Here is a 70,448-nt window from a genome sequence, read left to right as displayed (position 1 = left end):
GGTGGGGAGTGTTTGTCTGGTTGCGTCTGTTGAGGTAGGGTCTTGAAGTGTGCTTTCTGTGTCCTGATGGCCTTAGACTTGTCTGTCACCATAGTTGGTTTATTTTTGGTCTTAAAGGGTTAAAGATACAGACACTAAGCTTGTTTTCTTTCCCCTTTTCTTCCTTCTCGAAAAGGCGAAGGCAGAGAGGTCTTCTGCTGCACCGTGGGGAGGCGGGGCAACGGCTGAAATTTTAGCTGAATTGCTTTGGTTTTTGATAACACTTCTTAGTAAAATGTATGACTCAAAAAGCCTCTTTAAAGTATCTTTTAAAGGAATAATAGTATGTTTTAAACCTAAAGAAATCTTTCTTTCTATTGGAATACTGTCTCTTTTTCCCCCTGAAATGTTTTCTTTCTTTATTTGTATTGAGACAGTTTCACTACATAGACTGACTGGGCTAGGACTTGCTATGTAGACTGGCCTTGAACTTCCAGTAATTCTGCCTCTGCCTCCTGAGTGCTGGGATTACGGGTGTATGCCACCATACCTGGCTCCCCTGGAATATTTAACCTATGCATATGCATAAGTGTATTTTTTTTTTTTGTTTCAGAACCAAAAAAAAAAAAAAAGGCCCTGAATCTTTGTTGTTTAGTTATGGTTCACATTTTTTTCCCTTTTAAGTAACAAAGTTACCAATCAATAAATGAAGTCTGAAGGTGTATGTTGACATTGGCCATTACTGTTGACACATGCCAGGCGCTGCGCCGTACAAAGAGCAGTCCCCCGTACCTTACCTGTCGAGGCAGTGTTCTTCATGCCTAATGCCTTGTCAGTAAAGTGAGTGGGGGGAGGTATTTGTACTGATCACTCGGGCTGCTTTGCTTTTTGTCCATGGGGCTTCTGAAAGGACACTCCCAGGGTTCTGGCACTCATGGCCTCCAGAGCTCCCAGGGGGCATGCCAGCCGAATGCCTGCCTGTACAGTTGTCTCTGGCCCTCTCCCTTTTAAGAGGAGGGTTGCCAGGACGACCAACAGGCCCGGAGATGGCAGGACTTAGGGACTTCTCCCAAGGTGTCTAAAGCTGCTTCTCTGGGTTGTGGGATTTTTTTTTCCCCTTTCCCTCTCTCTTTCCTTAAATGATGGAGGCCGTTTCTTGGAGAGGTCAAAGGTTGCTTGGAGTTCATGGTGCGACTATGCCAGCATGTGTGAGCCTTTCTCTTCCGCTTACGATTTTCCTTTTTGTTGTTGTTTCAGGTTATGGAGACAAAGGATATGCTCTACATTGTCACAGAATTTGCGAAAAACGGAGAAATGTTCGGTGAGTCGTGTTTGTTGTAGCAGTAGGTGAAACCCCGCCTCCTCCTGTATGCCTACATCTCCTGTGGTTCTCCGCATGTCTTTGCCCAGTCCCCACCCACCCACCCATAGGCCCGGTGTCTTCCGGTGTGACATTGCTTTGCTCTTCCCTCAGATTATCTGACTTCCAACGGACACTTGAGTGAAAATGAGGCTAGACAGAAATTCTGTCAGATCCTGTCAGCCGTGGAGTACTGCCACAACCATCACATCGTCCACCGGGACCTCAAGACAGAGAACCTACTGCTGGACAGTAACATGGACATCAAGTTGGCAGGTAAGAATGTGTGGCGACGACACCTGGTTCCAGTGCACCCTGCAGCCACAGCGCGTGCCGGTCCCAAACTAATGCCAGTGCCTCTCCCCTTGCCTCACAGATTTTGGATTTGGGAATTTCTACAAGCCAGGGGAGCCTCTCTCCACGTGGTGTGGGAGCCCCCCCTATGCAGCTCCTGAAGTCTTCGAAGGGAAGGAGTATGAAGGTCCCCAACTGGACATCTGGGTAGGAACCCCTTTGTGGACCCTGCTGCCTGCCAGCCCGTCCCTGGATCCGGCAAGCAGGGTCCCAACATGAGCTGTCTGGTCGGTCCTTCACAGAGCCTCGGTGTGGTGCTGTATGTCCTGGTCTGTGGTTCCCTCCCTTTCGACGGACCCAACCTGCCTACGCTGAGACAGCGCGTGCTGGAGGGTCGCTTCCGCATCCCCTTCTTCATGTCTCGAGGTGGGTGAGCGAGGATGGAGCTGGGGGCCTTGGGTAGCCTGGGCGGTGGCTTTAGGGAGGTGGTGGGCGGGTCTTGGCACTGCCTGCCCAGCTGTCTAGCAAGTCTGCAATCGAGTCGGGACTTGGGGCTGGGTGATCAGGCTGCAAGAGAAACCCAAGCCACACAGGTGCTTTCCAGTGCCCTACTTCCGGTGCAGACTGGAACCGCTCCCTGCAGCGTGTCTCTGCAGTGCCCCCACTAGCCAGACCCTTCGTCCTTACAACACTTCCACCATTGGGCTCCAAGATGCCAGCCCATCTCACGCACAAGGCTTTCTGTTTTATAAAGATGCCTTACATGTACTACAACAGGAGGGAAAGCCTACATGGTTTTCTACAGGGGGTTCTTAGAAAGATAGAGTGTCTTCTCTGGTCCTCAGCATGGTGGCTCGTTTCTGTAGCAGTGGGAAGATTAAACTGGCAGCTTCAGACCTCTCGACTGTCACGTGGGTGGTTTCTGCCTGGGTGACGAGTCCTACTGTGGGAATAGGAATAAGCCCCCAGGCCCAGTGCCCCGTCCTCAGTGTGAGTCCTTCACTTCCACAGACTGTGAGACACTGATCAGACGCATGCTGGTAGTGGACCCAGCCAAGCGCATCACCATCGCCCAGATCCGCCAGCACCGGTGGATGCAGGCTGACCCCACCCTCCTGCAGCAGGACGACCCTGCCTTCTCCATGCAGGGATACACCTCCAATCTGGGCGACTACAACGAGCAGGTGCTGGGTATCATGCAGGCCCTGGGCATCGACCGGCAGAGGACCATAGAGGTGAGCGTGCTGTGTGGCGGCCTGCCAGCCTAGTCCTCGCATCCCGGGATGCCGGTGGGATTGGGGTTTCTCGGGCAAAGTGGGCCCTTCCTTGCCTGTGGAGTTAAAACAGAGCTACAGTCTAGTTTAAGGGCCAGCATGTCTAAGGATATTCTTGGCTGCCCAGGGAGTTACCTGGTGTAGTCTCACAGGTGGCCAGGGAGCCGAGGCCTCCTTCTGACCCTTCCATCCCTGCTCTCTAGTCTCTGCAGAACAGCAGCTACAACCACTTTGCCGCCATTTACTACCTCTTGCTCGAGCGCCTCAAGGAGCATCGAAGCACCCAGCCCTCATCCCGGCCCACCCCTGCACCTGCCAGACAGCCCCAGCTCCGAAGCTCAGACCTCAGCAGTCTGGAGGTAAGGATGAGCTCCCCTCTCTCAAAGCCCTGCTCCCGGCCCTGTGAGATCACCCCTCGGAGCTCAGAGTCCTGTGCTTAGATGTGGCACTGAGTCTCCCTGGACCTCATGGCAAGCCTAGTTGTGCTTCAGCAAGCTGTGGGAAATGAAGGGGCTATCTGTTGTGGTGCATGGGCGGGGCGTGGATGGAGCATGGGCAGGGCTATGGCTACTGCATGGGCCAGGCACTACAGGCTCTTGTAATTGCGTGCACAGGCACAGAAACACGCGCGCGAACACACACACACACACACACACACACACCAGTCACCTCACAGACGACTGAGCCCCTAGCACCGTCAGCTAGCATCTGGCTGGCTTCTGTCAGTTTTACCTGACACCACCTACCTATAGCTGATCCCAAAAGTACTCCCTAACAATCCATCCCTCCTCTCTGGCCCCAGGTTCCTCAAGAAATCCTCCCATGTGACCCTTTCCGGCCCTCTCTGCTGTGCCCGCAGCCCCAGGCCTTGGCTCAGTCAGTCCTGCAGGCTGAGATAGACTGTGATCTCCACAGCTCACTTCAGGTGTGTGGGAGCTGGTCCTTTGTGGGTTCCTCGCTCTCTCCTAGCGGCCGTGTTCCATCAGGATCCATCCTTAAGAGCCCCAGAAGTGACCGGCTCTTGTCCCTCCCTGCAGCCCTTATTTCTTCCCCTGGATACCAACTGCAGTGGAGTGTTCCGGCACCGCTCCATCTCCCCCAGCAGCCTGCTGGACACAGCTATCAGCGAGGAGGCCAGGCAGGATCCTGTCCTGGAGGAGGAACAGGAGGTCCAGGAACCCCTTCCTGGCAGCACAGGCCGGAGGCACACACTGGCTGAAGTCTCCACCCATTTCTCCCCGCTCAACCCTCCTTGTAAGTCCAGAGACCCAGCATCCAGGATGTGAGCCCTTGGCCTGGGGCCCTCCCTCAGGTTGCCTGGCACCTTCCCTCAGTTAGTTTTTTTTTTTTTTTTTGCTGTTTTGGTTTGGTTTTAGTGACCTAAGGTTCATACTTGGGCATGAATGTACTCGTCTCAATGGCCAGCCACCCCTTGGCTGTCCCAGGCACTGGAGGGCAGGTGTTTTGCCTTGGTGTTTTGCCTTGAGCCTCTTCCTGTTCTGGGGTCTGAGCCTTGCTGGTTAGCTTGCCATCTGCCCTTACACCTATGGGCTCATAGCCAGGGCCTCTAGGCTCTGGTGACCCACATTAAGCTGGAGTTGGGGACTACCATACCCCAGCCTCCCTCCCCTCACTTAACGGGCCGAGTATCTTGTTCCTCAGGTTGCACGTTGGGGTTTGAGGTCTCCCGCTCAAGCACTTGCTTTTCCCACAGGCATAATCGTCTCCTCCTCTGCCACGGCGAGTCCCTCGGAAGGAACAAGCTCCGACAGCTGCCTCCCCTTCTCTGCAAGTGAAGGTCCTGCAGGGCTTGGTGGTGGCCTAGCCACCCCAGGGCTTCTGGGCACCAGCTCTCCAGTCAGATTGGCCTCACCCTTCCTGGGATCACAGTCGGCCACCCCTGTGCTCCAGACGCATGCAGGTCTGGGCGCAGCTGTCTTACCTCCTGTCAGCTTCCAGGAGGGACGGAGAGCATCGGATACCTCCCTCACTCAAGGTAAGGTCCCGTTCCCATGTTCATCCCTCCTGTCCCAGGGGGTTTACTGTCCTGGCAGGTCATCTCTGTGCTTGATGGCAGTTATGCGTATCTCGTCTCCAGCCTGAGCAGGGACATCCGTGCTTCTCAGACAGGCTGGAGGTACAACCCCAGCTCGAGACCGTCTGTCTGGCTTACAGGGTGGACTCAGACCTGGCCCTGAGTGCAAGGGACAAACCGTTTTGGGCAACAAGCAGGATGGCCAGGGTCAAGGAATCTTTTTTTTTGTTTGTTTTGGTTTGGTTTTTTCAAGACAGGGTTTCTCTGTGTAGCCCTGGCTGTCCTGGAACTCACTCTGTAGACGAGGCTGGCCTTGAACTCAGAATCTGCCTGTCTCTGCCTCCCAAGTTCTGGGATTAAAGGCGTGAGCCACCACTGCCCCGCCTCAAGGAAGGGATCTTTACAAAAACAGTCTCATGCCTGCTTTGGGTTTTTCTGTACCACTCAGGGTCGGAGTACCTGTGAGGCCCTCTATCTCTATCAGTCTGGACAGCCTCTAGAGCCCAGAGCACTGCACGCTCTCTCCTCCACAGCATCCCCAGACACCCCCGCTGGAAGGCCCATAGCCCCAGACCTAGCAAGAAGACTGGTTTTGGAGGAGGCATGGATGTTGGGCCTCAAGCAGGCAGCTGCCAAGTGCGCCCTTTAGGGAACCTTGGCTATGGCTGCCTAGTTATTCTTCCCTCCCCTCCTCCTCAGAGCATGGAAACTCCCGGCAGGCAGAAAGCCATCGTCCGTAACATAGAGCCTGCTGACCCCCTCGCTGCTCTTGTCCCCACAGGGCTGAAGGCCTTCCGGCAGCAGCTGAGGAAAAACGCGAGGACCAAGGGGTTCCTGGGTCTGAACAAGATCAAAGGATTGGCACGCCAGGTGTGCCAGTCCTCCCTCCGAGCCCCCCGGGGAGGGGTGAGCACCTTCCACACCCCCGCCCCAAGTTCAGGCCTACAGGGCTGCACGGCCAGCAGTCGGGAGGGCAGGAGCCTGCTTGAAGAGGTGCTGCACCAGCAGAGGTAGGCCTGCCGCATCATTCCTGTGTTCTTGGCCCTTTCTTTTAAGGAGCCCATGGAACAAACAATCCCCGCGTGCTGAGATGTCCCCTGTCACATGGCCCTAGAACCTTATTTCCGGGATAGAGCAAGGAGGGACAGTGAAGTAGGTTTAGCAACCTTGAGGGCAGCGGTGGCCAAGACTGTCCCGTTGAGCCTGACATCTCTGGGTTGCCACAACAGCCAGGATGTGGGACGGGATGGCTCAGTCATGTCATACACAAGGCTCTGTGACATCTCATCTGCCCAGAGCTGCTTTGAGGTGGGCGGGAGCCACCTGGGCGGTGTGGAAACCAGAGCGCCACTGGGCAGAGCCAACAGGGTGACCGACCTCCTCCCTCCCCGTCCTTCTGTTTTTCAGGCTGCTCCAGTTACAGCACCACACAGCCGCCTCATCTGGCTGCCAGCCGGGCCCCCAACTGTCCCAGGGCCCCCAACTGTCCCCGGTCCCCTACGTGCTCACTCCCTGTGATGGCCTCCTCGTGTCTGGAATTCCACTGCTGCCCACACCTCTCCTCCAGGCTGGCATGTCCCCTGTGGCGTCTGCCGCGCAGCTCCTGGATACCCACCTGCACATCAGTGCTGGCCCAGTGACCCTCCCCACCGGGCCCCTGCCACAGTGCCTCACCAGGCTGTCCCCAAGCTGCGATCCTGCCGGGCTGCCACAGGTGGACTGCGAGATGGAGGACCTGACCTCTGGCCAACGGGGGACGTTCGTCCTGGTACAGTGAGGGTGACTCTGCCGCACCACCCCACCCCCACCCACCGTGGCCGATTGACTCTTCCAAGCAATAATTTCAGAGTATGTGAAGATGGTTTCCGGACTCAAAAGCCAAGAACTTTCTAGACGTGAAACAAGCAATACGTTTGGTGTATGGGCTTTTTAGGATTTTTGTTGTTTTTGGTTTGGGTTTTTTTTTGTTGTTGTTTTTTGTTTTTTTTTTTTTTTTTCTTGCACTGAGTGACCTCAATGATATGTAGGGACTGAAACTTTCTGAAGAAAAATAATAATTGAGAGTATGTCGTGTGGGCAGGCGGATGGGAAGGAAGGACAGTGAGGGGGAGAGAAGCCCTTGCGGCTGCTCAGGGACCTACACTCCTGTTCACAGTTTGTCACTGTAAGGTGGCAAGCTTGGACACCCCTGGAGGGGACAGCTCGTACTGTGGCCTGTGTTGGTCAGCGTTGTTTTGGGTTCACAGCTCTCCACTTCTGAAACGCTCGTGCTGTAGACAAACAACTGTGAGCCTGCTGCTTTCTGTGTGGGTTTCAGAATAGCCAAGGATCAGCCTAGGGGAGGACCGCGCATGCGCGTGTGTGCAGCCTCCAGGTCTCTCCGTCAGCCAGAGGACCGCCTTGTCGTGTCTCAGCTTGAGGTTTTTTGTAGCTGCTCAAGTCAGTTCGCCGGGCTTATTCGGAGGACTTGAAGGGAGTAAGGACCTGCAGGTGGGCACCCTGCCCCGTGGTCACTTGGGCCAGAGCCCCTCACACCGCAAGGAAGCCAAGAAGTTCCTTCGGGCCGAGTACCTCGACTCTGCTGCTAATTATCAGATTTTTACGCATTTCATTATCAGGGTCCCGCAAGAACACCTGACTTGGGGAAATTGTGCAATACCAAGGGGCTGTGATCAGAGGGACCCAGGCGGGCATCTTGGTTATGACCACCTTGCCCTTCCCTTGGCCTGGGACCTTTCCTGGTAAAAGCCTGCCCCCTGCCCCATGCCTGGGCTCTGTCTGACTTGCTTTCCAGGAAGATCATAAGTGTAAGTCGGTGTTTGTAAAGTTTCTTTTTAAAGCAAATACTGTACATGTATATAAATAGGAGACAGACACTACTTATTTTTTTCTATTTTGTATACACTTTTGTGTTCCTGGCTTAAAAAACCTCCCTTGGTCACATTAAGTTGTCCCCGTGTTTGTGGTGAAAGGGCCGTGGGCTGCCCACCTCCAGCACAGGGTAGAAGTGTCAGGGAAGGAGGGGCCTCACCTGACAAGTCTACCTGGGCACGTGAGGCCCAGGCAACAGCCGTGCCATCCAAACTCCTCTGGAAGGAAGCAGGGCTGCCAACCCTTCTGACTCATTCGTCAGGCGTGTGTCCCTCTGCCTCCCGGACTTGTGCACCGCCGCATCTCACCACCGCAGTATTAACCCGAGGTCGTTAAGGGAGAGGAAAGAAGACACTTTTCAAAAGCCAAAGATTGACCGAGTTACCTGAGGCCAGAAAGAGGAAGCAGCACTCAAACCTGGTGTCACAGCGTGGGGTCCTCCCTGGTGGCCCCGTCGTGGTCCATCCTGGGCCACTTACTCTCAAGACATGTGAAGGACCATTCTTCTGGGTCAGAACTGGTGCCCTCCATAGAACAAACCAAAAAGTGTCCCTCCTGCCGACTCACCTGATGTGTGGATCACGGAAGCAAGCGCCCAGCGTTCTGGGCAGCCAGCCCTCCTCTCCCACAGTTCCTGTCCGGATACCACAGATCAAAGACCTGGGCACTGCTGTGTGTCAGAAGCGACAAGCACTTTACTTTACTTTCTAGCAGTTTTTGCGTCTTCTAGTAGCTGTTGACCTTCTAGGAGACAGTAACGTTGTAGTTCTTAGTTCTTGGTTTTGTTTTGTTTTGTTTTTTTCTTTTTTGGCGTGTGTGCTGTGTTTTTGTAGATCCTCACGGCCCTGTACTGGACTGTAATGGAATCGCCTATTTAAAGACACTACGTGATCTCAGATGTATATAATGGTTTTGTTTTGTTTTGTTTTGTTTTTTTACCTTTGATGGAACTGTTTTCATTTCTCATGTTAATGAGAGAGACATATGCCAAATGATTAGTTGGTGTATTTTTTTTTTAATTTAATATTTAAATAAAATATTTGGGGGGAAATCTTGACTTTCCCTTGGATCACATCCGGGAGCCAGCTCCGTTGAGACACTTTTGGGAGGCCCCAACAGGCCGAGCTGTGTCCAGGCCTGCCACAGGGTCGTGTCTTAGCCCAAAATCAACAATAGGCATTTCTTGCTTTCACTCCTTCCAAATGTGTTCTGAATCCCTTGACAAGTTCTAGAAGTTTTAAGCCTTTTATAAGTTTTAGAAGAATTTCACAGGGAACCAAGCCCATCCCCCACCCCACCCCCACCCCCGGGCCTGAGTCTTCCTTTGGGGAAAGAAAATTCTTCAACATTGCCATGGAAGGGAGCCCAGGACCTCTGCAATGGGAGGTACTGAGGTTTAAACTCCATAGAAGATAATGGAACAGTCCTACCTTCTTCCGGGTCTATACCCAAAACTTGGTCTCAGAGATGTTTATGCAGAGATGTTCGCAGCCGTCAAGAGGTCAAAGTTGAGGGGCAAGCCCTGTACTTAGACTTCAGAGTGGAAAGAATCCTGATGTGAGTGATTCCCCGGGGTATCCTCAGTGAGATAAATCGGTCTCAACAGCCGGGCGCAATGACTGCTCTCCTACCAGGACCTTAGAGTGGTTGACCTCAGAAATTAGCATGGCGGCTTAGGGACTGAGATCCACCTTGGGACATTGCGAGCCTTCTGGAGGTGAGACATGTGCTTTAATGCCGCTGAACTGTGCATTCCGAAGCAGGGTGGTACATTTCATGTTAGGTCCGTCATGCCATAGTAAAAGTATCTGAAAGAAAAGACCAGAAAAATGGACAGTAACTGCCAGAAGGAGCCGTGACTGAGCACAGCGGGCTGGAAACAAGGGTCCGCCACTGCAGGTGGTGAATCTTCACCAGGGCTCTCAATATGTGAGGAGCATTGTTCTCAAAAGCCAGCCCAGCACCTCAGACTGCTAGATGGGTGGGGGAAGGCTATGGGGTGTCTCCTTGGGTTCCAGTGAGCCTTGGTAGCTCATGCTATGTGCTTGAAATGCCTACCACATCTAGGCTAAACCAAGCATCATGAGGAAAACCAACCCAGACTACGCCTCCAAGGAAGTTGGGCAGGCTAGCCTCCAGCCATGCTGCCTGTGTGCATGGGACCTAGGTTGGGAGGGAGGTCAGGGTCACCTTGGCTCCGTGTTCATATCATCACAGAGACTCGGAACAGTAGACTTGACTCAGGCTTATACAATGGTTGTGTGCTTACTTCATGGAGAACTGACTAACTCCAGTTGAATCTTGTCTCTGGACTTTCCTGTGCATTTGGTTTTCACAAATGTTCTTGCTAAGTAGTAGACAGACAGATGTCTTGATCAGCTCCTACCTACGTGGTCCTCTCCTAAGGAGGAACGATGCCCTGGTACCCCAGAGAGACTGGATATGGTCCCTTGGGTGTAGCCCCTTAGGAAGTGGGTGTCAACTGCACTTTCTACAAAGTTGCTTCTGGGGCTTGTGGTGTGCCCGGGGGGCAGGGAGGGTGAGGGTGGAGATGATAAAATGTCCCTTGAGTTGGAAATTAGAGCCTGGGGAAACTTCTCAAAACTTGGTGGGAGCTCCTGAATTCTGTCCTGGCCTAGTCAATCTCCTCACAACCTTTCCCAATCATTCTGAGGAGGAGTAGCTATTGTTGCTACGAAGCCCGTCAAGTCCCTTGCCTGTGGAGAGGTCCCTTCCCAGCCCTGCCCAGGACACACTGCCAACATTTTTTGCTCTGCAAACTTCCAGGGAGTTTCACAAGATGTTTACATCAGGGACATGCTCGTTCCTGTCCTGCAACTAGAGAGCCTTTGACACACCCCCTCACCACACAGCTGCACTTCTGAGAGATGGGGTGTATTGGGGTTCTTTAGATTTCTTCCTCCTGATCCTTCTGGCCAGGGCCCAGGCATACCCTGGAGCCGTGACCGCTGTGGAGCAAGTGGCCGTTTATGTCCTCTCTATTAGAAGAGAGAGCCATGCCCGTTGGGCTCAGCACTCAATGTCTCAGTGGCTATGAATGTGGTCTTGGTTGTCATGCGCCTGCCTGTGTGTCCTAGCTCTGTGGCCTTCTAGTCCTGTGACACTGGATGGATGACTTGGATGGGCAGTGCATCCGTGTTCTCATTTGCAACGTGGTGTACTGAGCCACGGAGTCACATCTTAGGGCCCTGTGGGTTCTGACTAGATTATGAGACACAGAGACGGTATACAATCTGCCTGGATGCCGTGAGCACTGAGCAAACAAGGTGCTATCTATCCCTCAGCATCCGTCAGCGACTGCAGACCAGGATACCCCTCCTCCCACCTCAAGAAGGAGACTAGTCAACTGGCCACCCAGCTCCAGGCCCACCTACTTGTCCTAACTGCCACAGAGAGGGTGCCAACTCCGACAGAAGGCAGGAGGCTTTACCCAGCAGCCCCTAGATGCTCCTTGGCCAGACCCAACTAGGTGCTTTTATTGCCTAACTGCAGGCTGACCAGCTCAGCAAAATCACAGGTAGAAAATTGGCTGTCTCTAGAAGTGGGACCCTCCTCTTCTTCCCCAGTAACCCAGCATGCACCAGGATGCGAGGGTGGGGCCTCCTGAGCGGGAACTGAAGCTGTCTGAGGAGGAACTGAGTCCTGGGGGCAGAAGCAAAAAAACAAAACACCCACTAGTTTTGCTAGTAGGTTGGGAGGGGCGAGGAGTGTTAGAAGACACCCTGGTGACGGGTTGGGCCAGTACTGCCTTGAGGAAATATGTGTGACCTTGGTGTTGCAGTGTGGGCCCCGAGGACCATCTGGTGATGGTTCTTCTGGATTGTGGCCAAGCAGTAGCAGGAGTTGGGTGGGGTGGAGGCAGTTTCAATTCTCCCACAAAGAACTGTTTACCTACCTCTCCCTGCACTTTTGTTGTTGTTGTTGTTTTGTTTGTTTTTGTTTTTCGAGACAGGGTTTCTCTGTGTAGCCCTGGCTGTCCTGGAACTCACTCTGTGGCCTTGAACTCAGAAATCCGCCTGCCTCAGCCTCCCAAGTGCTGGGATTAAAGGCGGTATGCAGCAGCCGCCACCACCGCCTGCCTCTCCTTTCACTTTCATTATTAGTATTTTGTCTGTGTGATTTTGAATGTGATTTCTCTAAAATACTGAGAGGACTTTAAACACTCGGAAGACCCAAAGGTGAACCCCAACATCTCTGGTACCTTCCTTCCCCTTCTCACTCGGACAGCTTCGGGGGAGAGGGTGGGAGCCATGCTTCCCCAGTAGGTCCCAGTAATTTTCTTTGCAATTGGAGGGAAAGATGTATTTTTCTTTCTTTCTTTCTTTCTTTCTTTTTTTTTTTGAGGCAGGCTCTCATCTTGTTAAAGCCACGCTGGCCTTTAATTGCCCATGTCATCAAGGATGATCCGAACTTCTGTATCCCAAATGCTGGGATTACAGGTACACTTGACTGGGGAGACCATCCTTGCAAGGCGAACAACTGAGCTACTTCTCTAGGCCCCCAAGAGAGCGTTTTTGAAAAACTCTCCAGCTAGCAAGAGGTTGGATAAAAAGCAGGAACTTCCCCCACACAACTTGCAGAAGGAAAAATAAAGAGGCACCCCCAAAGGCCTACCCTCGACCCCCCAGAAAAGAGAGGCAAGATCGAGGCCACCCTACACTGCAGTCCCAAGCCCTCATACCAACTTGATGTTCAAGGAGTTTGGACCACAGATGGCCCAATGCATGCTGCAAGTGGAACGTTCCTATTGGGCAGTAAGACCTGCTGTCCCCAGCCCAGGTGCTTGAGGACCTACTTCCTGTCACTGTGGGCTGCTTGGCATTTAATTTTTCTACAGAGCCACAACAGTGTGGCTTTCTGGGTTTGGCTTTGTTCCTTGGCGTCATTGGGGTGGAGACTCATCAAATGCTCCACGGGTGACTAGCTCACTCCTGTAATAGCCGAGTGGCATCCTTGGCATACTTACACCACACCCTGTTTACCCAGCCACCTGGCGAGATCCGCAGGCGGTTGGTTTCCAGCTCCGGGCTATTAGAAACGATGTTGCAGTGTTTGTATGTCTGAGTTGGGATGGTTTTATTTCTCTTGGGTGATAGAGGTCAAAGGGCAGCAGAGAGATGGTACAGCGTGACAGCTGCTAACCTTTCATGATGCTGCCACATTGTCTCTAACTCAGTCCTTCCCTGAGTACAAATTCCCAACATCCTCAGCGGCATTTGATTCCTTTCACACCTCACTCCTTAGCCAAGCCATTCTGTCTTTTCAGATTAATTAAATTTACTTGCTACTTTCCTTCCATGCGATGCTAAGATTTGAACCAACCTAACCCCACCCATGCCAGACCAATCCCTTCTCTGCTTCTGGGCCACACCCCTTGCTCCTTGTCAGTATTTCACTGGCTTACCTGAGCCCTTATTATTGGATGACTGGAGTTCTTTATATATTTATTCATCATGCCAAGTGTCTTTGTTTTGTGGATGTGTATACAAATACATTTCTAGGATGAGAGAGAAAACAACCTTTCAATGTGTAGCTTGCCTTTCATTTGAAAACAGTTGAGGCATTTTAGTAAATGTTAATTTGTGCACTTTGACAAACTCAAATCCAACCTTTTTGTCATGTGGCTAAGGATATTTGTATCCTGTCTAAGAAGTCCGTTTACTCTACTGTGTATTATTATTTATTATTATTATTACATTTCTAGGTTTGTATCTTTGTATAAAGTTTAGGGACATCTTGTCTGTGTCTGACTTGAATTTAAATGCTTAAACAAGCAGTTTCCTTCCTTCCTCCCTTCCTTCTTCCCTTTCTTTTTCTTTCTTTCATGTTTGGTGGAATTTGTCACCAGAGGCATTTCTTGGTAGGAGACTTTACACTTCAAATTCAATTTAAGAAATACATCTAGAGCTATTCAGAGTTTCAATTTCATTTCCAAGTAAGCTGTGGGAATCGGAGGGCAGGGGGGCCATGAGTTTCACCGGCTCTTACCATATGTTCTGGAGTGATACTCCTATAAGATTTGTTTTGATGACCTCCCCACGGATAATACTTAAGAATGTTTTAAACCCACCGGCAGATACCATCAGATGGCATGTTCCGCCCCCTCTGGACCCCAGCTGGGCACAAAGGTTGTCCATTTGTCCACAGGCTTTCTGGATTCTCCAGATATAGGTGGAGTGCACACAGATCTCTCTCTCTCTCTCACACATACACACACACACACACACACACACACACACGCACGCACTCATCAGGCAGAGCTGTAGAACTCCAGCCTGCTACTCCTGCCAGCCAGGAGGCCATAACTGCAGGTACCCAGCTGCCTGACAACAGGCCATCGCAGGCCTAGTAGAATGAGGAGAACCCGGAAAACTCAACATGTGTATCAAAAGGCTTGCCCTATGACACGCATGGCCTGGCCCATGCCAAGAACATCAGTTCCTAGTGGGCAACAGTAGGGCCAGGGGCTTGGGGTCTGGACTTGGCATTTCAGCTCTCAGCCTTGGCCCCCTTTGAGAGACCTCAGACTCCCGGGGCTGCCCACTTTCACCCATGCCCAGAACTGCAGGCAGACTGCTGGGCATCCAAGCAAGACTCCTAAGACATTTCATGGGTATAATTATTTTTCCTGAAATAGCGTGACAGCCCATCGTCCCTGCTGCCTGAGTCAGAGAGAGAGAGAGATCACTGCTTCTCACGGGGATGGCTTGCTATTGGCTGCTCTGGAGTCACACTGTCCACAGCTCTCCGGGCACTGTTGGATGGTCCAGGACCTGAAGCCCAACAGGGCATCAAAGGAGATGCTGCCCTGCTAGAAGTCACGAGCTGGCAGAGGGGGGCTCGGATGACGTTGGTAATGGCAGCTGGAACTGTCCTCCCCTTTGTAAGAATTCTAAGATGAAATCCCAGCAGGGAGAGAGAGGGGCTCCTCTCAGTGGTGCCATCCCATAATAAGAAAGACTCCTGGGCCTCAGTGAGGTCAGGCTGACCACTACTGCAGGTTAGTCATGGCCAGTAGCCTGAATGGAATGAAGGTTGGCCTGGTGTGTTGGGATGAGTGTCAGCTGATTGCCTGCCTCCTCCGCCCCCAACCCTGTCACCTGGTCACCTGCGTGAGGACACAGCCCCAGGCAACTGGTTCTGTTTTGAGCCAAGTTGTTACCCCAAACCTTGTCATTCATCTTAGTTTCTCCTGGGTGTGAGCTGAGCATATGGAAGTCCTCTTTGTTCCCTTAAGTCCCAGGTGTCATCGGTTCTAGCCCCACAGAGCTTGGGGGGGCAGGCCTCCCTTCTGCTCCTAGGGGTTCCCAGTTAGCCTTCCTGTCAACTCTGCTTCCTGAGCTCAGAGGCCAGGTTCTCTCTGACTTCTGAAGCTGTGAACTCAGACGCCTGTACCCTAAGCCAAAGACACCATAATTTATATCATTAATGCCACCGTCTCTTGAAGTTCTCATTGCTGACTCCTGTTTCAACAGCCAGAAATAGATTGGGGGGCGGGGGTGAGGAGCCTCTTTCTGAGACAGGGCCCAGGTTGTCTTTGTTCCTGGTGCCTTCTCCCGGAGAAAATGTCCCCAAACACCATGGGTCTGGGGGGCTGGAACCTTGGAGCTGGAGATAGTAGGGTTCATTGACTCCCTCATGGATTGTCAAGCCCTCTGCCCCAATGTGGAGATGGGGAAACTGAGTTATCAGAACTTAGCAAGGAAGTGTAAAAATGATACTTCTAGAGACTGAGCTGCCATCTGGTTTCTGCAGGCCAAAGGGGTCGGCCACCCTTCTCCCTTAGCAGAGAAGCAGGCCCTGTGACTCTCAGCTTCCCTGACTGCCCCGGAGCCCCCTGGCCACTCTAACTGAGAAAGAAGCTGAGACAGAAGTCCTTCCTCATTCGAAAAGAGTTCACAGCAGAGAGCACTCGTGGGTCTCCAGGCTCTGTGACAGGCTGTGCTCCTGGCCCTGAGCAAGGCAGACTCCTACTTTTCCTGACCTTTGAACTTAAGGAGCCTCCCTAGCTCCAAGCCTTGCCTGGGACCACTGAGCTTAATATATCCGGCGTCTTTGAAAGAGGGAGGCTCTGTGTAAACAGACTCGTAGAGATAAGGCCTGGGGAAGGTGGTGGTGGAACTGGAATGATTCTGATACCAGCCAAGGACCACAGTGGGCCACCAGAAAATGAATGAGGAGGTAGAACAGTCCCTTCCCTAGAGCCACCAAAGACGCTCTGCCTGTCTGCAGGCTTGGTTTTTGGACTTGAGATCTGTAGAACTCAAATCTTTATAACGGCTAGCTCCTGGGTTTGTGGAGTTCCTAGTGTGAAGATTAGCTTGGAGACACCAGGACTCTCTGGGTGTGGAATTCCAGCAGCAAGCTGGCCCTGACCCTGACCTGGGGACCCAAGAGTGGAGAAAATAGTATGCCCTCTCTGGGTTTCAATGGCTTGGTGAAATCAGACTTCAGAGTCCACATTTTTGAAGAGAAAAGACTTTTCCAGTGGAAAAACTTCTTCCTCTGTCTCCACACTCCTGTGTTTCTGCTTGGAGTCAGACTTCTGCTGCCAAAAGAGACATCTTTAAACAAACACACCCTCCTTGTTGGAATAGACAAAGGCAGATGGAGCAAACAGAGCAGTTGCCGCCCACCTCCCTTGCTGGGCCCTGCTGCTTCTCCCACTGGGGCCAGAGAGCTCCTGCCCACAGCCAGAGAAAGAACCACTCTAGAAAAAAGAGGGATTCGCTTCAGCCCCCAGTCCCTCTATAGGCCTCCCCTGGCCCTCTGCAGCCTAGGGGCCCCGCATGGTGTCTGTCTCGCCTTGTGCATGACCCAGCTTCACCCCAGGAAGTAGTTTCCTCTGAGAAGTGTTCCCCAGCCTTGGTGGGAACCTCTACTTAGGAGTTACAGTGACAGAATGAAAACCTGAAACCTTGACCCTGGGTCAGAGGGCAGACGTGTTAGCACAGGTTAGGACAGATAGTCCTGGGGTAAGGCCTGGATATGGTGGAAGGAAGGCAAGGCTCTGGAGGAGGCTTGGGATGGTGTGGTGGAGAGACAAGGCAGAGCCCACTCCATGCATCCACAGGAGCAGACGGCCACACCCAGGGCCAGCGAGTCAGGCCAGCTACTGAGGCCAAGGCTGGGGGTCCCAGGGGATCAGCGAAACTCTAGCAATTGTATGCAGAGCCATTGCTGACAGCCGACAGCGAGTTCGTTGCTATGATGTAAGGGGCCAGTGGCGGGGGCAGAAAAGCATGTGATTTCACTTGCACCATGCTGGATACTAAGCCTGGATCTCAGAGCCTCTTCCCTTCTCCCTTCAGCTAGAGCCCAGGTCCAATGACACACGTCTTGGTCTTGCTAGACAGACTCCACTGGATGATCCTGCGAACGCCCAAGGGGTAGATGGGGAGGCTGTGAGGAGATGCCCACCGGGCCATGCTGCCTTCTGGGCCTCTTACAGGAGCGAGGCTAGCTTGCCTGTCCTCACCCCCAACCCCTGCGCTATCTGGGCATGCCACTCAGTGGAGGTCCTTTTGCAATCCTCTCCTCGGCGCTGAATCTTATACGTCTTTATCTTTCCTCCAGTGTCCCAGCGCTCAGGGCCTGGCTGGTTGAGGAAGTGTGGCTGCGGCATACCTCCATCGCCCCTGCTGAGGGCTGGCCACGGTGAGACTGCGATGCTTCATTTCCTTCCGACCTGTGGTCAGGGGGCACCTCTCCTGAACCTCCAGGGCACCCACCGTGCCTCTAAGCAGAGGGCACTGGTGCCCTACTAGGGAAGGGGAAATGGAAGCAGAAGAGAGAGAGAAGTACTTGGCCACAAACTGGGGTCGAGCCCGTGGCAGAGGGACATAGGGCACAACAGCGACGGGTGTGTTCTCAGGCTGCGGTTGTGGCCCCAAAGCCTGCCCACCCTTGAGCAGAACACGCTTAGAGTCCTGAGAAAGCTTGTTGGGCCCCCTCTGGCAACTTCTCTGTCTTCCACTTCCGTGTTGTCTCAGCCTGGTCTCTCAGGCAGGCCCTTGGGGCGTGAGATCCCACCCTTCAGAGACTAGGCCTTGTGAAACTAGAAGGCCAATCACCAGCAATTTGTGGATGGCCAATAGTGTACACAACCCAGGCAAGATAGGGGGGGAGCCTAGACTCAGGGTGGTGACAGGGTTATATCGAGGTGATCTGGCCTTAGCAGTCACATGCTGAATGCACAGTAGCTGGGTGTCCTAAGAGTCATCTGGAACAGGGTCCTGAGAGCTCCTTGGGAAAGCCCATGGTTGCTAAACCTGCAGTTCCCTGCTTGCCTACTCTGCTGCCGAGCTCAGAGCTGCCCCACAGCCAGAACCAGCCTGGCTGTCAGCAAGGGGCTCTGGACACCCTCCACTCGCACTCCCACCCCCATCCCCACCCCCACCCCCACCCCGCCGCCACAGCAAGGACCTTCAGTGGCAGTCTCCATTCAGCAGACCTTGTAATGTCCTGGGAGGAGCAGAGGCTGGCCCTGGGTAGGGCCAGCAGGAAGCAGAAGTGATACTGTGTGTGGGCACCTGCCCGTGCTGTGACTACCACGACCAGCTGGCATGCAGGTCCTATCAGCCTCTTCTCTCCAGAGACTCGTGGGACTGGGAGGGAATTGCTTGGAGCAGCCTGGGAACTCAGTCTCCAGTGGGGACCTTAGAGATACACGTGCTTGCACGCACTCAAGTGCACACTTAAATCCTGGAGACGCAACACAAGCGGTCAGCTGTCTTCCCTCTTGTTCTGGCTTGCTTGCCACCACAGGGTGGAAAGGCAGATGTTTTTGTCCCTGTTCTGTGGAGGAAGCTGAAGGTTGGGCACAGAGGAATGACTCAGAGCAGATCATCTAGTTTGCCAGGCAAGGCTTACCATGTGACCCCAGGTCAGGTGCCTGGCAGCTGGGGAGGGCCAGCTTTGGGGAGGAGGGGGTGGTGAACAAAAGCAAGAAGGGTTCCTTTCTTCTGGTGGTTAGCCTGGACCTGAAATAGAGGTGACCTGGAGGAGTCACCACAGGGAGAGGGGACCACGGCGGGAGGTGACCATAGGAAGCGGGGTGGTTAGAGGATATCTGTAGCTGGCTGTCTCCCAGAAGAGGTGACCACAGGGGATGATCTTGGAGTAAAAAACGAACCACATGGACAAGTGGCCACAGAGTGAGGTGGCCACAGGGAACAAACGATGTCTGTCCCACAGGGCTAGGTGGGGAGTTTCCAGTGTTCTACCTGCATAAAGGTCTTGTGTGTCATGCAGCTGAGGCAAATACTTCAGTGGGCAGCCCATGCTGCCTCTCCCAACCTGCAAATGTTTGGAGACGCGTGACTATTATGGTCTGGAAGCTTAGAGCTTCCAGCTCCTCAGTTCCTGGCCTTCCACCATGTCCGGCGGTTTATGCACCTGTGGTCCAGGCACCACCTCCACACTCACACATCCCAAGAAACAAAAGAACCCAACTCACAACCCATAACTGCCCACTTGCTGAGGACAGAGCTTTTCGGAAGGGTGTGGATGTTAGCAAGCAAGGCTCAACTGCTCCACGGGAAGCCGGCTGGGGCTTGTGTGGACCGAGAAGGCAGAGGAGCGAGCGCCACTCAGTTTCAGAAACCAGTGTGGACTTTCAGTGGTTCCCTGCATGTCCAGGCAAGAGGCACTTTGAATTAAAACTGGCTCCTGCAGCCTCTGTGTCCTTAAGCTCTGTCACAAAGCCTGCTTGTGAGAGGCCCAAGCGGGGGAAACCGGGCAGCAGAGGCTCTGGGAAGGGCAGCTTGCTGCTCAGTCAGGGGCCGGGAGGAGCTTGCTAGCAACTCCTAGCTTCTGGATCTGTCCAAATTTGATTCAGACATGTCTACCCTTAAAAGTACACGGGGACCTTCTTTCCTTTCTGCTCCACCCCCACCCCGGTCCCCAAGCCAGGATTGGGCTGTGGGCCAGAGGGACAGAACTGGGAAAGGAGGCACCTGACTGGGCACATGCTACTAGTGACAAGGCCAGGCTAAGTCCAGAGGAAGCTGTGCTGCTCCCTTCCCACAGCTCTGTTTAGGCTGCGGGATGAGGTTTCGCCTGTGGCTTTGGTTTGAGGGTATCGATAGGCCTGGTGGACAAGGCCTGTGATCTAGGGGCCATATCCATTCTGTATTAGGTCAGCTAGTAGCCATGCCTAACTCCCAGGACAGCTCGGTGCCACAGGAAAGGTCTCTGTAATGTCCTAGGGCCCCCAGCTGGGCCTCCTCACACCCTGGGGTGCAAACCAGTCCCTGGAAGCTGTTCCTTGTTTGGTGCCCCTGTCCAGGGCTTTGTCACTGCTCCCCTGAGAGGGTTCTTTTTTGGAGATTGAGCCTGTGGTCTGGGAACATGGTAAACATGAAGACTCTCAGGCAGTCTTCTCCAGACCTCTCTCTGCTCTTCTGGGGTTGGTCTGAATGGAGGTGGACCCAGCGTTACAGCAGAACAGACCATTAACCAAAGGTGGGCTTCCCGCCCTAGGGTCTTCCCCCAGTCTTTGCTAATCTTTCAGTCAAGAGTTGTGGCCTGGCTGGGTAGACGGCTCTCTCAGTAACGTGCACCTGGGGTTGGGTTTGCTCTCTAGCATCTATGCTTTAAAAAGCTGGGTGTCTCAGCATGAAGCTGTAATCCCAGTCCTAGGGAGGCAGAGACGGACCTCTGGGGCTCGTTGGCCGGCTGGTCTAACTAACTCAGCAGGCTGCAGGTTCCTGGAGAGACCTTGTCCCAAATAAATAAATAAATAAATAAATAAATAAATAAATAAATAAATAAATAAATAATATGGAAAGCAATCAGCCAGATGCCCGATGCTAACATCTGGCCTTCGTACTACCCGTCCACGCCCATTCACATAAGCCCACTCTCGGAACACTTGGACTGCAAGTTTGAAGTGGCCCTGGACACCGGGGAACCACGATCATCCCAATCAGCCTGGACAGAAGGGCAGGATCTTGAGACCGTGATTGGGATTCCTGGATCCAACTGTGCCTGAAGCTCTCTGTGCTCTTGGAGAAGCTGTTGAGCCAGTCGCTCTTCTTTTGACTTTGCTTTGCTGTCTCAGATGCTACAGCACAGGAGCCGGGGCAGGTGGACTATGCAGGCTGAATGGAAATGTCTTTCCCAGCATGCACCACTGCGGCGGGGTTGGGTGGGTGGGGGCGGAGCATACCACCTCCCCAAGGTGAGCGGAGGAGTGGTGGGTTTCTTCATCCAGGGTCCGACCGGTTCCACACACACTGCTTGGCCAGGCTGCTGTCCAAATGTACAGTGGCGGAAATGGCCGCCATGAGCCAAAACTGACTCGTGACTGACTACAGGAAGGAGCAAGAACCTCAGGCGAGCCTCGCACACAGGTCTTCAGCTGGCCCTGTCTCTCTGGAGTGCCCTTCGTACCCCTCCTCCTTCTTTAGTCTCTATTTATCCTTAAAGCACAGACAAATGCTGCAGTTTGACCTTTACACAGCACAGTTGAGGACGAGAGAAGCCAGCCGAGCTGGGGACAGCACAGAACCACAAATCGGGGGAGGGGAGGTAGCTGTGATCAGTCAAATGTCTGTTCCCTCTTTTAAACTACTCTTGGGGCAGATTTCCCTAGTGTCTGGTCACTGTGTCTGTACACACATGTACACAGTGAGTGAACATATGTAGGCATGGATACCAGTGGAGGTCAGAGACCAACCTTGGACTCTATTGCTCCTTAGGACTGATCCATTTTGGTTTTTGAAGCAGGTTTGGCCTAGAATTGGGCTAGACCAGCAAGCAGGAAGCTCCAGGGACCCTCCTGTCTTGGCCGCCTCAGAATTGGGATTATGAGCACACACCACCATATTTATACAAGCACACACACATCACACAGGCTCTGGGGATCAAACTAAGGTCCTTCTGTTTGCGTGATAAGCGCTTCACCAACTGAGCCATCTCCCTAGCCCACATCTAGTTTTAAATGTCCAGGTTGTGGACAGGTCCGGCTTTAACTTCTTATCCACCTGCTTCTCTGGAGATTGTCTGGTATCCTTTCAGACATGGTGTGGGAACAGAAGCAGGGTGTCTTTTGCCCTTTCCTCACCCCATCTTCTGGGCCAGCCCCTTCAGGCTCCCCACTTCTGGAGACTCTGCCACTGTCTTGCCTATGTGGAGGCCTCACTGAGGAGTCCTTCAGGGGACGGTGCTGGCGGCCAGCTGTAGCTTGGCATCTGTGACCTTTTGACTCCCTGGGCTCCGGTAAAATTCAAGACTTGTGACCACTTCCGCAGTGGCCCCAGGGCTCATGCACCTGTGTTAGTCACAACCATCAGGTCCTCCAGGAACACAGAGCCAATGGACTGGGTTTTTCTTTGTCGTGAGGAATGGTTGTTTCTGATGACAGAGATGGGGAATTCCCAGAATCGGCCACCTGGGAACTTAGGAGAGGCCATGGGTGGCTCCAGTCCAAGTCTGAAGAGAAGCAGGAAGACACTCCAGTTTGAAAGACTCCCGGGCAGAGAGTGAAGACCCCCCAACCCCCGACAGCCAGCTGGATCTACCCAGGCTCCCAGCAGACCGAAGGTGCCCTTCCGACGGGGGATGGGGAAGTGGGGGTGGGGGTGGCGGAGCCTGTACCTCTCTCAGTCACCAAGTCCCAGCTCGTCTGTCTCATATCCCCACCCAAAGCATCCCTACCCCAGCAGGTACCTCTTGGCTCAGACACATTAACACACAGTATGCCACACGTTACAGGGCTCTAGCATCCATGGGCGGCTGCTTGGTGTGAGGGTGACGGCCACCACAAGGTCACACATGACCGATGATTTCTACTTTGCTCTATCCTGGATCCCTTGCAGAGGGAAGTTACTCTGTCTTGTGAGGAGAACCGGTCAACCCTATGGAGATGCCTTGCACTGTGTGGCAGGGGCTTAGCCGCCATCATCAGCCGTGATAGGCTGAAGCCTGCAGCCAACGGTGGTGGCAGGCGACACTTCATAGAAATGTGCTCCCAACCCAATCACTTGCAGCTCTGCCTAACTCCGCGGCTACAAGCTCATGTTAGCCTCAGAGCAGTCAGGCCTACTGAGCTGGTGTCTTCCAAACCCAGAGCACTGAAGCCAACTGGCTTGGAGGAATCTATTTTCCCTCCCCTCCTCCTCTCCCTGTCTCCCTGGGCCTCTCTCCCTCCCCCTGCCCCTTCCCCCCCTCTCTCTGCCTCTCCCCCTTCCCTCCTCCCTCTCTCCCTGTACCCCTCCCTTTCCCCTTCCCTTCTCCTCTCCCTCCCCTCTTCCCCTTTCCTTCCCCTCCCCCTCTCTCCATATACCTCCCCTCCCCCTCCCCTTCTCCTTTTCCTGTCCTTCCCCTCCCCTCCTCCCCTTCCCTTCCCCTCCTCCTTCTCCTTCTTTCCCTATACCCCTCCCCCTCCTCTCCCTCCCCTCCTCCTCTTCCCCTTCCCTCCCCCTCCCCTCTCCCTATACCTCTCACCTCCCCTCCTCCCTCTCCCTCTTTCCCTGTACCGCTCCCCCTTCTCCTCTCTCCTCCTCTCTCCCTCCCCCTCTCCCTCCGCCAGTATGTGGAGGAAAGGCAGTAGTACTATTTGCTAAACATCTACCTGTCTTTTTCCACACTCCCTAACTCCCCTTGTGGTTAGCTTGGGATCACATGACCAGCCACGGCCAATGGGCTCTGAACAGAAGTAATACGTGTGCTTTCTTGCCAAACTATTCCTGGGCTGTAGGCCACAGTGCAATCTTCTCCTCCCACTGTGGGCCTCTGGAAAGTATGTCTGTGGGGTGGTATCACAAACAGGGGGACCAGGATCCCCAAGCACCCGGTGCAGGAAAAGCTGACCGGTCCGCAAGCCCCTTTGGAAAGCATTGTACCAGCATGGAGAGAGTCATTGGTTACTGAGCCGTTACCAGGCTATCCTGCCTAATCCACAGCACATTACAGTGGTCACCAAAGCCTGCCGGTGCTTGAGGCCTCAAGGAGATCCTTCATCAGGAAGCAGGCTCGAACAGACCAGAGACAGTCTTCTTTAACAAGCCCTCTCAAAGCTCTGGGAGGAAGGCTGGCTGTGGCAGCGAGCCGTGCCATCCTGCATGGTGAAGGGCGGGGTATGTGCATGAGGCAGGAGCCTGATAGGAGTCAGGTGAGTGAGGCAGGAGCAGACCCCAGGGCCCCTGACATGCCTCATGCACTCAGGGGGGAAGACAGAGCCCAGTTATAACAGGAGCACAGGGTGTTCTCCAGCAGGTGACCCTGTTCTAAGTGGTCCTTATAGACCCAGAATTCTAGGCCAAGCCTCTGTTGGAGACAATCTTCCAGGTCGGTCTGAAGTGAGCCTCTATGTACCTGGGATCGCTGACCTTTTGCCTTGACCTCTGTCTAACTGTGTTGTGTGGTCCATGAAGCGGTAGAGACAAGCCAAGTACGCTCTGGCATCCTTGGTACCAACAGGAAACCCAAATAGCCTAGGACAGGAGAGGTAAAATTGGGACATGATGACTAATTTAATGAGTCTTTTAGGCCAGACTGTAGGTCCCCGTTTATTAGCCAGATGTTGTTTGGGATGGGATGGTTCTTGCCTGCTGTCAGTCAACACCAGGTAGCCAGTGAGCCTCCAGTGGTTGGCTGGGTGTGGCTCTGTCACTAGAGTGAAATTCCCCAGGAAGGAATTTTGACTTTTAGACTTCTGCCATCACCTGCTCCCCAGGCTGCCCTTCAACAGTCTGTCCTTACACTAAATAGATGTCATCTCCTACGGTCCAGACATGCACACTGCCCCTTGGTATCAATGACTTGGCGTCTTCACACCCAAGCAGCCTTTGTTTCTTCAAGCATACTGAGCCAGGCAGGCTGACACCGGGCTTGAGGTTGACGCTGCGTGGAGTGACCTTCAAAGCGTGTGGGCGGCACATGTGGGTTATGAGCAGACACCACTATTTTGCACATACAACTTGAGTATCTGGCTGCTTAGGTCCAAGTAGGTGAACCGACTCACAGATAGGGAGGGACCCCGAAGGCCTGTGGTACATGTCTACCCAGGTCCTTGCATTCAGTCTGCACTCCAAGGGCTTACCAGTGTCCTTTCAGTAGAAGCCACAAGCTGCTGTCAGAGGTCTCCTGCTCTTGGTCTCTGAGGCTCACAGAGTATTCACTCCCCGCCCCTCCTCAGACCTGAGTCCCTGAGTCCCACCCCACCCCCAAGCCCTCTATATAGGTTCTTTGTGAATTGCTACTCAGTGATCCAGTATGAACTGGGTCTCCCTGTCTGTTCCCTCTCCAGTATTGCTCCCCTCACAGGCCAACCACCACAGAGGGGACTTGCCAGGCCTTAGGAAGCTGTTGAGATCTGGAAACAACTTCACACCCCCACCCCCCAGTCCCAGAGACTGACAGAGACTTTTTTTAATTAATTATTTATTTATTATATGTAAATACACTGTAGCTGTCTTCAGACACATCAGAAAAGGGCATCAGATCTCATTACGGATGGTTGTGAGCCACCATGTGGTTGCTGGGACTTGAACTCAGGACCTCTGGAAGAGCAGACAGTGCTCTTAACCGCTGAGCCATCTCTCCAGCCCCTGACAGAGACTTTTTAACCAAGAAATCCAACCAGAGACTTAGAAAAACGGCTTGGGCTTTCTTCCCACTAAAGGCTGTTCTCCATAGCAGCTAGCTAAGCAGCTAAGAGAATGCAGAAGGGCATCTTCCTCCTGGAGGCAGAGCTGAGGCTTCTACTGGGCGTGGTGTGGGATGTTGGAGGGCAGGGGTTTCCATCCTGTGCCCTGGAGACTCTGTTCATATCCAAATTGGGATGAAGCCAGCCCAGGTCTGACCTGGGAAAGCCCCTGGGGGGCATTTCCTGTCACATCCTGGCACATGTTTCCTGGGGGAGGGGAGGAAGTCCATCTTCTTAGAGGGATTTCCCTTCCTAGGGACACCTCATCTACCCCCCCACCCCCCCCCCCCAAATCTGGTCCCTATGGAGACCCAGCTTGCGGAGGCGGGGCTAGTTTGGCCTGGCTTCCCTGAGCCCTGAGGCCAGTTTGGGGTGAGGACTGAGAGAATAGGGCATCCTGACTTGCTGAGAGGCTTGAGGTGATTCACCATGAATTGTGCCTTTGTTCTGATGTTGAACAGTATTGTGCTGAAATATTGTTGATCTTGATTAATGAGGATCTAGCAGCTTCATATTTTGTCTCAAACAAATGCCTGGTGTCTTCTTGTCCTCTGGGGCCAGGTAAGGCAGGGAGTGGGATCTGTGGCATTTACCCCGTACATCACCTTGGGGTGTCTCTGACTTCGTGGTTACTGGGGGACAAGGACATTGAACATCCCAAGGCCCCCTGAGCTCATGGGGGTTGTGCTTGAAGGTGTCAAGATGGTTTCTGACCCTAACTGCCATCAACACTGGATAGCCCCAGCATATGCCCAGGAAATGACAGTGTCTACAAGGGACCTGACCCATGTAGCAGGCTGGGACAGCTTGGTGGCTCAGCAGCCATGGGACAGAAAGGGGTTTCCTTTCTGTGTGTCACAGCCAACATTTCTGAGGCAGGGGAAGACTGGGGGCTGGGTTACACTCCCGCGGAGGAAGCGTGGGCCCAGCTTGGACAGAACTCCAGACCTTCATCTGAAAGGCCATCAGGGCAGCATCCCAACCTGGTCTCAGGTCCCCCGCCAAGAAAGCCTCATGTGGCGTGGAGGTTCTCCGGTAGCTGTCTTCACAGGCTAGATGGGCTCGGGGTACCTAGAGGCCACTCTCCCATCTTGCCAGGATGCAGCCCCCACAGCTTGGCCTCGCCTGCAGAAATCCCCATCTGGGAGGCCCAGCTCTCCGCTGCTTAGCTCCTCCAGCCAGGAAAGCCCCTGGCAGGACCCTAGGAGAACCAGGCGCCAGGCCAGCAGAGCTAGCCGGAGCTAGAGCGGGTGGGGCCGTGTGAGCAAAGATCACAACACACAAACTCCACAGACAGATAAACTCCGCTAACACACAACTGGGAACACACACAACAGAAATGCACACTGCAGGCACACAAACTTCACAGACATACAAATCACACACACACACACACACACTGCAGGGGATTATATACACTTCATGAATACATGCAACCACACAGCATTCACACACTCGCAGACATACTTGCACACTGATCGTGCACCGCTTCACAAGCACACAGCATCTCATACCACACACACACACACACACACACACACACACATACACCACAAGAGCAGGTGTCCTCCCATGCGCTACTCAACAGCACATGTGCTCCGCTCACACCCAGGACAGGTTTTGGACTGCAGCTATGCACACACAGCTGGGTCAAGCATCTGCCGATCTCAGCCTGGGCCCAGGTGCAAGGCTTTCTGGGAGGGTGTGCCCAGCTCTTCGTGGAAGACCCTGGGACATGTGCCAAGCCTTCCTGAGGCAGTTGGGGGACAGTAGTAGCAAGTGGATACATGCAGACTCACCGAGGGTTCCTTTCTAGTCAGGAAAAAACAAAACCCTGGCTAAGCCCAGAGAGGTCAGGCACTCACTGTAGGATGCACAGCATAGGAATGCCTTCGGCACACTACTGACCTTGTGCTTTCCTGGACATGAGCTGAATGGATATTAGGTTGGAGCCAAATTCTCCTGTCCCCTCTGGGTCCTTCCTGCCTCCCAGTGCTGCACTGGGAAGTGAGTGCTCTGTCCGTATTGCATGGGGCTGCTATGCAGCCAGCCTGTCCCTGTTCCCCACCTTCCAGACCATCTCATAGAGACCTGGGGACCATGCCTCACCCTCCCAGAATCCCCTACTATCCAGGCCTCTTATGCAGCCTTAGCCATGTTTTTCTGGGCCACTTCTCTTTTCTTCCCAGACATACAAATGACACACACATGCAGACACACATACACACACACACACACATACACACATGCAGACACACATACACACACACACACACACACCAGGGGATCATATGCACTATTACAGCTTCACAAATACACGCAACCACACAGCACACTCACACACCGCAGACATATTTGCCTCTGACATCTTCTAGGCCTCTCCTTTCTCACTGTTTCTCTGTCCCTTGTGCTTGCAGCCTTCCTGAGGTGGCTGTTCTCTCCCGGTGGACCCAGGTACACCCTCTCTCCCAGTGAGCTTGTTCCAGCAAAGAAGGTCAAGCCTACGACCAGGCTAGCACATGTACAACCTTACAATGTTTTGCCCATGGTCCGTGATAAACGGGTCATGTGTGGACATCAAAAACCTTGCAACTCTACCCAGAAAGAAAGAGGAAGCTGGAGAAGTCAGGTGGGGGCTTTGCTAGAGGTTGAGGTGGAGGTGATTTGGGCCCCAAGGGTGAGCTATGTGTGGGGTCTGCCATTATTCCAGTCCTGACCGCTCCAGCCAGTTTACGATGTTCCTAGAACCTTCTTTTGCCAGTCTCTGCTGGAATATTCATTGCTGAAGTGGAACAGGATTCAAGATGAGAAGAAGCGGTCCAGAGTGAGGTCCACAGCTGTTCAGAGAGGGCTCTGGGCCGCGCCCCAGTGGCTCTCGCCAATCCTATGGTTTATGCGGTTGGCTACAAAGCGGCTGCCATGGTGTTGAGTACCACAACCACTCACACGGGAAGTACGACATCCTGAGGAGCTTAAGAGAAGCTGACATGCCCTGGGTCTTGGCCAGAATGGAGCGCTGAGCCCATTCCTCTCCAGGCATTGCTAAAGGTGAGGACATCCCCATAGCTGGCCTTACTGATGGGGGTCAGACTCCATTCCTTACTCCACCTGCTGATACAGCTCAACTCCTGGTCAAATGGAGTTGTCTGGGAGAAAGGTGCAGGAGGACGGAAGAGGTAGGTCCAGATTTGCCGTATCCCTGGGCACACAGCAGGTAGCCTCTTGGGGCCTCTCTGTTCCCCATCTTAACATTGACTATGAAACCTAATGGCACCCTAGCTTTGGTCTTCCCCAACCGACAGTTTGTCCCAGAGCATGAGAATAGAAATCTTGTAGTGACTTGCACCAGGTGACAAAGAGATGTTGCAGGACATTTTACAAAAGGGGCCAGGGCTCCAAGACACATCTTTTCCTCAACACAACCCTTGAGCCCTAGAGTGTACCTCAGCACCCAGAAAGGATACTATGTATATCTCCAAAACTGCAGAGACCATGATGGCCAGGTGAAAGCCCTGATGTCACCTTTTGCAGTGACACATGGGGCTCTGTGACAGTTTGCCTGTGACAGAGCCGAGAGACAGGGAGAACTTGTATGACGTCTCCACTCCTGCCCCAGCTTCTCCAACTACAGAGCTCAGTCCCATATGGATATCTTTAATTGGCCTGCCCAGGAGGATGGGACACAGAGTGGTTGCCCCTGCATGGCTTGGTCAGTGTTGTCAGGGGTCAGAGCCTTCTCTTAGCCACTTGACCCAGGGGCCAGCCTAGTGGGGAGGGTCAACTTAGCACCTCCCACCCTGCATCCCGTACTCACTGGTGGTTCCCTGTCTCCTCACCAATACCTTCCATGAGTCTCCTGTACCCTCCCATCCACCCATCCACCCATCTATCCATCCATCTGTTCATCTATCCATCCATCCACTCACCCACCCACCCATCCATTCATCTGTCCATCCATCCGTCTACTCATCTACCTCTCCATCCATCCATCCATTTATCCATCCATCCATCCACCCATCTATTCATCCATCTATCTGTCCGTCCATCCACTCACCCACCCATCCATCTGCCTACTCTCTACCTCTCCATCCATCCACCCATCCATCCATCCATTCATCCATCCATCCATCCATTTGTCCATCCATCCACCTGTCTGTCTTTCCAGCCAGTCCATCTGTGCATCTGTCCATCCGTCCATCCATCCATCCATCTGTACATCTATCTACTCATCCATCCACCCACCCACCCATCCATCCACCCATCCACACATCCATCCGTCCATCCATCCATCCATCCATCCACCCGTCCATCCGTCCGTCCATCCATCCATCCATCCATCCATCCATTTGTCCATCTATCCACCCATCTGTCTGTCCAGCCAGTCCATCTGTGCATCTGTCCATTTGTCCATCCCATGGAGACCATGAGTCACTGAGAAGTGAGCGGGACCATCATGCAGCTCCTGGTTAATTCCCTGCTTTTCTCCCTCATTTTTGCCCTCTGTTCTGTTCATGAGTTGAGGAGTTCCTCAGCATCCGTCTGAATAGATATGCCCTATGAGGGAAATAAATCTAAATGACTTTAGGCCTCTGGGGTCTTGGTGCTATTTGTCATCTTAACTGACCTTGCCTATGGGGGATGAAAGGCTCCACTGTTCCCAACTTGTTCCAAAAAGGGAGAAATTGTTGGGTCACATGTCTCTCTCATTCTGCCACCAGAATGAGACTTCCTGCAGGTCCCTCTAGTTGTCCCCATGAACTTCTCCCAATACAATGCTTGAGTCAGTCCTGAGAACCACTAGAGCCGGCCTCTCTGTCTAGCTGACATCTCACCAACCCAGAGGAGGCACCAAGGGGCCCACCCAAGCCCTGCATGATTGACAATCTGTCTTCCTCCTGTGGGAACACAGAGTTGTGCTTCCTGTCTTGGGTTCAGTGCTAAGCTCATACTCCAGGCTCATGCCTGCTTTTGTGACAGTGGCTATTGCTGCCATCCAGAGCACAGACAGCTTCCAGAAGTTACTGCTATACACCGCGCATGTGCGCGTGCACACACACACACACACACACCCATCATTGGCAACACCTGTGGAGTCAGTGCTCCTACTTGGAAAGTAGAAGAGCTTTCCCTAAAGATACTCACAAAGGTTTCGCTGACTCTGCACCAATTTAGTCTCAAGGTGAAGGACAGACCTTGTCCTGTGAAAAACAGGCCCAGGTAGGTGTCCAAGAAGTCACCATTGCAGTTTGCAGTGAGCTGCTGCCTGTTACTTGAGAAAAGCTGAGGCTGCTGTTTTTCCAGATTTCCTCACATGGGTGGAATTGCTTTTGACTGTGTTTCCAACCCTAAATACATGGTGATGGGGATCCTATATTACTTTCTGTAAACTGGGGCTCAGTGTAAGGCCTAAGTGGCAGACCCACAAAACCCGAATCCAGCCGGGCGGTGGTGGCATACGCCTTTAATCACAGCACTTGAGAGGCAGAGGCAGGTGGATTTCTGAGTTCGAGGCCAGCCTGGTCTACAGAGTGAGTTCCAGGTCAGCCAGGGCTACACAGAGAAACCCTGTCTTGAACAATGTCTTTTCAAAATATCAATCACCCAGCTGGTATTTGGTTCCCCAGCACATGCTCTTTGCCTCGGTCCCCAGTCATTCTGAGATACCTGGAGAAAGGGCTCCCCGAGACCCTGGGTGCACCCTCCAGGTTTTTAAGGGGAGCCCTGCTGAGCCCCAACTTCTTGATTAGCACCCCTGATAGGTCTTGAAGATCCTGACAAGGGACCATGACACAGTGGTGACTCTTTTTTTCCCAAGGAGTCTTCCAAGAGGAAAGAGCGACCCACATTGCTAGCCCCTAGATTTAAAGTCCATCCAGCCAAGCTAAAGACCTTGTGGAATTCTCTGAACCTTTTGGGGGAACTGGGAAACAAGCAGAAAGGCCTTGGGGGGCAGTGTCTTCTGCTTCCAGGGGAGTGGCAAATGACAGAAGCTTCCAGCAGGTCTGTAGCGCTAGCATGCAAGTGCAGTGCTTGTGTGCAGGAGTGTGGAACCCACACAGGAGAACTCTGCCTAACCATGTCCTGCTGTCTTTCTTCTCTGGCCTAGCCTCCAGTGCATCTTGAAACTCTTATCTCTCATGTGGGTTGGGCACAGGTTCGAACTCATGCCCAGGGTTCAGGCTAAGCATCTGGAGAGCCCAGGATGCCCCCCGCAACAGACAAACAGCTGAGGGGTCCAGTCTGGCAGTACAGAGCCAGGCACGCAACAGACTATCTAGGAAGGTACAGGAATAGGGTGACAAAGACAGACAGACAGACAGACACCAAACATGCTTGCCCAAACATGGTGTCTCAAACCAGTATGGGCACAAAAGTATTTGAGTGAGCACAAGGCCCAGTGGCCCATTCACATGAACTCAGACCCCACGAGAGGCCTATACGTCATCAGGGGTTGTCTTATCTTAGGGCTTTTAAATACCATGACCAAGAAGCAAGCTGGGGAGGAAAAGGTTTATTTGTCTTATACTTCCACATTGCTATTCATCACTGAAGGAAGTCAGAATCTCAAATAGGGCAGGAACCTGGAGGCAGGAGCTGATGCAGAAGCTATGGAAGGGTTCTGCTTACTGGTTTGCTCCCCAGGGCTTGCTTAGCCTGCTTTTTGATAGAATCCAGGACCATCATCCCAGGACTGGAACCACTCACGATGGGCTGCCCCTGCCCCATTGATCACTAATTGAGACAATGCCTTACAGTGGATCCCATGGAGGCATTTCCTCAACTGAGGCTCCTTCCTCTCTGATGACTCTAGCTTGTGAGAAGTTGATACACAAAACCGGGCAGCACAGGAGTGGGTGTGGGAATGGAGCCCAGTGTGACCAGAGAGGAAGGTTTGGGTAAAGGGCTGTGTGTCCGTGCTGCCTCTACTTTCTTTAAAGCCTCACAGAGGTATGGGCGGTGGAGAGGACTGGGAAACCCAGGTCAGAGAGTCCTAGGGCTTCCAGGGACACCCCTGCATGTGACCAGCTCTAGTGACCTTGGCTTAGGCTCAGCAGATGACCTCACTGTACAGATGGGAATCTGACGGGCTGGTGGCAGGGTGTTGTGGGGCTTGTCCTGGCTAGTTTTGGTGTCAATCTGACACAAGTCAGAGTCATTGGGAAAGATGGAACCTCACTTGAGAAAATGCCCTCACCTGATTGGCCTGTGAGCACACCTATGATGCATTTTCTTAATTGGTGATTGATAGATGGGGGCAGGGGGCCACTGTGTGGGGCGCTGCCATCCTGGGCAAATGATCCCGGGTTCTGTAAGATAGCACAATGAGGAAACCCGCAGGGAACAAGACAGGAAGCAGCATCTGTCCGTGGCTTCTATTTCACTTCCTGTCCCCAGCTTGCTCTGAGCTCTGCCTGCATTCCCTCGGTGATGGAGTGTGACCTGAGAGTTGTAAGTCCCCCCCCCCCCCCAACTTGGCTTTATCGTGGTTTTTTTTTTTTTTTTTTTTTGGATTTGGTTTTTTCGAGACAGGGTTTCTCTGTGTAGCCCTGGCTGTCCTGGAGCTCACTTTGTAGACCAGGCTGGCCTCGATCTCAGAAATCCGCCTGCCTCTACCTCCCAGAGTGCTGGGATTACAGGCGTGTGCCACTACCGCCCAGCTTTTTCGTGGGGTTTTTAATCACAGCAATAGAAAATCCTGAATCAGGGCTGCCGCAAAGAAGTTCACCATGCTGGTTGGCTGTAGCCACATTAAGGGACATGCCTGTACATGTATGTTCACGTACAATTACCACATGCACAACTGAACTAGGAGACTGAGCCCTGAGCTTGAGTCCCTGGGGTTCTGGCCAAGAAGCCTGTCACCTTTAGAAGGCTGACCAGGGCCCACAAAGGCTCCTGGTAGCTTGGTGTTATCATCTGTCATGGTACATAGAGCTGGCGCGGCCCAGCCCAGCTCTGAAAATTGTAGGGAGCACCAGCCCCTGCCCCTCCCTCCCTCCTCCAGTCCCATCCCTTTCCAGCTGTGATGAGGGAGGGGCTGTGAGTGCCAGCACTATCCTGATCCCCCGATTTCATCTTTGATGGCTGTGTTCCATCCCTGCCCCATGCACACTGGCGTTCTGATGAGTGATTGGAGACTCACATTAGAGACCTCTTGGACAGAGACTCCTGGCCTTCCAGCTCCTGCTGATTCCATGAGCCAAAGCTTCCCATCCGGACCCCTCGAGCTCCCTGAGTACCCACATTATCCTATGCCGTCACCCTTCACATGGATACAAGTTGGTACTCTACCCCATTAAGCTGTGAAGCCACCTCTCTCCACTCTGTCTCACCCCCTGCGGCTATGTGACATTTCAGTCCTCCCCAGCCACCGTTCCCAGTCCCTGGTGTCCCCGATGAAGGCCCTGATGAAGACCTTCAAGAGGGTCTATGTGCTGCTTATTCTAGAAACTCTTGGCCTGAACCGCAGGCTGACGCTGGCATTGCCAATGATTCTGTTTTCCTATAAGGGCTGAGAGGACCCCAGGATCCATGCAGTCAGGTAGGCCGGCCATGTTAGGCCAGTGGTTAACATGGCTACTGTTGCTGCTGCCGCCGCTGCCGCTACCACCACAAAAAAGAACAGGGTTGTGAAGTTCTGTCAGTGACATCCTGGCTCAGGGAGTGTGGAAACACTACCTTCTTGGGCACCTCTTCTTTGGCTCCCGTCTCTGAGTACTAGCTTTGAGCCCTGCCCAGCTACAGAAAGGGGCTGGAGTCCTGTTGCCTGCTGGAGACGTGGGACAACACACATCTGTCAGTGCTCAGCCTGAAAAGCTGTGGGGGACGGGGGAGGGAGAGCTGTGGGCGCCCTTGTGGCCTTGTCTTTGCACGGTGTCTTTACATGACTGCACGACAGACACTGAGTCAAGCACCCAACTAGTGAGTTCATTCTCCTCAGTCAACAAGGAGGGACTGAATCCCTGGAGACAGGGAGGTGGGTCAAGCTGCCTGACTGAGAGAGAGAGAGAGAGAGAGAGAGAGAGGGGGGGGGGCTGGTTTGGGGTCTCAGCAGCAAGAAAGTTCTGGAATGTTTTTCCAGTTCCTCCATGGCAGGTCTGAGGTTTCTGGAAAGTTCACAGCTAGTACTCCACATGATAGGAGGTTTGTATACAAGGGATGCCCTGGAACCCTAGGTCCCAGAACCCTAGGCTTGAAATGGAATCTACCCTCCACTCTTGAGGGAGCAGGGAGGTCTGTGGAGGACAGCTCAGGGAGGTAGAGCCTCAGCCACATGCCTGGCAGGACAATTATCATTCCCTGCTTGTCTCTGCCCCGTGCGTCTCCAGCTGGGACCCGGCAGGACTGGTGGGCCCCGGGCTCTCCAGGGAAACTGCCTCTCCAAGCCCATCTGACTGAGGCAGACGCCTGGTGAGAGGGAGCAGGGGGGAGGGTGAAGGCTGCCTCTGGAAGCAGAAGCACACTGAAAGCCTTGGATGCTGCTGCTGTTGCCATGGTGATGCTGGCTGCAGGGAGTGGAGGGCAGGTGGACCAGTAGCTGTCACTCAGCCTGGTTGGTTGTCAAGTCTTCTGGGGGCTCTCAGCCCTATACCCCTTCCTCCCTTACCCCTTTCAGTTCCCAAACTCATCTGTGAAGCGCACCTCTACTGCTTCCTGATTCCCTGTGGGGAATCTCACTCCCCAAGCCCCCCAAGCAGACCCCCAGGCCAGCTGGCAGTCAGAGCCATCTAACCTAGGGCTGACTCTATCCTCAGCTTCAGTCGGTCCCAGAGGACACAGGCTCAACATGAATTCCCACACTGCTCCAGAGTGAGGCCCGGGTCTGCATGGCTACACCTCAGAAGAGACATCGTTCTTTTCTGCTGGACTTAAGGCCTCAAGGCCGCTGTGCTGAGCTGGCTGGGTCATCATGCAGAGATGTTTTCTGGAAGTTGTGTCCTCTTGGAAAAAAGCCGAGCCTCTTGTCAAAGGAATCATGAGATCTCCTGGATCCAGCTGTGCCTGAAACAACCCTGTGTCCGGACCTCTAATTATGTGAGTTAACACTTGGCCCTTTCTTGCTAAAACCAATTTGAGTTCTTTGGGGATACAGAATACGCATGCTGGGCTCCGGCCTGCCACTTCCAATGCAGCAGGCCTGCGGGATATGACCCCTTTAGATACACTTTCCCCAAACTTGTGCCTCTTGAGGGCAGTAGGGGAGCCCATTGCATTGTGGGCCTTTGTGTCCTCTGAGGCAGTGGTGTGAAGATTTGGCTTCCTGGCACTTAAGAAAGAGAAAGAGGGAATGTCCCGACCTTGCATTGAAGAGGGGCTGATGGTTCAACCTCAAATGGTTAGACCTTGCAGTGATGGTTCAGCCTCAGCTTCTGCTGATGAAGAGGCTACAAAATCTAAAGCTGGTGGTCTTCCTGACTCTCAGAGGGCAACAAATATCATCAGGTCCTGAAGCCAACGCCTCCTGGATCTGAGGTTCTCCAGCCTGAAGCAGCAGACATGCTTATAGCATAAGCATACGGGAATTCCTGTCTCAACCATACCCAACTCTCACAGGAGACTCCCAGGACCAATGGAGCAGGTGGCTAAGGGACACAGGGACAGTGACCTAGAGCCCCACTCCCCAGCCATACCTCAGAGAACCTCAAGGGTGCATTCTTATTAGATAAGGCTCAGAGAGTCAGGCTAATCTTTACCAGGCCAAGGATAGAGCCTGCGAGGCTGTCTATACGGGCCCTGGGCTTCTGATGAGCAGCTTTGGGATTTAAATAATCTCAACCATCCTACCAGAGTGCCCTTCTCTAGGAATACGGTGCCATCTATGCTAGCACAAAAGACATGTCGCTGGGTGCCAAACTCTGCGCCGGTACTGAAGACAAAATTAAGGCAGTCTCTATTGCAAACCCGCACCAGCTCCTCAGGGCTAATAGCTTTACTTACACACACACACACACACACACACACACACACACACACACACACACACACATCAGTTGAAGGAGTCTCTGGGGTGCCTTTGGGTGCCTGCACTACCCTGGCACTGGCTGGATCTCGTGACAGTGTCGATAAGGACTATCGGTGTGTATGAGACTGTCCCTGAGGTAAGCAGCTCCCAGAGATTCTTCTCCTAGAGTGACCCTAAAACAAAGTGTCTGCTGGATAACCTTACCTGTCGCCAGATCAGGACTCCACTGTGTGCCATGTGCTCTGGGGAGGCGCACCCCCTGGCCTCTGGAAACAAGGACAGCCCACAGGAGCCTTGAGTTGCCCTGTAAGCCTTATCACCTGTCACATGGTCAATGGCAGAGATTGCAGTGTCCCCAAGGTCCCTGGAAACACTCAACAGGGGTGGGTGGGTACTCAAATCGTGTTCCTTTGTACTTTTCCAGTCTGACCTCCAGACAGCTGACCCTCACCAGACATGGCTCCCAAACCAAGAGTGACAGGCTCTGATTTGTCTCTCCTTGCCATGCTCTTGGACCCATAGGTTGCAGGCCTAAAGTCCAAGAGTCCTTAAGCATTGGACGGCCCATATTGTCCTCAGGCCAAAGCCAGGTAGCACTGTCACCATATAGGGGGTGACACTGAAGCTTCATGTGCCGCTTGAGGGCCATGGTGAGCACGGTGATTCTCTCCATGCTCCCCACCTGCCTGCTCCCTCCCTAGCCTGGCCAGCGCTTCCACACCTCACACTGGAGAGGGAGGATGTTGGTTCCCACAGAAACAGGCAAACATCCAATTTCATCTCTGCTCCTTCTCAAAGCCGACTAAATGACAGGAACACCCCACAGGACAGAGACAGGCACAGACAAGGAAAAGGGGAGAGAGCCAGGGCACGGTTGCAAAGAGAGCTCAGTGTGTAAGCAGTCAGTGAATAGAGAGGCCTAGGCAACCATCACAGGTCTGAGCAGCACCCCAGAACGCACTCTCTGGAAGGAGCCTCCTTCCTCACCTCCATACAGATGTATTTGTATACTCTACACCCCCTTCCTGGGGACAGCAAAGCTGTCACCTTCTCGAGTTCATGCAGGCGTATCCTTCTGGACTGTGGGTTGCCTAGGAAATCCTGTGCCTAAAGGAATAGACTAGAAAGACGGAATCTGGAGAGAATGCATCAATGTGCACATGAACCCAGGCTTCTGGGCACACACCACCAGCGTGTTCGTGTCTCCAAGAAATCCTTCTGTTAGAGTTCTACCCGGTTCTGCTTGCTTTTGTCTGACCTGGCATTTCTCAGACCTAACCGGGAACTTGGTTTGTTTAATGTCACATTCATTGACATCCACGGGATAAGCTGCTGTGTAAGGGTGGAGAAACAGAAGCCCTGAGTCACATGGCTGAGGAAGGGACATGGTGTCCTTGAGGGCGTGCTGCCCTAAGCCCTTGGGAGATGCTGCAGTGTGGGGGGTCCTTGCTCACGCTGGATCACTGTGAAGGGGCTCCTCTGTATGTTAGCTCTCTCTTTCTCTCCTCTCCTCCTCCACAGTGAGTCATGCATGATTCATTAATCTTAATGAAAATGCAAATACGCAGCCTTAATTGAAGGCTGTTATGGGACCACGCTCCGGGCTTCTGCGCAGACATGAACAGACAACCTTTTTAGCTTACTTTCCTTGGAGTGGTACTATTGGTGGAGGTGGCACAGATAGGCAGTTTGATCCCTGAAGATGGGGCTGCCCCCCCACACACATTCACACTCACCCTGGGTGCACCGGTTATAGCTATGAACTCAGCCCAGCTATCTTTTCCTCAGTGATACCTGGCCCTTGGGTCCCTAACTTGGCAAGGGAAGAAACGCTAATTAAGGCTTAGCTTCCTGCTAAGAAAGAGCACTTTTCCTTCTTGTTATCCTGATACCACCTCCAAGTGGGTCAGAGAGGTTTCCAGATTCCCAAAGAAGCCTCGGAGGAGAAAGCTACCCCTGAGTAGCTGAGACAGGTCCCCAGCAGTAAGAAGGGCTAAGAGAGGGGACTGTTGGCTAATCTGTCTCTTCCTCGGGCTCCATGTCCCCATGTGTTTGACCAGAAGTTGGGCTCTTTGTCTCTCGCACACCATCCTTCGGTGCCCCTGAGTGGCTGGCCCACAGAGGTGCCAGGGCTGTGGAGCCCCCACCTCCTCCAGAGACTGAGCTGAGAATCAACTTTGCAAAAGAGGCAACGAGAATGGTGTGGTGCCTTCATGTCCAAGGGGTCCCATCGTGGAACCAGATGGGAAATATCCTGGGGAAAGCTCTATCTGCATGAGACATGCGCACACCCTGTCTTCCATATGAATTCCCCAATGGCCTCTCCCATGATGTGTCTGTTGTGTTGGCTGTGCTGTGTAGAGATGATGGATATGTAAATTAGATGTAGACCTGTGGCGTTCTGCACAAGGTCTTGATCAATCAGAAGTTAACATCCTAGGGAGCTCCTGAACCCAGACCCCAGGGTCACTGAATGAACACTGAATGAAGATAGTCTTCATTAAAGATGTTTGATCCAGGCCACAGATGGTATTTAATTTATTATAATTTGATTACATATAATTGCATGTTATAAATGACATTCAAACCCCCTTGTTCTGCGTCCAGATGATCCAGGTCTGAGGTGAGAGTGGCCAGAGAGAGGGATATAGGACATTCTGTCACTACCATGCTCCCATGGTTGGGCTGGGACTGCCTGCCTTCCTCGAGGACATCTTTCTCATCAAATGACAAGCAGAGGTGAGTCACTGCCATCCCAGGGTGACATGTTCTGTCACTGAATGTTCTCCACGGTATGACGCAGGTGAGTCTGACAGGAACCATTTTCCTCGTCAACTTGATGGAGATGGGTCTGACCAGCCATGCTCCTGAGCATCTGCCGTAAGGACACGCGCATAGCGACAGATGGTCATCAACTTACTGCCCAGCCTGCTGCCCTCTTGTAGATGAGTCTATTAAAAAATTACACACCCAAATGCACGCACACAATGCACATAGGCATATACACATATGCACACACACATACATGCACATAGGCTTACACACACACACGCACATACACTCAGAGCACCCAGACCCACCTCTTGACTATTCCATTGTTAATTCTCTGCTCTGAAATGTTACATATGTTTTAGAAAAGTGAAAAAAAGGAGAATGGAGGGGGGAGGGAGGGAGGGAGGAAGAAAGGAAGGAAGGAAAGAGGAGGAGAAGGAGAAAGAAGGGAGAGAGGAAGGAAGGAGGGAGAGAGACAGGGAGGGAGGAGGAAAGGAGGAAGGGAGGAGGGAGGGAAGAAGGAGGGAGACAGGGAAGGAATGAGGGAGGGAAGCAGGGAGAGAGGAGGGAAGGAGAAAGGAGAGAGGGAGACAGGTAGGGAGAAGGAGGGAGGGAGAAGGGAGGAAGGAAGGGTGAGGAGAGAGGGAGGGAGGGAAGGAGAGAGAGAGAGAGAGAGAGGCCCAGAACTATCTATCTCCTCACCCACTTTGCCCAGGTCACACGGGAGGAGGTCACTTGGCATGGTATGATGCATGGAATCCCTGAATCTCGGTCACACGCAGGCTCGGACAGGCTCGTCCCAATGGGAACTCCCTACACCCCCTCTCATCCTGGCGCGGTGGCATCACTAGATTCTACTACCTTCTTGGCACCCCTTGTCCCCAGTTCTGGGGACCTCCATGCACTTCTTACACATCCTGGAGGCCCCTCCGCAGTAGCTGCTAGGGTGTGCACACAGCCATGGCGTAAAGCCCTACACAGCCGTGACTGCACCTATTTATTATTATTATTTATTATTATTATTATTATTATTATTATTATTATATCAATGTCTCACCGGCAACTCTAAGGCTTCGTGTTTTATGTCAAAGTTTAATTTCTTACTCACTTTTGTCACCTGTCGCTGTTCCCGGAGGCTGGGAAGCAGAGGAGGAAATCACACTCTAAGCTAGGTGACTGTCACTCATTTTGTCTCAACTTATCTCGGGGACTATCTGGCCCCACCTGCCACCAGAGGACCAGGTAGTCTTCTCCCAAGGACAGAAGCAAGAGCCAAGGCCACAAGGTCTTTTCTTTTCTCACAGGAACAGGCAAACCCTGTTAAGCCCAGAGGCAGAAATTAACGTGACAGGGATGCAGAAAAAGCAGAAAGAGCAAGGAACAAACATAGGCCACCTGCAGACTCCTCCTCCCTCCCCTGGGGAGGGGGGGATGTCCTCTGTCCCTGGGGATACGTAGCTGTGAGCTCTGGTACTGAACAGGAGCTGGGACCTCTGCCCCTTTCTATGGCTTAACTACTGGACCGAGGCTGAAACCTATGGGCTCTCCAAACCACTGTTCTAAGAACTACTCACAGGATACTGGTGGGCATCCTGAACCTAAATGGACTGATGGTTTGTTTGTTTGTTTGTTTGTTTGTTTGTTCTAGGTATGTTTTGAAACTCTGTCCATCTATGTGATGTTCCATTTGGACCAAGACTGCTTGCTGCCCTGACTTCTTTGCCAGGAACATGGAGGATTCCCTGTCAGTCAATAGTTACTGACCTGATTCCACATGTCTCTCTCTCTCTCTCACCCAGTTTGGTGGCCATGGCTGGAGTGGGCACCTAGCTTCCTAATGTGCCTCCTTGATCGTCAGTACCCAGCACCAGTTCAGCTCTAGAATCAGGGGAAACGTAGGGGTTATGGGACAGTCAGCTAGCCTGGAGAGGCCCCTCCGAAGCCCGATGCTGCTAGGTACACACATTTTGTGGCCGGGGTAGGGAAGGCTCTGGTGTCATGTCAGTCCCTTGTCCCCCACAGCAACTGAGCCAGCGTCCTGAACAGGCTGGCATCTTTGAAACAAGCTGCACAAACCAGAGAGAAATGAGCCCAAGAGCCCTGTCTGTGAAGTCCATAACCCAGAGTCTGTGACATGTTGAGGACAGGCCAGCATCCTAAGGTGGCACTTGAACCAGCAGGTTGGGGCAGGTCCCACAGATGCCTGCGGCCAGAAACCACTCTTCCAACCGTCCTCCTATATTGTCAAGCTTGAACAAGAATTTTTATGATTACCTTTGTCCCAGTAAATCACAAAAAGTCCACAGGGGTGCCCCCTCCCGTGACCACAAAAGCCCATCTTCCCATTCAAGTGAATTAAAAAAAGACTTGGTTTTCCTGGTGGGCTTCTTCTTCTTCTTCTTCTTCTTCTTTTTTTAATTGCAATAAAAGAAAACCTGTAATTTGCCAAGCAACATCGCTGGACCCCACTTCCAGCGTGAGTGTATTCACCGCAGGATCTCGCTTCTTTTTTTTTAAAAAAAAATGAGGCTTCATCTCAGACACACACCAGGGCTCTGAACAAAGTACGCTTTAGAGATCTGAAGCCTGAACGGCGGTACCGTGGCTGACGCACAGCCAAGCGGATGGCAGCGTGGTGCAGATGTAAGGTGCCCGCCTGCTGGCTCTGCGGTCGCCCCGGGGGCTTCTGGAGAGTGGCTGGCAGAGGAAACAGCAGATGTGAGGGCTGACGCTCTGCTCCCTCCTCGGAAGAGCAATTCTTGCTTCTGGCAGGAGGAAGGTGGGGTGCCACCACCCCAACAGGGGCATGCCACTGTGCAGAGGGGTCATTGAGCAGCTGACGTGAGGGGAGCGAGGATGACGTCAGGATGACGTCACCGGTGACGAACGAAGAGGGGCCATCAAAAAATATGCCATGGGAGGGAAGAAAAAGCTTTGTTCAGAAACAGCAAGGAGAGAGCCGCCTTCCCCACCCCAGGACATTTTCTCTGTGGGAAATAAATGATGCAGTGATTCACAGCGCTAAATTGTGCCTAATTTAAGCAGGAGAGGGCACTCACCCGGGGTTGTCAGCATTCAGGAGGATCTGCTGCCCTGAAGCCCTTGGCGCCTTATCCTCACTGGGGTTCATCTTCTGCAAGGAGACAAAATGGGGTTCTGAGGGGTTAGAAGCAGCAAGTACTTCTTTAAATTAGAAAGCAACCACCAGCTCCCTATTGTTTCTAGCCTAGGACAGAGCTGGTTAGTGAAGGGGGGGTTGGTTAAAAAGCTCTCACGCAATTGCCAAACAAAGCCACCATGACTTTGGGTCCAATAATAGCTGCCCCCTACCCCTGCTCACCAAGGGACCAGCCCCAGGTGCATCAGAACATCAGCTGGGCCAGCTGTTCCTAGTTCAAGCAGGTCAGCCCTGCTCTCACCCTAAGGGAGAGATGACTCCAACCACGGCCACCAAAACCCAGGACTCAGGATCTCAGGAAGGATTCTGCTGCCAGGCTGGCCTGGGGCGGGCTCTGCCATCTATGGTGCAATGGTTGCTTAGGGCTGGAGGTCTCCATAAGGGAGCCACTTCCTCTCCTCAGCACCACCGTTGTAGAGCATCCCCACGAGCAGGTGCACATCTCTGTCAAGGGGTCCAGTTTTTTTGTTCATACCTGAAGGAATGTGAGACTGGTTTCATCCAGTGAAGGGGGGTGGGGGGTTGGTTAAAAAGCTCTCACGCAATTGCCAAACAAAGCCACCATGACTTTGGGTCCAATAATAGCTGCCCCCCTTCACTAACCAGCTCTGTCCTAGGCTAGAAACAATAGGGAGCTGGTGGTTGCTTTTTAATACATGCATACACACGCCTCTCTGGGATCCCAGTCTTATCCCCTCTCAGCCGACCTTTATCATCTAATGGACAAGGATGGCCAGGGCATTCTAGATGGAGTTGGGTGTTGGGAGTGACAGTTCCCAGGGGAGGTTAAACTGAATCTCTTTTGAAAAGAGATCTGGGAGAGACATGGTGGGACCTGGTTCCAGCTGTCCTCGAGGTAGTCAAGTTGTCTAACCATGTGGTATTCTGGCCCCGCCTCTGCGGGATGGGAAGGGCTGAAGATGCCTGGTGGCGTCCTAAGACCTGAGGAGACAGCTTCATTTACTATGGAATTGCCTGGTTTTGTTTATAAGTGCAGCAGGGATGTGGAAGAGGTAGTCAGGAAGCTCCTTCCTCAAGACCTCCAGTCAGGACAGGATAGAGATACTGAAGTCACTTGCAGGCCAGCTGGACCTCCTGCAGAACTGTCTGTGACATCCGTTCCCAACGACTAAGATCCCAGGGGGACTCTGTACATGGGCAGGTCCGGGATCCTGGGCAGGAAGTGGGTGTCATATACAGTATAAGGAAGAAGGACAGCGTGGGCTCTCTGCCTGGGTTTGGATAGGTCTGCTTCTGGACAGCTGTGCGTGCCCTCCATGTGTAGAAGAGAAAGTTGGGGCGCACACTGAGGTGACAAAGCTGACTTTGGATGCTACTCAGAAATGAATCCTCAATGCCTTGTCTTTTTTTTGTGTGGATTTTTTCAAGACAGGGTTTCTCTGTGTAGCCCTGGCTGTCCTAGAACTCATTCTGTAGACCAGGCTGGCCTCGAACTCAGAAATCCACCTGCCTTTGCCTTCCAAGTGCTGGGATTAAAAGCATGCACCATCACTGCCTGGCTCAGAAATGGATCCTCAAAAGGAGACCCTGTGCCCTACAAGGGGAGATCTCTTCCCAGCCTACAAGGCTGACTTTAGCTTCTAGATGCTTCATTTCTGGGTCTTCCCTGAGGGTCTTCATGTTTCAGGAGAGGCCAAAGACAAGCATGAACCTTTTGCCTGCTGATCTAGTCCATGTAACCAACTATTAGTACTCGAACAAAGGCCGTGGCCCTGCTGGTGAAAGATTTTTTTCATCTTCTTCTTCTTCTGTAACTCTAAGCACCTAAGGAATGCTGTGGTCACACAGGCCAGTTCATTTGTTAGGATAAAAACCACAAGGAAATGACCTTGCTCAGGGACCTTGGGCGTGGCCTCTACTGGGAATGGAAAGGCAAGGAGTTGACTCGTGGTCCCAGAGAGTGACAGGGAAGGCCTGGGGCACAAGGTACAGCTTGGCGTGTTGCCCTCTCTTGATGGGTCCCAAGAGTCAGGATGTGAAGGCAGGCAGGTAACCAGGACAGCAATATGTAGATCCTCCTATTTTGTAGGTTAGGAGGCAGCAAGTTACCCCTACCCCCAAGGCTGGAACTCTGTCCACCTTGAGAATTCCTGGTTCCTAGACCTCAGTTTGCTCGCGTGCTACCTACATCCGGGAAGATTTTCTAACGCTCTAGTCTTTCCTCGCTGGCCTGTCTGTGCTGCCTTCCATACCCCAGGACGTAACGAAAGTACCAAGACACAATTTCCTCCTTTGTACCTCCAAGAGGCAATGCAAACACTCCGTCCGGTGTGCACATCTCTGGCGGCTGTACACCTGCTCTCCTCTCCCTAAGAGGACACTAGGCAGATTAGGTCAGACCCACTCTAATGACTCCAGGCTACCTGAGTTACTCTGAAATGCCCTGTCTCCAAATAGTCATATTCTGAGGCATTGGGAATTAGGAAGGAAATATGAATCTGAGAGAGACATGATTCACTCCACAACAGCCTAGGGTCAATTCTTGAAATAAATCACCTTCACAAGAATCTCTCCCCAGGCTCTGTTTCCCCGGGAACATAGCCTGGGAGTGAAGCCCCAGCTTCTAATAAAGGAGGAATGACCTCCATCCCTTGGTATAGGATGTATGTCAGCTCGTTGCCCAGAGATCACCTCCTGGCGTTCACCTATAGCCTCTGGTACTCCTGGAGATAGGTTACAAGTCAGGAAAAAATGGAGAGGGGACCTGAGGTTGGGGTTCTGCCCATGCTTTCCGGTATTTGAAAACGGTGGAGCTGTTCAGAAATCACTTCCATGTGTGCCCTGGTCGATGGAGATGTGACAGTTTCCAGATTCAGCTAGCAATTGAAATCAGGGACGAGGCTTGCAGGTCAGCTAGCGGAGCGGTCACCTAGACGGGTGACCTTCTGAGTTCAGCGCCCATCATTTCCCAAACCCAGATGTGGTGGTCTATCTCTAATCCCAGCCAGCACCCAGGAGGCAGAGGCAGGAGGTTCAGAAGTTCAAGGTCGTCCTTGGCTACCCAGTATGTTATGTAAGAGACCCTGTCTCAGAGGAAGGGAGGAAGGAAGAAAATAGTTTAATAATATAAATAATTTGCTCCTCAACTTTCTTGACAGAGTCATCTTTGAGTTCCTGGTAAATCAGAGGAACAAAGGAATTACAAATTACAGGAACAGAAAGAAAGCTACTCCATAGACTCGCCCCAGGGGCTTCTCCAGCTGGCGTGGGAGCTGCCCGGGAAGCTGGATCCCTCAGCCTTCCCAGACTCAGCCAGAGTCCTTGGGAGTCAGGGCTCCCTGCAGCTCCTGGCTACGAGGCCAGCTCCACATGTGATAACAAACAGTTTAATTAACCTCTCAGCTTTTTCCATCTCTGTGGCAGGACTCCAAATCCTTGCTGCTGGGCGGCCGTGACTGGATGTCTTCCATCAGGCTGGACCACAGAGAGGCTGCAGGACTGTGAGCATCAAGAAGGGAGCCGGCCTGAGGCTCCAGGCACAGTCTGCTATCCAGACACGTCTCTTCTGCGTCCTTAGACACGCCGTGCATTCTCCTCTGTACTGGACAGACTGTGAAGCTTTGCCCAGCCAATGTAATGGTCTATGTGGCCTACATCCCGGAGAGTTTTGACTTCCTCTTTCTATAAGTGGGGGAGGGGAAAGGGGCTGATGGATCCTTCTTTTTATTTATTTATTATTATATGTAAGTACACTGTAGCTATCTTTAAACACACCGTAAGAGGACATCAGATCTCGTTATGGATGGTCGTGAGCCGCTATGTGGTTGCTGGGATTAGAACTCGGGACCTTCGGAAGAGCAATCAGTGCTCTTAACTGCTGAGCTGTCTCTCCAGCCCTGGATCCTTCTTCTTCAAGGCAGCAGGGGCTCAGTGGGAATCCAGCCTTACTAATTGCCTTTTAATAAATGGGTTATTTTTTTTTAAATAGGTAAGTTGTCTGTCTGCACTTAATTAACAGTGACTAGCTACTGTTGCAACCCATTTATTTGAGACAAGCTCTTATTTTCTGTGGGAAACCCAGCGCCCATTGCTATATTATTTGAGTCAGAAGAGACACACGCAGCAGCACAGGAACAGCTAGGGCAGGTGGGTCTTAGCCCAGACCTGCCACCACTGGGTCACCGTGCTCAAATTCAACCTCTAACAATTTTGCTAAGGGTTTGGTTTCTTACAGTCAAACACCGTGAGGCTATAGACAGAGAATTCCAAACCCCAGGGATGTCATAAGTAGCTAAAAGGGCCATTGTTCCTGGCTGGCCCTTTCAAGTCTAGAGTAAGGGTTGGGGAAGGGTCATCTGGGAAGGTGGGAGCCTGGAACCAGAGTGAGATATGAGGGCCTGTCTGTCACCTGTGGGGTCCCCGTGTTTTGGTGTCGGGGAGCACCTGGGGAGAAAGGCAAGTGGAGGTAGACATCACACTCACAGGAAAGCTCACTGACAGAGGACCGCAAGTCAGGACCCACAGACAGACCGCCCCCTACCCAGGAGCTTTTAAACCTGGCTTTCAGCAAAACTTCAACTACTGTCCAACTAGGAGGACTTAGCCACCATTCCAGCGGATGATCCACTTGTCAAGATGCACATTTGTGTGTATGTGTGAGTGGGGGTACAAGTGTGTGTGTGTGTGTGTGTGTATGTGTGCAGAGAAGCCAAAGGTCAACTTGGATGTCTTCCTCAATATTTTGGGGGTTTTTTGGCTTGTTTTTTGTTTGTTTGTTTGTTTGTTTGTTTTGCCTTTTTTGTTTTGGGGATTTTTGGTTTTTTTGTTTTTGTTTATTTGTTTTTGTTTTTTGATGTTGTTTTGTTTTTTGGCAGAGTCTCGTCATTAAACCTGGAGCTCACCAATTCAGCCCATCTGAATTAGAGCATCTTAGTTTCCTCCCAGCCCCCCAAGACCTATTTTGAGACCAATAAGAAGTCCTGCTGCTGTAGGAAGCAGTTATCAGTCTACGCTTGACCCTTCTCCTACAACCTACCCTGTCCCGGGCAGCACAAAAGGCCGCGGCCCAGCACCGCTATTCCTCCTTGCAGCCCTTGCAGATGGCCAGCATGGTGTGGATATGTCGGCTGCCTTAGGGACTGTTCAAGTAGGGACTGAGACCTCAGTGGCTTTCCTCACACTCCAATGAGAGGCTCTTCCCAGGCTCTGTTGGTTGACTAGGGTTACGGTGGCATAAGCACAGGAGGTCGTGTTGTACAGACCCCAAACACCAGTGCATTGTTTTGAAGTAGATGGTGGGGCTGGCTGGCTCTTCAGGGCGCCCCTCCTTGCCTGTTATTAGCCCAGGAACACCCATTCATTATGTGGAGATAAGCAAACTCAGGCGCCAGCCCAGACCAAGTTCCTCCAGGCCCGAGGAGGTGGGCAGAGCCACCCACCCACCCCACATCCTTCAGAGAAATGGGCTCTGGGCTCCTGGCTTCAGGAGCTGGGGTGGTGGTGGGGTGGACCCTTAAGCAAGGGCCTGTTGTAAGTGGAGACTATCCTTCTGATGAGTCTCTCGGGGATAGGGAGGCTCAAAGGACTGAGAGGCCCAGGGCCAGTTTGGATCCAATGTTCAGGGACCTCAAACGCTGCTGAGTCAGAGCCAATAGAATGGCCCACCTTCACACCGCAGACTTTCTGCCTCCTGTCTGATATCTGTGCCGGCGCCATTTGTAAATAACCAGCTTACTCAAATGAGATTCTTTGAGGAAGCAGCACATCTCTACATGACTTTGCATAGGCGCCAAGGCTATGAAGTGCCAAAGGACCATGGTAAATATGTCCTCTGAAGTCTCCCTTTTGTTTGGTCCCTTCCTCTGCAGGACGGCCACTGTTGCACACGCACGCACAAGGGTATCTATTGTATATACGGACTACACAGTTACGGCTTTCTTCTGCACTCTTTGATTTTCCCTTCCTAACCCGCGTGCTAAAGCTTTGCCCACAGAACAGAGCCTTGGTTCTCTCTCTGGCCGAGCTGTGTCTCATTGGAAGGTGGCTCATGGTTGCTGGTGGCCGACAGTCAGGCTGAGGACCAGCGTCGTGTTAAACAGTGATCTTCAAAGCACTCTCACAGGTAAGTGTCTACCAAGAGAACTAACTCAGTGGCGGACAGCAAGGCAGACAGACATTTGTCTGTAGATCTGCATCCCTGTTTGCATGATGTGGTGGAAGCATCAGGGTGCGTTTGCCTGGCATACAGCTGGCTGGCTTTGACCTGGTGCTCAATGGCTACCCTGAGGGACACCTGCAAGGTAGTCTGGCCCAGTTAGGAAAACCTGCAGATCCTGCCCCAAAGTAGTCCTCGAATACTAGGAACTGTTTACCCAGGAGGAGGAAGAAAAGGGGGGCTTAAAAGGGGCCAAAGTAGCTCGTGGGGGCCAGGGTTGTCCTGCCTGGCTAAGCCCTTGTCACTTTTGGGTTCCCAGAATCATGGCTGCAGAGGGTTCTTACGTGTTGACAGGGGCTACCTCTATTTGAGGCAGGAGATTAAGACAGAGTGAGATCTCAAAAACCTTACACACGGGGTATAAATTAGCATGTGAAAGGATTCAGCTGAGAGAAAGACTGGGACCCCCATCTCCAAGGATATTGGCTAACAGGAAGAGCATGCAGGGAAAAGCCTTAGAAAACCTGCGGTGTGAAAGCCTGCCCTTTGCATAGCAGTGATGAACTGATAACCTTCCCTTCCTGCTCCAGCCCATTTCCTCCTTTGGAAGTATTCCTTCTTTGTTAATAAAATGTCCCTGGTTCTACCACCGTCCACTTGTCTCTGTCCAGTTCCTTGCTTGGGAACACAAAAGCCTTGAAATCCCAGGGGTTGCCTACTGAACCCCAACATCTGCACCATCACAGAGGAAAGCCCTTTCCCTGACCTTAAGGGTCATGGCTACCTGGAAGCAAGAAGCACTGCCCTTCTTCCCCCACAGATCTAGCTAAACAACTAAGATCAGAGCTCTAGAAATGAGTGTGCAGCCTCCAGCCTCCAGCCCAGGAGACAGGCACAGAGGTGCACAAAGCAGCTTTGCCACACCAGTGGGCACACTGTGAGGGCACATCATCCCACTGGCAGTGAGTGTGAGCTGTCCCTGCATCCCCGAGTCCTTGCCCTATCATGGCGGGAGGCGGGCCTGGTAGTTAAACCAAGCTTTTTCTGAGGCCAATCATATCCCTTCAAGTAGGCTGTGTCAAGGTGGCCCCTTCCTATCCAGGTCTCCTCCAGGGGACTTGCCACACTGGGCTGCAAAGGCATCTATGTAAAAAGATCTTAGCAAGCAGCACATGTCTGTAATCCCAGTACTGGGGTTAGTAGTGACTGGTGGAGCCCCAGAGCTTACTGTTTAGTTGGTACAGGCAATCCTTGTTTCCTGAGAGACCCTGCTTTAAAAATAATAAAGGTAGAAAACTAGTGAAAACGAACTGACATCAACCTTTCTCCATATGCATGAGTGTGCATAGGCACACCCGCACACACACACACACACACACACACACACACACACACACACACACACATACACATACACACATACACACACAGGTCCCCAGGATGTGATTTATAGAGGTGTGAGCAGTGTTAAGACGGAGAAGTCAATGCCACTGAAAACTTCCTGCTCACAACAGAAGGGGAGCACCCAGTACTCCACAACACCACAGGTTCCTGTCTGGTGAGGCTGAACAGGTACAAGGAACCTTCTTTGAGTTTCCCAAGGAAAGTGGCTGTCTTAGATACCTTTCTATCATTGTGATAAGACACAATGACCAAGGCAACTTAGGGAAGGGAGGATTTGAGCTTATAGTTCAGAAAGGATAAGAGTCCATCACTATCACCATGAGGAAGTATGTCTGTAGGCAGGCACGGTGGTTGGACCAAGTTAAGCGTTCGCATCTTGAGCCCCAAGCACAGAAGCAGAGAGAGTGAGCCCTGAGTAGCCTCGAAACTGTCCTGGTGACGTGCTTTCTCCAGCAAGGCGTCGGTGGGGATTTGCTGGCTTGAGGAAGCCTGGTGAACTTGGAGATCTTGTGGGCTTTCCCATGGCCTTTGGGTCAGGTATGTAGGTGAGTGATGGGGACAACGCGCTGCTGTTCCCTTCCATCTCCTGAAATGCTGTTCGTGTGGCTTCTGTGTAAACGGAAACGTATTGCTTCTATACAGAAAGAAAGCGTCTGACCCTCATACATGGCTCCTGGGGTGCTGTGGGCTGACCCTAGCCTCTGCACCAGAGCCCCGCATCTATTCCATTCTGTGATGTGATTCATGTGCTACGACTTACTTCGCTGCACCTTAAGACCGGCTGGAGAGAAAGGGAAGAGAAGTACCAGGTGAGTTCTGGCCATGAATAGGCCTGTTCTGCGCTGAACACATGGTCCTGAGGATGAAGCTCGTGGGTCAGGATCAGCCCAACACCCTGCTCAGCTGATGTCTAGAGAGAGGACTATTACCCAAAAGGTCTAGGGTGGAGGATTCCAGACAGCTAGATCTGGAGTCATAGCCTCTCCTTGATACTCCGAGAAGTACTTTAGAACTGATAGGCAGCCAGGGTCTTCCTTCCCAAGAACTAACAGAGTTTCCGTCCTGAAAGCCCTGTGGTCACCTGATCCGAAAGGCCCAGTTCTCCCCTCATGGTCTCGGACCATGAGGCACCCCATGCCTCCTCAACCTGTTCTACCCATAGGTCTGAGCTGACTGATCTGTCCTGTGGCTCCCACAGTCTGACATTCACGTTTCACTGTGTCCAGAGTTTCCACTTCTTGATGCTCTTGTGTGCAGGGAGGATTACACAGATGGCCCACCCTAGCCATGTGGCTACCCTCCCTAGGGTACTCTCCTTTCTAACTTGTAGTCCACCTGCAGTGGGAGGAAAGGACCTGGAATTTGTGTTTGTATGTGTGTGCATGTACATACATGTATGTGTGTGAATATGTATGTGTGTGAATATGTATGTGTGTGAATATGTATGTATGCATTATGTGAATATGTATGGGTAAATATACATATGTGTGCATGCACATGCATGTATGTGTGTGACTATGTAAGTATATGAATATGTATGTATGTGAATAAGTATGTATGTGCATGTACATACATGTGTGAATATATATGTGCATGAATATGTATTTTATGTGCACGTACATACATGCTTGTATGTGAATATATGTGTGTGAGGATGTGTATTTTATGTGCATGTACATACATGTATGTATATGAATACACATGTGCATGTGTATACATGTATGTGTGTGACTATGTATGTGTATGAATATGCATATGTGTGCATGTACATACAGGTATGTGTGTGAATGTGTGTGTGTGTGTGTGTGTGTGTGTGTGTGTGTGCGCGCGCGCGCCCACTGCATATGACAGAAAGAGGAGAGAGAAGGTTCAGGAGAGAAGTGACTTTGGGATGGAGAGGGTGACTGAGCTGATGCCCAGACATGGCCGCAGTACCTTTAGCTTCAAGAGTATTTCTTGATTTAGTCAGCCCTTGAGGGGTCAGTAAGTGGACAGAGCACTCCCACTTTCTAGTCACATTCTCCCAGGTGTTTAAACAATGCATGTGACATCACTTAGAAAGTACAGAGAAATATACATTAACTAATGAATTTGAATCCTGGCCGATAGAATCCATAAGCATCTATTGCATGTCCCTGTGGTGACACTCAGTTATGGTGAAGACAATGGCTCCCTGTCTGAAGGAAAACTTTCTGGACTAGTCTACAAGTCAAGCAGGCAATGGAGAGAAAAGAGACAGTCTTGACTCTGAAACACATTTTCCAACTGCTTCAATTCCCCTTCCTAGAGACAACAGGTGGGTCTGTCCTTTGTCCAGTGTGTATAATGATTTGAGTATCCAAGCAGGGGAACACCCCAACAGTAACCCCTCACAACTACGCTCCAAAATATCACATTTACAGCTCTCCCAGAAGTACAAAATAACACCCAAGAAGTCAGGAGAGCAGACTGTGCTTTGTACAATGTAGGGGGTGAATGCTGAGTAAGAGCCCTACCACTGAGCTACACCCCAGACCCCAGAGATGGTCTTGACGGTCCCACTTGTCAACATTACCTCAGTTTTCCCCCAACAGGATGAGAGGGATCACTCACTTATCTCTACCCTTTGCTCAAAATGGCTGACTTCCCCAAGGCTCCTGGAACAGGTCAACATGAGCAACCTAGCCAGATTCTAAGATCAGCCAACTCTACCCCCATGGAGTCAGTCATGGATGGATGCGTCGTGACTGGTAGTTAGAAGGCGTAGCTTCCCTGCATTCCCCACAGCCGCCTACTACAAGGTCGAAGGATAGACTGTGTGTGGGCCCTGTGTAGGAGGAAGCTGTTCAACTCTAGAAGTCCTGGGGGCTTCTTTCACACGCTCAGCCCTAGCTCCCCTAAGTATAACCCAGACTCACAGCAGATACTCTTCTCCAAGGAACTCATCTGCTCTGGCCACAAAGAGCTTCATCCCATCAAGAGATGCATGGCTTCCAGCAGGCAGTAACTAAGTTTAGCTTACTGAATGACCCTGTTGTGTAGTCGTGGACGAGAAGAGGAAGTTTGAGAATTCAGAACTTTTCCTATCCTTTGGGTTTTTTGTTTGTTTGTTGTTTTTTATAACACAGCATAGTCCGTGGCAGCTTCTGAGCCTCTGGAATCTTCCAGCACCACTACTGAGGTCATCATGATTCAATGACAGAGGCCGGCATGAGCTGTCCTAGAGGGGTCAAGAGTGGACTGGAACTGTGACAGGCTGCTTCATAGAACTGTATCCATCCTCTGTTGGCAGTGGACCATTCCTCTGCAGACAGTGAGACCGGTCTAAGCAAGGCAGGCTTGGGTCTGCTCTGGATAAAGAGTTCTGGAGATCTGGGTTTGTTCCCTGCTCTCTGCATATACCAGTGCTGTTCTTTGAGCTACTGGCCTTCAGACAAGTGACTGACTCCCTCAGCCTCAGTTGCCATTGGGTTCAGGCTGTGAGCTGCTAGAAGTTATGTAACTATGAGCCCTGGGGTCATTTTCTTTTGTAGAACATCTTGGTAGTTCATCTGAATACCAAGGAGACCCAAGACATGAACCTTCAGGACTCATAGGACCGTAGAAAGCAAGAAGCCACCTTGAAGTAGGGTCTTTGCTGGAGTCAGGGTTGCCTCTTTCCTGCCCTCCTTCTCTTCTGACCCTGGGGAGAGGCCCAGGCATAGAACTCTGGGATATTCATGGAGGACAGTTCAGAGACCTCAGAGAAGAAAAGTATGATCCCTGAGTATTTTTCTTGGTTATCAACTTCTGGCCTGATCACCATAACTGAGAGGCAGGACTACCTTGGTCTAGCCTGGACAACTAGACGTGCTTAGCTACAGTTTAATCAAGTGATACAGGCTGCACTCAGCGTCAGAGCTGGCAGCACCTGGTTCCCAAGATACAGGGCACCGCACAGCCAACAAGGATTATAATGCCAGGCTGGTGACCATGGCCACGAGCATTCCTTGTGACTGGCCTCTAGTGTTTTAGCTACATGGATGTAACCATGGGCCTTTCTATGTCCGCTCTTGTTCTGAATAATGGCATGGGAACTTATTTTATTTCTGCCCAGACCTTAAGCTAGGTCTGTTCCCAACTAGCTTGTAACTCAGCTTATACTAATCTAAGTTCTGCCATGCAGCAGGTTGCCTCTTCGCAGTTTCATATGTCAGACTTCCCCTGCATCTCGGTGGCAAATCTTCCCACGCCTGACTCCTTCCCATAGTTCCTCTCTCTGCTGGATGTCCCACCTCACTATCGTGCCTTTTGCTATTGGCTTTTTATTTTAGCCAATCTGAAGGTCCCTTAGGCGGGCAAGAAAGGACAGAGACACATCCTCACAGAGTGTACAAAAGTATTAGTCCAGGGACTAATACTAATACATGGACTCCAAGGAGACCCTCCCATGAACTTCCTGTCTCCTGGTATGCCATCGGGCTGGGGGCAGAGGGGACTATTTGGGTCAGCTTCCAGGGTCAAGGGTCCAATTGACCAGCTTGTATCTGACCTTTAGGCGAAGGAAGTATTTAACATTTTTAAATGTCTTGCCTGGGGAGATTTATCTCATGCTACGTGACAGTTACACAAAATCCAGTCTCAGAGACACAGACGCAGTTGAGCAAGCCATTCCTGCTTGCTCCTGGGGCATCATGGGTACTCCGATACTGTGGCCACCTGGACTCTTCGGAAGCTGTTTACTGACCCTAAGAAAGGGTCTCCTTCCCACACTCCAGTCCTTCTTGGAACACGACAAGCTGCTGACAGATGCGAAAAGTACTCCAGGCTTTCTACTGAGGCCACTTGGCTCCCGCATGTCAGCTGTTGCGATCCCAAGAGGCTGTGGCCCCCGCTTTCCACCTAAAGTAGACAGATAAGGCCTGTGTTTTCCTGCCCGGGTCTAGGACCACCCAGGCAGCTTCCTGACCCACTCTCTGTGGGAGCCATCAGATTATCTCAAGAACATTCAATTTGGACTCCACCAAAGCCCAAAGTCCAGGCATTGACCCACGATGATGGAGTTGGGTTCCTGCCAGGTTGGAACTGAGGGCCAAGGACTGGTTCCTGAGCTCTGTGATGGCAAGGGGTGCACTCCATTTACCTCCTGACATGGCTGACTAGGGAATTCGGAGCCACTCATTCTCTCACAAGCCATGCTTGCATCTAAGTATCTAGAACATTCTCCGGTGTTCCCACTGTCTCCCGAAGGCTCAGAGCACCCTTGATCAGGAGGGGTTAGAGGAGAGTGGGGGTGTCTAGAGACCCATGGGGGGGGTCATGCAAAAAAGTCAGTGAGCCAGACTGGGGGAGGGGAGAGGCAGAAAGTCAGTGAAGCAGAGAGAGACATTGAGAGAGAGACAGACAGACAGACAGACAGACAGGGAGACAGAGAGACAGAGACAGAGACAGAGACAGAGAGACAGAGACAGAGAGAGACACACAGAGAGAGAAACAGAGAGAAACAGAGAGACAGAGAGAGAGAAACAGAAAGACAGAGAGAGACAGAGAAACAGAGACAGAGAGAGACAGAAGAGACAGAGAGACAGAGAGAGACAGAGAGAGAGAAACAGAGACAGAGAGAGGCAGAAAGAGAGAGAGAGAGGCAGAGAGAGAGAGAGAGAGAGAGAGAGAGAGAGAGAGATCCACAGAGACTTCAAGGGAGGCCAAGGAGGAGTGAGAAAGATGAGTGGAGAGAGGGCTACAGAATCCTAAGTCTGGGGATGCTTTGCAGGAGGGAGATATAGAAATGAGAGGCTGAGAGGACGGAAGCTTCCGTGTGTTACCACAGGCCATACCATGTGCCCTGCTCCCATGACCAGAGCAGAAGACTTAACCGTACGAATGAGTTCTCACATGGGAGGCATGGGATTGACTACAAATCATGCTCCTTCTGGCCTATTTGCATAGCCTAATCTTTCCTCCTGCCCTCCCAGGAGCCCCTCCATCCACCCTGGAATCCAGAGGCCTCGTGGGCAAATGTGCGTCATGTGGAAGAGCGCAGTCTCCTCTTCAGCCTCTGCAAGACACACATTTCCCGTCACCCTCCCACTGGGGCAAGAAAGCTGGAGACCAAGGACTTAAGTCATAGGCTCCAAGCAAGTTGAAGGGCCTGGGCCTGTATGGGAAGCAAACACGAGACTTGGGAGGTTCAGACTGTTTCCTTCCAAATCCTGCTCTGTAACACCTGTGGTACTTGAGGAGTAAAGAGAGGCTCTGTGGAGCTGCACCTGGATCTGAAGAGGCTCCCTAGTGCCTTGTCATCATTTAAAGAAAGCAGCCAGAGACCCTCAGTCCTGGGCTCCTGGCCCCTCTGGTATAGGGTCCTGACAGGCTCCAAGGAAACTCAGGGGAGCAGCCACTGAACCCCAGAACTTGGTGAGACTTCCGTGATATTCAGGAAAGTGACCTGATGGCTGGGAGCTGTTCCCCTGCCCAGAGACTCCCTGCTGGCCTCTCTTGGCAGCTAGTAGAGGCTGGTGAGAGCAAACCCCGCTCCTTTCTTTGCTTTGAGTGTCTAGGTAGCTCCCTCAGTAATGTGCTTGGCTGCCTTCCTGGTCGCCAGCAGGGCCATATGCAAGCCTGGGACTTAGTGTGTCCCCTGTATGTCTGTAAGCACCTGGTGGCCCAGAAGTGTTGAGTTAGCTTGGGTTGGTCTCTCAGTGAGGTTCTTCTCCCCCAGATGCATGCTGGGATATGGCTGTATAGTATAGTTATAGTGCCTTGAAACTGTGAGCTTCTTCATCCACTGCTCCGGGCCTCCTGTCTTGCCTTCTCCCTTCTCAAAATCTGTTTTCTTCAAGTCCCCTGGGAGCATGGAGTTCACGAAATGGGTTCGGGCAAGAGTTGTGGAAAGGCGGTCTGCACTCGGGAGCTGTCCCACGATCCTTCTCTTCACGCCTTCTAGAAAGAGCCGTGTTAGCTTTTGAAGGGCAGCGGTGTGTGGATACCACTTAAAGGATAACTTTGGATTATTTTCTTAATGGGAAAGCAAACATTTATGTCTTCTATGCCAAAGGGCCTGCTGGAGTGTGGGAATATTGACTCTCAGGGCGCTGGCCTCCGTAACTGCAAGGCTCAGGCAGGGGAAGAGGAACTGGCTGCCGGCTGCCTTACTTGGCCACCACAAGCCAAACACTTGTTCCTTTGTCCCTGGGCTTACGCAGGTTATGGCTGTGGCTGTGGCTGGGGCTGTGGTGGGGGCTGGGGCTGGGCCCCGGGCCAGGAGCTGCTGCTGGTCCTGTTTTCCTGCAAACAGCAAAGAGGGCCAGGTGCCCAGTGCCAGCGCCAGTTCAGGTCTTCCGAGTGGGACCATCCTGACTGACACTTCCCTGGCTGGAAACAAGATGGCGGGTGGAATGGGAACAGGTCCTGCCTCTCTAGCTTTGACATCTTGGCTGTGCCAGAGGTGTAAATCACTGCTTAGAAGACTATGAAGATGGCCAGTCGATAAAGTGCTCACCTTACAAGCATGGGGTGGGGGGCTGAGTTCTGTCCTCAGAATCCATGGGGAAAAAGATGGATATAGTGGCATGCGTGTGTGATCCCAGCCTGGGATAGACTAGTTTCTGGGACTTGCTCAGTTGGCCTATTTGGTGAGATCCAGGCAAGGGAGACCCTGTGTCACAAAAGTGGGTGGATAGCACCTGGGGAGAAATGGCTGAGGTTGCCCTTTGACCTCCGCACGTATATGCACACAAGTGAACTCAGGGCAGCACCCATGTATACTCGAATAGATCACACACACACACACACACACACACACAACAAGGAGAAAAGGATAACTCCCTTGCCTAAGCCTTCCTCTTCCACCTCATCTCTATTTACGATGGCTACCCTGTGGTCCCTACTGGAAGCATCCTCCAATGGCCCTTTGGTGGCCTGCACCCATTGCTTAGAGTTCTGCAGCAAAGCATTTCACACACTGTAGCCTGATGGTCCAGCTGAAGGAGCAAGGGCCTATGGTAAGGACAGGGCCATGGAGGAGCTGTTGGCCAGAGCCATGCTGGCACCAGGGGGCTGTGGTTTCACCCTCCACCCTTACAGCTCCATGCAGGAGTTCTGGGAAGCTTGACCCTATGGTAGGAGGCTTCACTCTCGTGACCCAAGGACACGGCGCTACATGGGAAGCAAGCCGACCCTAATCCTAGCAAGAGATGGCGATTCATGCGGTCTCAATCCACATGGAGAAGCAGCAGTGACTGGTCTGCAAGAGACACTGCTGTCAGCTCACAGGGAATGCTCTCCCTCTGACTCCCATGTCACCCCGCTGTCCTGTTCTGGAACTTTCCTTGGAAATGCCAGCTGCTCTAGGCCCTGACTGGAAAAGTTCCTGTTGTTTTCATGTCCTAGACTCCTTGTCCTGAGGATCTGAGGCAATGATCTCTGAGAAGCTGAGGAAGTACGTTTCCAGGATCCAGGGTCTACCAGGACAGAGAATATTTGCTGAGACTAGAGGGGCTGAGGAATTTCCTCCTATCCTCCCCCCCATCCCCCCGCTGGCCTCTCTGACCCACACAGAGATGGTGGGACTAGCATTTGTTCCGCCCCTGAGGCAGAGGGGCCCACTCTTATAGAGGGGCCATGCTCTCTAAGCTCCCGGATGCTACATCTCTCCACCCTTCTGGCTCTGTGGCTCAAGGAATCTCGCCGGCAAAGGGCTACCTCTGTACACCACAGGGTTCCGTCCCAGCTGTCACCTCACTGTTCCCTCCGTGGCCGTGGCCGGATTGTGCCCTCCTCTCACAAAGGTTGCTGTTACTCAGCCTCACCCCGCTCTACTCGCTACTTGTGTGTCCACCTGGACTGTCACAGAAAAGACATCTTGAAGATCGTGTCAGTATCCTTAGCCTTGTTTGTTCCGCCCACTCGGACCTGGCCCAGCTGCCTCTCCATAACCATCTGCCCCATGGCTTTTGAGCTTCTGTATGCCCTGCTTGTGCAGGTGAGCATAAGTGAAGAGAAGAGTCTGGGCGTGACACAGCATGCACGCTCACGAACAAATGCTTGCACGTGAGTGTACCAGTGTGTGAGTGCAGGCTCATTATGTGCCTGTGTGGGTATACATGCTGTGAACTTATATGTGCATGCAGAGCTATGGAAATCGTGACCATCTATGTGCGATGTCCATGTTACCATAGATGTGCATGTGCCTCTTAAGTGGATCTCATGGGCATGTATGTGTGTGTGTGTGTGCCCGAATGGATAAAAGTCCTCCCGTTTAAGGAAGAATGGTGTGCTCTGGCAATCTGGGAGAGTTTCTGGCCTCTTAGGGTGATCAGGACTCCCACATCTTTCCCCATTCAGTGGTGCCTGGGAAGTGCCCGATGTCTTCACAATCATCCACCTTCACAAACTCATTCAACACGTTCCTCCTGGATTTCGGCAGATGTGCATGTGGCCACAGGCACACGAATGGAGAGGCTTCTGATAGGGATAGCAGCTCCTCAGAAGCCAAGGAAGGCTGGTCACTGCAGCTCGACTGAGTGCAACACTGTATGGTCCTTACTGCCCATGGGCCACCCTCACTCCTGTCTGGGTTTGTGGAGCCACCTGGCCTTCTTTCCTTCCAATTACCCAGTGGTCAGAGCCTAAAGACCCCCGTGGCACACTAGAGACAGGGCAAGGGGCAGGACGGGGCTAGCAAGCAAGACATGTATCTCCTAGGGCAGCTGTCTCTCCTTGACCTTCAGAACACCATATGCCACGCTGGCCACCCTTTAAAGAACAGCTGATTGTCTCAAATGCTGCCCTGCTCTGGAGCCCGCACGCCCGCCCTCCCTCCCTCCGCGGACCGCAGGCTGCCAGCTGAGTGGCGGGTGGCAGCTGCCCCGAGCTGGAAGCTTTGGATTTGCGTCAGTGCCTAGCTGGCCAGGAGGGGCCTGCACGGCGGGTGCTTGGCAGCTGCAGAGAGTCACAATGACATCACGGCTCTCAGGAGCCCAGGCAGGCATCCCAGGAGAGACAGGCGGCATGGTCAACAGAGCGCATGGTGCCGAGCCCTCTCCCCTTCTCCCCACGGTGCCGGGCTTTGAAGGCAGTTTCCATGATGCGCGCGCCACGGAGGTCAAGCCCCCAGAGGCGGAGCGGAAGTGGATTATCCCTCCCCCATTGGGCTCCCTTTGGCTCCCAGAGCAGTGGACTTGTCACTCTGTGGCTACCCGGTCATGGAGAACTCCTGCTAATTGAGGGCCTCTGTAGGAGCCCTCACCACCCCGGCAAACCTGCAATTTCACGGAGATAAAAGCGTCCTCAAAGGGCCCTCAGTGTGAGCACCGTGGCTGCGAGACGGGGGTCAGAAAGAGGGGCCACTGTCGACTCTTCCCTGGTGTGCCACGGAGGCTGTGCCATAGCCTAGCCCTTTCCTGGGTGGAAAGAGCTGGGCAGTCATTAGTGGAGCTGTGTAAACCTATCTGTGTCCGCCCCCTCCACGCCTCCCCTCCCCCCCCTGCCCCGCGCACCCCCCCCTCTCTCTCTTTTTTTACTGATGCCTCCTGCTCAGGGCAGGAGCAATTGTTGTGAATCACTTCAAAGACTGGATGGTTTATCCTTACAAAGAATTTCTGGGAAGGCGCCAGCAGCCTGCTCTCAGAGAGAGAGAGAGAGAGAGAGAGAGAGAGAGAGAGAGAGAGAGAGAGAGAGAGAGACCCATTGTCACCATGGTCACCCAGCCCATCCCCCTCCTGTCAGAAAAATGCTCCAACTCCTGGCAGTAATTACCCTTGATGGAGCTGCCCATATCCCTTCTGTTAGTGTCTACCAGGCCGCTCACCCTCCTTAGTCAGAACACCCTCTGTGCAAGCTGTACCTGCACAGATGCTTCCTCCCCCAAGGAAAACACTCTGAAGATACTGCGGTCTCTCAGAGCTCCCTGCATCCCAGCTTTCTGTTCTACAGCCTCTGCACCCCTCACTGAGTCCTGGGATGAGAATGAGGTGGGGGAGGGGGGCAGTTGGGACTGCAATGGACTTGTGGTCAGACACTAGTTGTCCTGTTGGCTTAGCAGGGGCATCCAATGTGCAATTTGCATCTTGCTGAAGGGTTTTTTTTTTTTTTCTCACTTACTCTTTACTGTCTGTCTTCTCTCCCAGGAATCCAAGAATCCAGGAAAAGGAGGTTTCCAGAGACCCCAAACAAGCCAGGAGGAAGGGGGTTAGGCCCACAGAAAGGCGGTTAAAGGACCTCACCCTAAGAATTCAGATCTTGTGCCCAGGATCCATCAGCCTAGGGGACAGGAAGCTGGCACTGGAACCTGGGGTGGTGACAGACAGACAGTGTGTGACAGTGTCTGATTCGAATGGAACTGTGGTTTGGAGAATGCCAAGGCCGCAGCGTGTTCCCTCCCCACCAAACAACTGTGTGGATCCCGTTTCCGCGTGTCCGGGACCTTCCCTCGCCTACCCCACCATGCTTCCCAGCCTCGTTCTAGGTGGCTGAGCGGCTGGGTGCTGAGTCACCCGTGGGTCCCTAACTCGGAGCATCTTAGTTTTATTTGTTTCCTGTGGCCGACGAAGCACAGAAGGCCGGGTGGCTCAAACCACAGACATTCGCTGTCTCCGAGATCTGGAGGTCAGAAGTCCAAGGCTGAGGTGTGGTCAGGCAGCTGTCCAAAGGTCTGAGGGCAGCTGGTGAGTGGCTTCTCCCGACCCCTGGTGCTGTAGAACTCCTTGGCCCCTGGCCTCCCTGCTTGTTTGGGCCAGCATCTCCTTTTTCATAGATGGCCACAGTTACAATGGTTTCCTTTAAGACCTATCTAACTCAAGGCCAGCTTGCCTCAGTGGCCTCGCCCTCTCTACACAGCTTCTTCCATGTATAATGTCATTCACAGGTCCCCCGTGGACAGAAGGGTAGATTACCGTTCAGTCCCTTAGGGATTTGCAGGAGAGTGTTCCCCTACGTCAACCAACTTTAACTGACCCAACTGGGTGAACAGATAAGCAAACAGAGACTGTGAGTGAGGCAGAGCCAGGACTACAGCCTAGGCCGTGTGTCCTTGATATTCTGTCTGTGCCGGGATGGGGTGGGGAATCTCAAGGAGGGGAAGTCTCCCAGGCACCCCTGAGCATCTCCAGCTTGAGAGGACTCTCCTTTTGTGATCAGATTCTCAGCCTGACCCCCCCACTTACACCAGCCCTGTGACCTCTGCATGGGTTCACCTCACAGACATGTGGCTGGCCACCAACCACTGTCTGTCTGATTCCTCCCGGCCTGTAGCTCTCTATGTGGCCACCCAGCCTGGCAAGAACCTGACCTCTAGCCACCAGGGATAGAGCTATGCGTCAGATGCCAAAGAGGCCTTGTGACATGCCAGGGCTCTGAGGCTGGCAGAGCCAGTATGTGTGGCCAGTCACTTAGGTCACAAGCCAGGCCACACAGAGTCAGAAGGGACCTCTAACTTTCTCGTCCAGAGGCGTAACAGACCCTCTCTTTCTTTCCTATCTATTTCTGCTGGGGTCAGTGCCCTGACTACAAAAGTGAGGCCCCTGAGGTCTCAAAAGGTCAGGCTGCTACGGGTGACTTGTGGCACAGACCTTCTGAGAGCAGGTGGGTGACCCACAAAAAGAAGTAGGAAGAGTCCCTGCCCACAAGTAGTGACACACAGGCCAACTGTCTACCAAGATGGGTGAGCCTGGAGTTTGGTGCCAGCTGTCCAGATCTTAGAGCTTCCAAGAGGCCATGATTGACTCCAGCCTTTGGGGTGCTGGCTGCAGAGAGGGGAGCCCACGGCCTTCAGAAGATCATCAGACCACTCCATCCCACCAACTTGTAAACAAAGATGGTAGATCCTCTTCAATTAGGCCCTTGGGTAACCTCGGACCTCACCAATTCCATGAAGACCCACGTCAGTGAGTCATCACTCAAGCTGTGGTCATGAATATATTCACTCTTTCCCCAAGATGGTGGGATGCCTGGGGGTCCCCACCTGCCTGGCTTCTCTTCTTGAAACAGGGGCATGGTTCTCAAAGGCCCCTTGGCTGAGGTGAAGGCGAGTACCTGGCTGGTGATAAGGTGACAGACAGACAACGCTGTTACCCTCATGCTCCTGGACACCTGGGAAGTGGTTCTTAGCACTGAAAACCCTAAGACACCCATGACATGAGCTGCTGGGTCAATAAAAAGTAAGGACAGGGTAGTGGGACAGATGGTACTTCTGCTGACCTGGGATGTCCAGATCCAAGGAGGAGGGGAGTCTGAAGTAGAGGCAGGACCGTCCTTTCTAGAGTCCCAAGCTCCCAAACCTGCCTTGTGTACTTGGGCAGGTGATCAGGGTGATGAAGGACCAGACAGTGAGAGCCTCTGACGAGGTTGTGCTGAGTATCCAGCACCTGCACCCGTCTCTGCCCTGGACACAGGGTCACAGTGAGACAAAGCACCTGCCTGCCCGCAGCTCTGGGGACATTCAGCATGTCCAGTGTCCCTCCCGGTGACTCACACTGTGACTTTGTCTGCAGCTTACTGAGTTCCAAGATCGTTCTCTCCAGAGAGCATCCGGGCTGGAGTCCATGGCCAGAGCCCCAGCTCCCACTGAAATTCATTTTTCTTTCCATCCCATCAACGTGTAAACGGGGATGGCAGATCCTCTTCCATTAAGCCCTTGGGTGGCCTCGGTCCTCACCGATTCCATGATGACCCACATCAGTCAGTGCCTCAAACTGTAGCCGTGAATGTGGCTTTCCCCCAAGATGGCGGCTCAGGAAGAATGGAAGCTGCCCAGTGGTCCCATTGGTATTTAGACTCATTCTTCTTATAGAAAGAGCCCAAGGCCCACAGGTGGTAGACCCCAAGGGGACAAGACTCCCCCACGGCAATATAGTGGGTCTAGGTGAGGAAACCTCACCACACACCCTCCAGGACCGTAACCTCCTATTTAACATCTGTCTGCAGCAGGATTCACTTGGCAGGATGAACTAGGCTGGTGGGTGGTCCCAATGAGCTGGCACAGTGTTTGGGGCCACAATCCTATACAGCCAGCTGCCATTTCCCCCAGACAGGCTGCCTCACACAGCATGTGGATAGCAGGCTGAGAACTTCCTGCACTACTCTGCCCTGACCAGGCATCAAAGGAGAGGATGCTGATCCTTCAGGCTGTCGGCAGTGTGAGGGGCTCAGCCCACAGAGGACTATGCAGAGTGAACATTTGGAAGGATGCTGGAGGAGGCAAAGGATCAGAACTTCCCTGATCCCTCCCCCGGAGGTCACGCCTCAGTTCATGCTCTCTCAAGCCCTGGAGCTGTTACCTTCTCTGAGGAAAACTGATCTGGATAAGATCTTCAGAGGGATCTGTCTTAGTCAATGCTCCATTGCAGTGAGGAGACACCGTGGCCAAGGCAACTCTTATAAAGGAAACTCTTTTTTTATTTTTATTTTTTTTATTTTATTTTTGGTTTTTATAGACAGGGTTTCTCTGTATAGCCCTAGCTGTCCTAGAACTCACTCTGTAGACCAAGCTGGCCTCAAACTCAGAAATCTGCCTGCCTCTGCCTCCCAAGTGCTGGGATTAAAGGCATTCACCACCTCTGCCCAACTATTTACTTATTTTATGTATGTGAGTATACTGTCACTCTCTTCAGACACACCAGAAGAGGGCATTGGATCCTATTACAGATGGTTGTTTACCATTACACCATGTGGTTGCTGGGAATTGAACTCAGGACCTCTGGAAAAGCAGTCAGTGCTCTTAACCGCTGAGCCATCTCTCCAGGCCTAAAGGCAACTCTTATAAAGGAAAACATTTAATTGGGGCTGGTTTATAGTTGTAGAGGTTTGGTTCATTGTCCTCATGGAGGGAAGCACAGTAACAGGCAAACAGATAGGGTAGCCGAGAGTTCTACATCCACAGGAAGCAAGAAGAAAGGAGACAGTGGACTTGGCTTGTGCATCTGAAACACCAAAGTCCCCCCACACACACACACACACTTCCTCCAGCAAGGCCACGCCTCCTGATCCCTCTCAAGTAGTACCACTCCCTAATGATTAGGCATTCGAATCCATGAGCTGATGGGGGCCATTTCTATTCAAACCAGCACAGTGTTGGTAACCATCCAGGCCTAGGGGCAGATGCCCACCCACTCAGGGCTGCAGAGGGGACTCAACCCTACAGCATCCTGATTTTGGAAGCCCAGACCCAGGGATGTGAGCAAAGTGTCTTCATGTATTTAAACTCTGTTTGGGGAAAGTTACGAATAAAAACCAGGACAGGATCTGAGGAAGCAGTCAGCTGCGTTCTGCACAGGACCAACCTCTCCTTGGTCCTACGTGGACATGATGGGCGAGTGGCTTCGCTCCTCTGCTCCCTTGACCTTCCTGAGACATCGCTCACCCACTCGCTTGCTTAACACAGACCCTCAGCTCAATGCCCGTGCTCCATACCCACTGTAGGAATGATGTTTTCATGCACTGTGTGATGTTTACCCTGCTGTTATTCAAATGCCAATCTCTCTGTCCTCAGGTCTTGTTTCAATCCAGACGCGACGTTGTAATGCTTATAACCAAGAATCTCCTGTCTCAAGTTTGTGTAAACAGTTCTTACCATTTATTCTCTGCCTTGTCAATAAATGCTGATCACCCAATAGCTGGGCAGAAGAGAGACTAGAGCAAGATGTCCACCAACCAGAGGAAGGCAAGAGGGAGAGGAGAGGGACATAGGAAGAGTGGGATAGAAAGAGAGGAAAAGAGGGACAGATGGAGAGTCATATCAGTTGCAGGATGGAGGAATTGAAGCCATGAAGAAGGGATTGGAAGAGGCAGATCAACAAGGATATGCAAGTCTCATGGGATGGGGATGGGGATGGAGGCAGTGAGATCAGCATAGAAAGTAAACGTAGATCATATAATTGCTCAGCTACTGAAAGGCAGTTTTAAATAAATATTGGTTTGTCTGTGTGATTCTTGGGGGCTAATGAAGAAATACAGCCACGGGACTAATTCACTGTTAATATTTATATTAAGAATAATTTGTTTACAGACACCTATACCTCTCTTCCATATCCTGACACCCTAAAGAAAGCAGCCACCTTCCTCCTGGGAGCCTCCAGGGCCAGGCCCCCAACTCCCACTGAAATGCATTTTCATTGTGGTGGGTGTGGTCTTAAGGTTTTACTGCTGTGAACAGACATCATGACCTAGGCAAGTCTTATAAAGGACAGCATTTGATTGGGGCTGGCTTACAGGTTCAGAGGTTCAGTCCATTATCAAGGTGGGAGCATGGCAGCATCCAGGCAGGCATGGTGCAGGAGGAGCTGAGAGCTCTACATCTTCATATGTAGGCTGCTAGCAGAAGACTTAAAATGAAAGTCTTAAAGCCCACACACACAGTGACACACCTACTCCAGAAGGGCACACCCAGTCCAACAAGGCCACACCCACTCCAACATGGACACCTCCCAATAATGCCACTCCCAGGGGCAAGCATAAACAAACCATCACAGCCACAGCAGGTGTGGGGTGTGGGTGGTGGTGGGGATGCTATCCATCCCCGCTCTCCAAAGCCTAGGATGGGTGGAATCAATGGCTCCACCCACCTGTAAACCCCTTGAGGCAAGGGCAGAGCTAGAAAGCCCTAGTTATAACCACATGCTTCTACCAAGGGAGAGACCCTGGGCTACCCTCCCTCTCTAAGAATCCTTCACCTCTCTACCCTATACCTGTTCATCCTACAGCCTCCCTTGAAGCCTACGGAACCCTCACCACACCCACACAAATGGACCGACTGAGCCAGTGTCCTGATAGCTTCAGCTTCCCATCTGAAGTGAAGATCCTGTCCTTCTCTGAGGCTGTATTATGCTGAGCCCTAAATACATTCATTGGTCCAGGGCTTTGCAGGAGGGGGTTTCACATTCTTGATCACCGACTGGACAATTCCAGGTTCAGGTGGCCCGTCCCACACCTATAGAAGATCTCTAAGAGCAGAGAAGACATTCCGTGTGCTTTGAATCTCCTGTCCCTGCTGTGGCAAAGGCCCACAGACCTAAAGGACCAAAGCCCTGATTTAGCTTCCAGTGGTTCTGGGGGGGTGTCAGGGTCAGTCCACTGATTAGGTCAAGGTGTTACAAGGCTTCTCTCCTCCCTGAAGCTCCAGGGAGATTGTCTCCATGCCTCTAAGCTTTGGGAGGTCACACACCTCTCATCTTCTGTGGGCACAGCCAGCTGTAGGCAGCCCGTCTCTCTAAGATTGAACCCTCCTTTCCCTCTTCCCACCTAGCAGAGCTCTGTGCACCCCAAACCTCCAGAGATAAGTCAGTTAACCCTCCTATATCACCCACCTTCCCTGTACATGGAGACGCACGCATACACACACACACACACACATGCGTGCGCGCGTGTGCATGCGCGCGCACGCACGCACGCACGCATACACACAATGGCTTTATGAAACAGAACAGTCATCTTTAAGGGACCATTCTCTGCTGACCACACTCAGCCCCTCTGGGGACTCTGTACTTGTCACCCGTGTGTACCTTGACAGTGACACTGAGTCCCTCGACTGACCCTTTCCTCCACTTTCACCTTGTCAGTGGCGCCAGGCCTGGAGCCCAAGAGGATCAGGTGGCCTGAGGCACAAGCCGCCCATTGTGTTTCACCGGGTGGGTCCCACAGGGCCTGGCCAGCCAGCAACAGCATCCTCCCACTGGTTTAAAAAAAAAAAAAGGCCTTTGTGAAGGCAGCAGGTCCCCACCCTGCTCCACATGAGCCAAGGCCTGCTCCCAGCTTCCCTGTCCCCAGGCAGGGTGACCGTGTGGCTCTTCAATCGCATGCCAGAGGGCTCAGATCCATAGGAGACCAACAGAGGCACCAACTGAGGACCAGTCCCTTACCATTGGTGACGTTAAAGGGAGATGGTGCTTGGGAGGACACTGTGGCTGGCCTGGGTGACCTGCCTTAGGTGGCGCTGGGAACCTGGTGTGTCAATATGGAAAAGATTAAGGAGAGGTGGGAAGAGGGGGCCGAGACGTGACAATGAGCAGTAGAGGCTGCCATCCTGAGAAGGGTTGAAGTCTAGAAGTCCGTGGGGTGCAAAGGATCCTGGGAGCAGTTAGGACCTCGTAGACCGGGAAGAGCTGCACTGCATCATCCAGAAGTTAGCATTGTATCTCCAGCCAGTCCTAGGGAGTCAACCTGCACCCTGGCTCAGAAAACACCCCAGGACCAGGGGCCTGTGATGCTGAGAGTCAAGGCATCTCAGAGGCTCGAGAACGGGGACACTCTTGAGAAGAGTCTGGACAACTGTAACCAAGTCCCCCTCATGCGCTTTAGGATACTGGCCGCTACAGACCCTCCTGGGGACGAGGCATCCCTTGGCCTCCTATCCTGGATCCCAGGACAGAAGAGGCCATCCCAGAGTCTCGCTGCCTCCTTTTTTGTTCTATTTCTTTGGAAGGTCATGGCCACTGACTTCAGGAGAAGTTTCTGGCATCCAAGCAATGGCGGCTCCGGGACTGTCCCTAGCGCCAGGGTCAGGGTGGGAGGGAGGGAGGAAACAAGGGAGCTACTTTTGTGAAAAGAGAACTGGGTGGGGGTACAGGAAGGGCAGGGAAGGAAAGCAGGAAGGAGGGCGGGGAGGGTGGCGCTGATGGAAAGCTCTTGAAGGCCCAAGGACGGAGGTCCTGTTTCTGTCCTGAGGTAGAGGGCAGAGAGAGGCTCCTCTACTCCTCCCACAAAACCTCAGACACCAGACGCCTGTGGCCCTTCATGGTGCCAGGCCAGGAAATGCCTTTGTAGGGTATACCTCTGGTGGAGGGTGGGCCCTCATGTCTGCCTTAGCTGCCTGAGGCCTTGCTGGGAGACATTGCACAGGCTGACACTCTGAGCCTATGTGTCGCCAGGGGCTGAAAGAGTGCCAGGCTCGTCCGGGAGCTGCCGGGTCTGTGACTGCTGTTTTTGCAGCTCTGCGGGACGGGTGTCATTCCAAGGGCTAATGTGAACAGGTAGCCCATGCGGAGTGGCTTGGAGAGAGGAACTTATGAGGCGAGCTATATGGGTCGGTGGCAAGCTGTGGAGAAACTACCTCTCCAAGGACATCAAGGGGATCTGTGAGAGATGGAGCCACACCTAAGGTCAAAGGGCAAAGGAGGGAAAGGTACTGTCAAAACAAGGGCTGAGCTATGGGAGGAGGGCCTCCAGCGGAGTCTTCTCCTGGAAGGAGAGCAGGGCAGGGACCGTTTAGGGAGGACAGACGTCTATCATCTGCCATTCCTGCCTCTGATGCTCTTCCCTGCATGCAAATGGCTGAAATCCCAACCCAAGCTCAAAGGTGCGGGGGTCTGGTGTGATACTTGCCTACCTGACAGGGAGTTTTCTATGCATGGCATAGATAAGACAAAGATGCACAGAGAAGACTGTGGGCAAAGATCGAGTTGTTTCCCCTGTTGCTGTCATGACTGGAGGTCGTAGCTGTAGTGGGATAATGATGATGGTCCTAGTGATGGTTTTACTGATCATGATATTTACAGCGGCAACACTGGTGGTAATGGTCGTGGCAGTCATGTTCTTAGGTCTAGAGGATGTGATGGTGCCCATGTTGGTACTAGCGGTCACTGGGGATGGTGAGGGTGTCAGTCATGTTGTTAGGTTTGGTGGTAGTGACACTGATGCTGCTGATGTTGGTAATGGTACGAGGGTGGAGGACAGTGATACAGTCCTGGTACTGGCAGTAGTGGTGATGATGGTAAGTGTGGTGTGATAGAGATGGCGGCCGTTACATTGTTTTTGGTGCTGATGGTGGTGTTGCTGATGTTGGTCATGGTCATGGTGACAGTGATAATGATGGTGGTCATTACATTGGTTTTGGTGGTGATGTTGGTAATAGTGGTAATGGTGGTGGCAACGGTGGTGTGATAGGGATGGTGGCCGTTACATTGGTTTTGGTGCTAAGGGTGACATTGCTGATGTTGATCATGGTCATGGTGGTAGTGATAGTGGTCATTACATTGGTTTTGGTGCTGATGGAGATGTTGCTGATGTTGTTCATGGTCATGGTGGTAGTGATGGTGGTCATTACATTGGTTTTGGTGCTGATGAAGATGTTGCTGATGTTGGTCATGGTCATGGTGGTAGTGATGGTGGTCATTACATTGGTTTTGGTGCTGATGGAGATGTTGCTGATGTTGGTCATGGTCATGGTGACAGGGATAGTGATAGTGGTCATTACATTGGTTTTGGTGCTGATATTGGTCATGGTCATGGTGGTAGTGATGGTGGTCATTACATTGGTTTTGGTGCTGATGGAGATGTTGCTGATGTTGGTCATGTTCATGGCGACAGGGATAGTGATAGTGGTCATTACTTGGTTTTGGTGCTGATGGAGATGTTGCTGATGTTGGTCATGGTCATGGTCATGGTGGTAGTGATGGTGATCATTACATTGGTTTTGGTGCTGATGGGAGATGTTGCTGATGTTGGTCATGGTCATGGTCATAGTGGTAGTGATGGTGGTCATTACATTGGTTTTAGTGCTGATGGAGATGTTGCTGATGTTGGTCATGGTCATGGTGACAGGGATAGTGATAGTGGTCATTACATTGGTTTTGGTGCTGA

General features: G+C 52.4%; 1 protein-coding gene and 1 long non-coding RNA gene across 2 annotated transcripts in view; both read left to right on the top strand.

Moving 5' to 3' along the window:
• The window catches only part of Sik1 (salt inducible kinase 1), a 9,946-nt gene extending 3,007 nt beyond the window's left edge, over positions 1-6,939 (top strand). The window contains exons 4-14 of the mRNA XM_052163071.1: positions 1,237-1,300; positions 1,454-1,615; positions 1,716-1,840; positions 1,936-2,059; positions 2,645-2,868; positions 3,111-3,266; positions 3,710-3,832; positions 3,945-4,161; positions 4,622-4,903; positions 5,724-5,952; positions 6,350-6,939. Of these exons, the coding sequence (XP_052019031.1) occupies positions 1,237-1,300; positions 1,454-1,615; positions 1,716-1,840; positions 1,936-2,059; positions 2,645-2,868; positions 3,111-3,266; positions 3,710-3,832; positions 3,945-4,161; positions 4,622-4,903; positions 5,724-5,952; positions 6,350-6,719 (2,076 nt within the window). The 3' untranslated portion in view covers positions 6,720-6,939. The remainder of the gene's footprint in view (positions 1-1,236; positions 1,301-1,453; positions 1,616-1,715; positions 1,841-1,935; positions 2,060-2,644; positions 2,869-3,110; positions 3,267-3,709; positions 3,833-3,944; positions 4,162-4,621; positions 4,904-5,723; positions 5,953-6,349) is intronic.
• A 15,226-nt stretch (positions 6,940-22,165) lies between these two features.
• Positions 22,166-41,581, top strand: LOC127669556 (uncharacterized). Its single transcript, XR_007974392.1, has 4 exons — positions 22,166-22,381; positions 35,243-35,522; positions 39,058-39,189; positions 40,871-41,581. It is a non-coding gene; the product is annotated as an uncharacterized LOC127669556 (long non-coding RNA).
• The last annotated feature ends 28,867 nt before the right edge of the window (positions 41,582-70,448 follow it).

This window comes from Apodemus sylvaticus, chromosome 19 (genome assembly GCF_947179515.1).
Source record: "Apodemus sylvaticus chromosome 19, mApoSyl1.1, whole genome shotgun sequence".
In the NCBI taxonomy this organism is placed as follows: domain Eukaryota; kingdom Metazoa; phylum Chordata; class Mammalia; order Rodentia; family Muridae; genus Apodemus; species Apodemus sylvaticus.
Note: the sequence above shows the minus strand (reverse complement) of the source record. Positions and strands in the feature narration are given on the sequence as shown.